This window comes from Pituophis catenifer, unplaced genomic scaffold, assembly GCF_029215685.1.
Source record: "Pituophis catenifer annectens isolate HBS135680 unplaced genomic scaffold, rPitCat1.0.hap2 SCAF_8, whole genome shotgun sequence".
NCBI lineage: Eukaryota > Metazoa > Chordata > Lepidosauria > Squamata > Colubridae > Pituophis > Pituophis catenifer.
The window spans coordinates 4,338,459-4,410,547 of record NW_027256888.1 but is presented as its reverse complement, the minus strand read 5'-3'; the positions used below and the strand labels follow the sequence as shown (position 1 = coordinate 4,410,547).

Sequence of the window (72,089 nt, the reverse complement as noted above, 5' to 3'; positions counted from 1 at the left end):
ATTAGGAGAGTATCCAACCCTACCTGAAATCTTGTTCTGTACCACACAGTTCCCCTTTATTATAGTTTTAAAAATTTTCTCATTCATTTCATTCTTCAGTTTATTTTCCTTGCTGCAACTGTTTCTGACAAACAAAAGCAATAGCTTGCATTATGACAAATTTAAGCACAACTTCTGTTTCTTTCCTCCGGCCTTTCTAAAACCTTCAGAGCTTGAGCCAAATATCCTTACAATCTCAGAAACATTAATCATTTCTTTAGTACTATTAAATTTTGTTGGCTTGCCGGCTAGAGTGGACATTGTAACAACCACAATGAGGACTATCTATATTTCAGGCTGACAGATTTCTCATTAATTTGATATCTGATGGTTACTTTGAACATTTCCAATAACATCACTAGTTTTATTATTCTAGGGGAAAAATTGTGTTTTTTTTTTAATTTATTGCGCATAAAGTACTGTTTCTAACAGCTAAGTAATTAATCATAAATCACGTATTCTAACACATACTGAAAAGGTATACTTTATAGGAGGCTGGGAGGAAAATGTGGATTACATATATAAGATTTGCCATTGAGTCCTCCCCAGAACAGGCAATTCCAGTGCATTAAAAACACCAATTCTACTTCTTCGATTTCAATGCTGTTTGACTCCAGAAGATGCAGGGCGGCTTACAAATTTAAAATAATACATGAAATTAAAAAGAAACATGAAAATTGCCAAAGAAATGTAGGAAATAGCTTCAGTTGCAATTCATCTGCTCAATGCCCTGAGCTTCTGGTCAAGCCTTGGCCTTACTAACTAGGACATATAGTGCCAGCAAAACAGATGCAATCTTCCTTGTTCATTTAGCAAACCTTCAGTAAAGTCTTTCTCACAAAGGCCATCTTAAGACAAAAAACAATTTTGTAGTGAAAAGTACAGGTAGTCCTTGATATACGACAATTATTTCTGTTGTAAGTCTTTGCTGTTCTTAAGTCGAGCCAGACCTGATTTAACCACCAATTTTAACCATGGTCAAGTAAATCACAGTGGTGATTAAGCAAATCTGCAGTCATTAAGCAAACGCTGCAAACTTATTCACCCGAATAGGCGTTATTTTCCCAGAAACTGGCAAGAAAAGAACGTAAAGCACCATCACCGTGCGACACCGCGACTGGTCATAAAAGCAAGCACCTACATTGCCCAGCGCCCAAACTGGGGGATGGTGCAATGGTCATAAGGAGAAGGAACGGACTTTTTTCAGCAATGTCATAACTTTGAACGGTTGCTAAAGGAATGGTTGTTGAGTTGAGGACTGGCTGTAAAGAAAAGACAGGAAGGATCTATGACTTCATAGGTTTTCTTGGCGCCAGAGAGGACACAGCAAAGTCCAATTGAGTTCAATCCTTTATTTGTTTACCTCAATGGACAGAATCTTGTCAAACTCAACCTACTAGACTAGCGGCCCCCAACCTTTTGGGTGCCAGGGACCAGTTCCGTGGAGAAAAGGGTTTTCTGCGGACCGGAGGGGGTAGTTTTATATGCTGCCAGCATCCCGCGCATGGGACTTCGCTTGTTTGTGTGGACCGGTTTCTGGCATGCCACAGACTGGTGCCGGTCGACCGACTGGGGGTTGGGGATCCTTGTATTAGATATATCTTAAGACAGCAGTCAGCAACCTGCGGCTCTGGAGCCGCCTGTGACCCCTCTGCTGCGGCTCCGTCATTCAAAATATGCGTCACAACCGCCAATGTGTGACACCCGCCGGCACGCAATTTATTGAGCTTTTCAACCCCCGGTAGGCCAACCATGGATAAATCCAAGAGAAGAAAAAAGTTTCAGAAGAAAACAGAATGTTTAATTCAACTACATAGGCTAGTTTTGTGGCCGCTCAAGAAATAGTCAGGCACGAGAAGGGATTTGTGGCTCCCGGTGTTTTCTTTTCTGTGGGAAATGGGTCCAAATGGTTCTTAGAGTGTTTAAGGTTGCAGACCTCTGTCCTAAGAGATTCTGGGGTATGGCTACTCTAAACCTCTTCCTGCCTTCCCCATCCAGCTCGGGACTATCCAGCCTCTTCATCTTGGGCTTCTCCCTGGGAAAGCCAAAAGACTTCTCCTCTGTTTCTCCAGATGCACTTTCCATCACACTTGAGGATGGGAGAAAGCAGGAGGAGGAGATAAGAAACATCACAGTTCCACTTATTCCCTGCCTTCTACAAAGGACCAGTTATCCTCAAATGTCTGCTGAAATATTGCTATTATTATTATTATTATTATTATTATTATTATTATTATTATTGATGTTTGTGATTATATTGATTAGGTTGAGACATGGCACAATCTGCAAGATACATAAAAAATAGTAGGCAAAATCAAGCAAGCCACATAATGGCTTAGCACAAGAAATGAACCCCCTCACTTTCTCTACGGCAAAAGGCGAGAGCACAAAGCAGCAAGAATAGATGGTTGGAAGAGAAACAGCTCCCTCCCCCTCCCCCCTGCCAAAAAAAAACCCAAGCAAGAGATCACATTATATAGAACAAGTTGTATGCAAAACAGAGACAACTAAATTCCTCCTTATCAAACCATCTCCCGTCTTTCACTAAATCGGGATACCGAGAACCTCATTCCTAATTAAACATTAAAGTAGAACTTTCCGCAAATGAAATTCAGGATTGCCATGACACATATTAAGGAAGTGATATAGTTTTTCAGGCTAATATGTTGGCTTGTTGTTATACTAGTCAAAGCTTCAGAAAGAATTCCGACATTATAACAGTGAGTTGGCTGGGTTCAATCATAGCCTGCTTGGCCATCATTCAAAACAGAGATACCTGTATTCAAACAACATGCTAAGCAAAACATACATATACATATGTATATGTATGTTAGAAACCATTCTGAGGCCTATAGCACTACTACTCTAATATCTAAGAGTTACAAATTACATTCTGCTAATGGAAACAAAGTTTATACTTTGGAGTAATCCAATTTGCTCTAGTAAATTACAAATGGTTATCATTTAATAATCAATAAAATGCATTTTATAATATGACTGGTTTTACACAACATACAAAACCAAAAAATCCCTGATATAATGTGTGAATTTCAACAAGATCTACCTATCTTGGCAGCCAAAGATCTTGAAATAGTATATTTTGGTGTCTCTCACACTGAATAAAGCCTAATAATCCAGGATCATTATTCCTATCAATGCACACTGCACGCTGAAGTTTGCTAAACTTTCATTCGGGTAACTAATAAATGTCCACAAAACTGCTAATTCTTCCAATTGTTCCTTCTGAAATAGAAGACATGATTTGAGGGGGAAAAAAAATGAAAATGCAAGCTTCCATTCCCACTGTCAATTTTTTTTTCTTTAGCATTAAAAAAAAAAGATGCCCTGTATGGCAACAGCTTCTTTTCTGAAAATAAAACACATTTTTCAATTATTTCTAATCAAAATCGTCACCTCCATATGGGTAAAGCAGATAGCCGTTTCATCTGAGCCCTAACCTACATATTTTTTTCCCAATCTGTCCATAAAAAGGATCAAATGGCAAAGCTATGTCACACTGAACCCAAAACAAATCACGTTTTGCCTTACAGACTGGGCTAAAAGTCTAAGTTGTGGTCCCCGTATGCAGTGTGAACACAATCACTCATTGCTTCCAGAGCAACTTGATTTTCAATGTACCAAGAAGCTGCTGCATTATATACTATTCTAGGTATCCAAGTTCTTCCTTGCCACCTTGGAGTAAATGACCATCTCCATTTTTTCTCTTCTATCTCTGTCTCTCACATTCACTTCCTATCCCCCACTTTGCTCAGATCAAGCTAATTTTGATAGAAGAGAAAAACACAGTTTTCTTTTTGGAAAAAAAAAACCCAAAACCAACAAAACCCTACAAGCAACGAATAAGCATATACTTACAGTAACTGTTTCACCGTTCCTGAAAATGCATGAAAATTTGAGGACAGGTAATTTGTCAGCCTTAAATGTGGCTGCAGAATTTTTCTATCATCGGCTATTATTTTCTAATAAGTATTATTAGACCTAAGCATGTTATTTATATTTAGTGTTGCCTTCTGCAGCTGTTGCGCAATTTCATAAAAAGGCACGTTTAAGGTCTGCAGAGCACACATGATGCCTGTTGGGATCATTTTTGTCATTGAAATCCAGGCTGCTAAGGAACCCCATAAAATACACACAAAAATTGGGGAGGGGGATAGAGATGTCCTACCTGAAAACAGGAGGCACAAGGCTTTTGAGAATCAAAGTGACATTAGAGAATGAAATGGCTTATACAAATAAGAGAACAACTCTGAGGTCAAACACAATGACCAGTCCCTCACATAATGCAATATTTTATTTATTTGTATCCCACATTAATTACTTTTATAAATAACTCAAGGTGGCAAACATACTCAACACACCTTCCTCCCCCTATTTTCTCCACAACAATTCTATGAGATGAGTTGGGCTGAGAGAGAGAGTGACTGGTCCAAAGAGACCCAGCTGACTTTCACGCCTAAGGCAGGACTAGAACTCACCATCCCCTAGTGACTTGCCCAAAGACATCCAGGAAGATTTCTTCCCTAAGGTGGAACTAGAACTGTCAGTCTCCTGGCGATTGGCCCACCCTGCCAAATTTCATGCTTAGGGCAGGATTAAAATTCAGTCTCCTGATTTCTAGTACAGCACCTTAACTGCTACACTGAATTAAAAAATAGTTTACGTATTAATAAATGGCTTACGAGCAACAGCGGTAGCAATCGCCCTAAGGGCATGATGGCGAACTTATCGCACGCATGCCAGAAGTGGCCGGCCAGTTGGTCTTTGCGCGCACAGGAGCACCATATGTGTGCGCTGGGAAGCTGAGTTTCTGGTTTCTGGTGGGCCAGCTGATCTTCACACGCGCATGCGTGCCAGAAACTGGAAAACCAGGTAGCCGCCGTGTATGCGCACGCCAGAAACCAGAAACTCAGCATCCCATGTGCATATGTTCTGGTTTCCGGTGCTCCCCCACACGCGCGCCGGGCAGCTGGTCTTCCGGTTTCTGGTGCTCCCCCATGAGCACGTGCACTCCTGTTTCGGCACTCGGTGCCGAAAAGGTTCACCAACACTGCCCTAAGGCAGGTTCAAACAGAGGATACAATTGACCCTCAAAGTCACCCAGCCTGCGTTCATGCCTAAGGTGACACTAGAACTCCACTCACCCAGCCAGCTTTCATGCTTAACACTAGAATTCCAGTCACCCAGCTGGCTTTCATGCCTAAATTGGCACTAGAACGCAGTCACCTGGTGATTGACCCAGTCACCCAGCCGGCTTTCATGCCTAAATCGGCACTAGAACTCCAGTCACCCAGCTGGCTTTCATGCCTAGGTCGGCACTAGAACGCAGTCACCTGGTGATTGACCCAGTCACCCAGCCGGCTTTCATGCCTAAATCGGCACTAGAACTCCAGTCACCCAGCCGGCTTTCATGCCTAAATCGGCACTAGAACTCCAGTCACCCAGCCGACTTTCATGTCTAAGACTAGAACGCCAGTCACCCAGCTGGCTTTCATGCCTAAATCGGCACTAGAACGCAGTCACCTAGTGATTGACCCCAGTCACCTAGCCAGCTTTCATGCCTAACACTAGAACTCCAGTCACCCAGCTGGTTTTCATTCCTAACACTAGAACTCCAGTCACCCAGCTGGCTTTTATGCCTAAGTTGGCACTAGAACACAGTCACCTGGTGATTGACCCAGTCACTTAGCCAGCTTTCATGCCTAACACTAGAACTCCAGTCACCCAGCTGGTTTTCATTCCTAACACTAGAACTCCAGTCACCCAGCCGGCTTTCATGCCTAAATCGGCACTAGAACACAGTCACCTGGTGATTGACCCCAGTCATCCAGCCTGATTTCTTAAGGTGGCACTAGAACTCCCCGGTCTCCTGGTGATTGGCCCAGAGCCACCCAATCCCCCCTTTGACGCCTCAGGCCGAACTAGAACTCCCAGCCGGGTGCCAAAGAGTATCCCAGGGCCGCGGAAGCAAGAAGGCCAGCCTATTCAGGGGAAGGGGAAAAAAAAGAAATCCAGGCCAAGGCCTGAGGGGGGGCTGGGGGTGGGGGATGGGTTGCTTACTTTACCTTCAAGCGTTTGACCACTTCGTCGTTGGTGATCTTATCCGTGATCTCCTTCACTCCAGGCGGGTAGAAGATGATCTTGCCGTCGGGGGGAGGCTTGGGTTGGGCGGACGGGAAGTCCATCCTGGCGCTGCCGCCGCCGCCGCCGTCGAGAAAGTTTCCTTCTCCGCAGGCTTCTACCGGCCTCTGCCGGTCGCAAAACAAAACTTCAGACTTTTTTTTTTAATTTTTTTTCTCCCCCTCACCAGCCGTTGATTTCCTTCTCCCCCCCTCCCCACATTTCGAAGCCTCGAGTGGGAAATAAAAGGGCCCCTTTTCCTCGACGACGACCCGGGGCCCACCGCCAGGCCCGCTTCTTCCACCCCTCTCCCCGCGGCCGAGTCCCCACCGCTTCCTTCCTTCCCTCGGGGCCGCTTTCCGCGCTCAGACCCCCCCCCTCGGGGCGCCGCTTCCACGATGAGAACCGGAGAAGGAGCCCCCCCCCCCCCCCGTAGAAAGGTCCGAGCCGGGAAGGAAAGAGTCCCGGGGAGGCGCCTCCCGCCAAGCGGCCAGGCGAAGGCCTAGAAGTTAGGCCGCAAAAACGACCCGGTGGTGGTGAGGGAGGGGGGGAGGGGTGTCCCTCACACGGCCCGAAGCGCCCACCGGCCACTCGGGCCTGCTTCCCTCGGCAACTTTTACCTCAGGATTTTTACCTCAGGCGACGCCCGGCTCGGGCCAAGATGTCTCCCCTGCCCTCACCGGCGAGTGGAAGAAGAAGAAGAAGCCGCCGCCAGACAGACAGAAAGAGAGAGAGAGAGGAAAAAAAAAAAAAATCCCCGCGGCCGGCCCGCCTTTTTACCTCATGCAGCTCCGGGAGGTGCAGCATCGAGGTGGCGGTTGGCGGTGATCGGGATCTCCGGCGCTTCTGCAGCTCGCTGGGGCTGCCACGATGCCCGGCCTGCTCCTTCTTCTTCTTGTTTTTAAATTTTATTTTATTTATTTTTTTCCTTTCCTTCCCACCCCCCCCAACCGCCCCGCGCTTCTTGCCGCCTCAGTCAGGCCCGGCGGCTTTCGGGGACGGCTGGGCCGAGCGTGCGCCTGGCGCGGGGAGACAGTGCCGCTCTTCGGACGGCCGGGGAAGAACAGCCCAGGAGGAGAGGCCGCGGCTCGGCTCTCCTCTCCGGGCGTCCTTCCTTCCTTCTTTCTTCCACGCAGGCGGGGAGCGAGCAGGCCCGCCTTCCTGGCCGGCGGCCCAGCCGGATGAGGCCTTTCCGCGCTCGGGACCGCGGGGAGGAGGAGGAGGAGGCGGCGGTGGGGGCAGCAGGCCGCATCCTACGAGCGGGATCTCGTGAGGGCTCCCCCGGGCCTGGTTGGCTTGCTTCCCTGAAGGGACGGAGAGGTGGGCCCCGTGGGACCTTCCTCCGGGGTTTTGTGTGTGGGGTTTTTTTTTCCCCTTCCAAAAGGTCCCCCTTGGAGGCCTTTACTTCGGAGTAAACCTCTTTAAGGGGGCCCTGGGTGGGTTTCTCCCTGGTAATAAAGAAGGAATAAAAAAATTCCTTTATTAATTAAAGGAATTGGTTTAATTAATTAAATCATGGCTAATTAAAAGGTTGGTTCCTGCAATAAAAAGATTAGAATGGAATGGAACAGAACAAAACAGGACAATGGAATGAAGAACAGAATAGGGACAGGACAGGACAGAATACAACAGAACAGAATAGAATTAGAACAGAATTCTAATTCTATTAGAATACAACAGAACAGAATAGAATTAGAGAATTCTAATTCTATTCTGAATACAAGACAGAACAGAATACAACAGAACAGAATAGAATTAGAAAAGGAATAGAATAGAATAGAATAGAATAGAATAGAATAGAATAGAATAGAATAGAATAGAATAGAATAGAATAATAGAGTTTGATACTTCGTTGTTGGTGATCTTATCTGAACAGAACAGAACAATGGAATGAAGAACAGGACAGAATAGGGACAGGACAGGACAGAATACAACAGAACAGAATAGAATTAGAAAAGGAATAGAATAGAATAATAGAGTTTGATACTTCGTTGTTGGTGATCTTATCTGAACAGAACAGAACAGAACAATGGAATGAAGAACAGAATAGGGACGGGACAGGACAGGACAATGGAATGAAGAACAGAACAGAATAGAATAGAATAGAATTTTTTTCTTGGCCAAGTGTGATTGGACACACAAGGAATTTGTCTTTGGTGCATACGCCCTCAGTGTACATAAAATAAAAAGATTATTTTCAGGAAAGCTGGGATGGGGAGTGGGGTGGGGGAGGGCAATTTGGGGACTTGATATGAGCTGTTTCCAATATTTCGGATAGATTTATTTATTTAAATTTATATGCCATCCATCTTAATTCATGATTCATCTTAATTCAACTAATTCTCACATCGCTGCCTAATGTCTGTGTATATTTATCCATGTAGCATGGCTGCAGTATTATTATTATTGTGTATTTTATATATATATATATATATATATATATATATATATATATATATATATATATATATATATATATATATATTTTCTCTTCCTTACCAGTGTCTATCTCTTTCCACTTATTACTGTAACCATGTTGCTTGTATCTTTCAATTTATATTGTTTTTATTTGTTTCCTAGTACGATTTGATAGCTTATTAGTAACCTTGACTATCACTAAGTGTTGTATCTTTTTATTCTTGATTAATGTATTTTATTCTCCTTGTATCTTTTTATTCTTGATTAATGTATTTTATTCTCCTTGAATACACTGAGCATATACACCTAAGACGAATTCATTGTGTGTCCAATCACACTTGGCCAATAAAGAATTCTAACTAAACTATATTTGCATGTAGTAGGGCTGTATTATCTTTATTATTTTCTTTATTACCCACTCTTACTGATATTATGCAGTGATGATTATCATTCCGTTGCTTTGCAGGTATACTCCTGCACAGGAGACAAATTCCTTGTGTGTCTAATCACACTTGGCCAAATATTTTATCTACCTACTTTATTATTTATCTAAATTAATTTATCTTTATTAATGAAATAAAATTATGAATTTATTTAATTGATCAAATTTATTATTTTAATTATTCTATTATTCCGTTATCTAGTAGAGGTATCTATCTTGCACTCAAGAGGAATAATGGGAAATTCCCACTATGAGAAATTAGATGCACCAAAAGGAGAGACTGAGAATGCTGGCTTAGTGTCTGGGTGATATATTCAATCTCTCTGGTTAATTTTAGCTTAGTGTGCGTGGCGAAATGCAACTGATCCTGGTGAGCTAGCTTTATTTAGGGCTGGGATGGCCAATCTTGGCAACTTTTAAGATTTGTGGACTTCAATTCCCAGAATTCCCTAGCCGGTTATGCTGGCTGGGGAATTCTGGAAGTTGAAGTCTACAGGTCTTAAAAACTTGTCGAAGTTGGACACCCGATTTAGGTACAGAATATTCTCTGGATGCTGTGTTTTCAATTGTAGCTGAGTATTTTAGCATTGCAGCAAAAAATATTTCTTTTTGAGGAGTTATTAGGTATGGCCTTGAGTTACTTATTAAAATAATGAAGACGGGATAAAAATTATTTTTAAAAAATATGTGAAAGTGACCAATTTCAATAAACACGATTAAGCCTACCAGCGTTGTGTATGACATGCCTGGTTGATTATTTCTTATCTAATGGAACTTCTTGTGGTTTTAAGAAGTTAAACACTCAGTAAAATTATTTGGGTGGTAGGATAATGATGCTTGGACACAATGGGTTGCACAGCTGGGCAAATACAGCTTACTATTTATAAGTAAGATTGTTCATAACTGGTCAATGACGATTTCATACTCATTGTCAATGGGAATGGTTTTTTTAACCTACTCTATTCTATACTGAACCTGCTATTGTCATGCCATTTGTTCTGTTTTCCTATGTCACTCTCATGCTATTTCAGCCATGTTTCTAACCTTTGCCAGCATTATATATGTCACTCTGGTATCAAGTAACTTTCTTTTTTAATTAATTAAATTTATATGCCACCCACCTCACTATTAAATTACTCTGGATGGCTTACAGCTTAATTACTTATTTTTACTTAGTGTACTGACCACACAAGAAGAAAAAATGCAAATACTATACAGATATTTGCAAATTTGAATGCGAATAGAACTGCCATAATAATTTTATGTGTTTTAATTTTTGATTGGGAGCCTCTCAGAGTTACCTGGAAAAGGGTGGCTATATAAATATATTAAATGTTTTTTTAAAGCAAAACTGTAATCACTACCTAAGGTTTTGAGATCTAGTTGACTTCTAGCCATTTCATATTACTATATTTCACTTACTGTGTCTAATATTAATGTCCACTACTAGTTATATTAGTAGCTTGTAAGTGGCTTGTAAAAAGGATATGTAGGAAACATTGGTTTAGATTTCAGTGGCTTCAGTTTAATTGTGTGGGATACAAATAAATGTAGCTTTGAACACAGTTCAAAGAGGGAAAGCTGGTTTGGCATTTTAGATCTGAAAAAACAGGTTTAGCTGGAGTTATAAGCAAGTCCTTCTCATACCAATCTTCTTCCGTTCCTAAGAGTCTGCGGTGCTTTGGATTTCATTCTAGTGAAATGCAATAAAAATGTGAATGTGTACAACTTGTGTACAATTTATGAAAGCAGCTGTGTTTTCCAGGATCAAACAGCAACTGATACAGTTGCTTTCATGAGTTGCAAACAGATATTACAGTCATGGCTCAGTGTGTCCCTAAACTGTTAACAACAGAATCCAAAACATTGCCAAGCCCTAATTGCAGATATTTTACTAATTTCCAAATTAATGTCAAGAGGGTTGCAATCGTATGTATATGTCATTTTACACCAATTTTGAAAAAGAGTCATTTTGCACCAGAGTCATTTTATGTCAATTTTGCATTGTTTCCATTCTTTTCTGCTTTAGTTTAAACTGCAGATCTCAAAGAATTTGGGCCTAAATTTGAACCGCTGCCTGCACTAATATTAATCTGGCCAGGTTCTGCAATCTGCTTCAGAAACTGAGTCAATTCAATGAATGAACTCAAAAGGAAGGAAAAGTTGAAGAAAGTCATGCTTGAATAAAGTTTATTAAAGTTTCACTTATCAGCAGAAATTTTGGGCTCATGGCTGGTTGTAAATCGAGGACTACCTGTATAATAGACAAAGTAGAAGTCTATTTTTAAGCAATTAAAATAGTATTTTAACTGACAATAGATTAAGCAGTATTTCCTTTCTTTTGCTCCCTGTGTTTAATCTCTTTGCTTGTTGTCATTAACTCTTAAGGTTGCTCTTCCCAAAATGAAATAATGTGATGAAAGGGTATCACACTAGAAATCTGGTACACTGTATGCACTCCTAATTTACTCCCTCAGTATCAGGACTATTATGTGTATAACCAATTAGTACATTTAAAAAAAAAAACATTCTGGGTTCTTTTAACAGTAAATCTTTTCTTGACCTGAAGGGAATGTTTTAATTATTTTTACATCTCTGGGAGCAGCCTTGGGCATCCTTGAATCATCACTTGAGGCAAGTCTGAAAATATCCAGCTTTTAATTCCGTCACTTTGTGATCAAACTCTTGGCAAGACAATCTGGATTATCCCTTTGTTGTGGAATAGGAACTGGAAAATGCATGCAACTTGTGGGTATGGCGCAGTGACTATGGTATTTGCACTGGCATCAAGGACAGATCCAAAGTGAAGTCCACCTTTGGTCTTGTAAATTCATTGAGGGACTTTTGACTTTGGGGTAATCTTCTCTCTCACCCTAAACACACCACAAAATTGCTATTTTGAAGGGGGGGGGAAAAAGTAGAAGAAAGATCCCATCCACCGCCTCCAAACTTGGAAGGAAAAGTGGAATATCAATCTAGCCAAATCATTTTGGATGTGCAACAGGACTATTACAAATCCAGAGCTCCCCAATCTGGGTCCTGAGCTCAATTGCTTTCTTGCAGATGTTTCATGACAAAATTAGGTTAACATCATACCTAGCAGGCAGGGGGGTTTACTCTCAGTTTAAACTGAGAGCAAACCCACTCCTTACTAGAACTGATGGTGTTTCCTACTTGGGTAATGAAACACCTTCAAGAAAGCCACCAAGCTCAGAGAGCACCAAGGACCCAAATCGGGGATCTCTGGATTTGTAACAGTCCTCAGTTGCACGTCCAAAATGATTTGGTTAGATTGATATTCCACTTTTCCTTCCAAGTTTGGAGGTCTTCTTTTCCCCAGTTCTTCTCCTCCACCTCCTCTCTCCAAACCCTACTTCCTCCTAGCACTTCATGATATTGCCTAGTTTGGGTAATGTCCACAAGCAAATCATCAAGCTCAGAGACCACTAAGGACTCCACAGTCTTTTTTCTTCTTCTTCTCCTCCTCTTCTTCTCCTTCTCTTCCTCTTCTTCATCTCTTCTTCTCCTCCATTCTCCTTCTCTTCCTCTTCTCCTCTCCTCCTCCTCCTTCTCTTCCTCTTCTTTTCTCCTCCTCTTCTCCTTCTCTTCCTCCTCACCTCCTCCTCCTCCCTTCTCTTACTCCTCTTCTCTTCCTTCACCTCCTTCTCCTTCTCCCTTCTCCTTCTCTTCTTCTCCTCTTCTTCCTCCTCCTCCTCCTATCGCCCCCTCCTTCTCCTCCCACCCTTTCCTTCTCCTCCTTCTCTTCCTCTTCACCTCTTCTTCTCTTCCTCTTCTCTTCTTCTCCTTCTCTTCCTCCTCTTCCTCTTCTCCTCCTCCCACCCTTTCCTCTTCTCCTTCTCTTCCTTCACCTTTTCTTCTCCTTCTCCCTTCTCTTCCTCTTCTTCTTCTCTCCTTCTCCTCCTCCTCTTCTCCTCCTCCTCCCACCCTTTCCTCTTCTCCTTCTCTTCCTTCACCTTTTCTTCTCCTTCTCCCTTCTCTTCCTCTTCTTCTTCTCTCCTTCTCCTCCTCCTTCACCTTCCACCTTCCTTTTTCCTTCTTTTTCCTTCTCCTCCTTTCTCCCCCTCCGTCTCCTCCCACCCTTTCCTCCTCTTCTCCTCCTCCTCCTCCTCCTGTTGTTGTTGTTGTTGTTGTTTCTTCTTCCTTCTCCTCCTCTTCCTCTTCTCCTCTTTCCAAATCCCACCTATTTCCTATTCTCTCTGACGGGCTCCCGGATCCCCGGCCTGCAAAACTCCCGAGAAGGCAACCGCGCCGGAGCCCGAAAAGACAACTCTCTCTGCCGCCCTCGCAACGGGCCTCCTCCTGCCCTTCGCGGGAAGCCCGAACGGCGAATCCCCGGAGGCGGCTTCCCTCCTCGCCAGGGCCTGCCTCCTCGTGGACTCCGCCAGGCCTGCCTGCTGAGGAGCGAGCGGAGGGCCCGGGAGGGAGAGGCGGCGGCGGCGGCAGCTCCTCCTTCGCCGGCGCGCTTGGGGCCTCCCTGGCTGCTCCTCCTCCTCCTCAGCCGGGAAGCGCCGCTGAGACTGCCGCCGCCGCCGTCGAAGCCGGGCCCGCCCTTGCGGAAGGAGGCGGATCTGGCGGCGAGGTAAGGGGAGGCCGCGGCCCTCAGAGAAGGCCGGAGGGGCTGAGGGAGGGAAGGGGAGAAAGAAAGAAGGCGCCCCGCAATGGCGGCGCCTTTTTCCCGCCAAAAAAAAAAATGGAGGGCGCTTTGCCTGGCTTTTCCTAATCTCCGCGGCGACCTCGAAACGGCGACCCTCCTCATAAAAGGAAGGGCCGAGACACCCCCCACCACCCCTCCTCAACCTCCGAAAGCCCCTCGAGGTGGGGAAGGTCCCGTCTCCCCTCAGGATTAACCAACTTCACCCCCTCACACACACACGGCCAGGCCGCCCTGCCCGTTTTTTATTTTTTATTTTCTTTCTTTTTTTTTAATGGATCCATCCCCGGTTTTGACCCGTCTCCTTTCTCTCCACAAAATGGGTCCTCTCTTTTCCCCCGCTTTTGTGGGAAAGGTGGATCTGCGCCCCTTCCCCTCCCCCCCCGCGGTGATTAGTCCTCGGTTTACAGCCGTTCGTTTAGTGACCATCCGGATTGGTGTGGGCACAGGAAGAAAAACCAAGGTACAGGAGGCCCTCGACTTACAACAGTTTCATTTAGTGCAGGGGTCTCTAAGCTTGGCCACGTTAAGGCTGGCGGACTTCAAATTTATTTATTTATTTATTTATTTACTTACTTACTTACTTACTTACTTACTTACTTACTTACTTACTTATTTATTGGTTCAATTTATATGCCGCCCTTCTCCGGAGACTCAGGGCGGCTTACAATGCGTTAAGCAATAGCCTTCATACTATTGTATATACCTGCTTAATAGGGCTTTCGGCCCCCCCTAAGTGGTGTTCTTCTTTTATACAAAGTCAGTTTATTGCCCCCCACAATCCGGGTCCTCATTTTACCTACCTCGAAAGGATGGAAGGCTGAGTCAGCCTTGAGCCTGGTGAGATTTGAACTCGCAGTAATTGCAGGCAGCTGGCAGCTAAGTGCTACTTTAACAGCGCTTTAGTCCACTGCGCCACCAAGGCTCATGTTGAAGTCCGCCAGCCTTAACGTGGCCAAGGTTAGAGACCCCTGATTTAAGTGAACTGACCGGGCCGATGACTGTTTTTTCCCACGGGGGTGACATTTGCAGCATCATGTGGTCAAAATTAAGATCAGCTTAGCAACTGACTCATACTTACGACTCATACATACTGACGGCAATCCCCTTTTGCGACCTTTTGACAGTAAAAGTCGACGGGGGAAAGCCAGATTCGCTTAACAACCGGGTTTACTAACTTATCAACCGCAGCGATTCGCTTAACAACCGTGGCAAGAAAGTGGAGCAAAATTCGCCTAGCAAACATCTCGCTTAACGACAAGAGCTGTTGGACTTAATTGCGGTCGTAAGTCGAGGACTACCTGTAGTTGAAAGCAAGAGTGCTCCTGGAATTCTAAAAATGACAATAAATCCATTATGGTTTGACGGGAGGCACAGGCCAACTTTGGATAACATTAAAAAATAATACAGGCAGTCCTCAATTTACAATCTTTTTGTTTAGTGACCGTTCCAAGTTAACAACGGCACTGAAAAAAAGTGACTTAGGACCTTTTTTTTCACTTAACGACCCTCGCACCATCTCCGTGGTCACCTGGTCACCTGATCAAAATTCACACCGCTTGGCCTCTGACTCTGTGGCAAGAAAGGTCGTAAAATGGGACAAAACTCACTTAACAAATGTCTCACTTAACAACAGAAGGGTTGAGCTCTGTTGTGGTCGTAAGTCAAGGACTATCTCTATTCTATACCGGTACTATTTGTAATTATAGTACAGCATATTTATTTTTTTGTAGTTACCATAGTACTCTTTGCTTTTAGAGTGAAATGGCTTGGAAAAGTTATTTCCCCTTGTACCAAAATTGGACCAGCTATTTACTGTAATTCAGAAATGTCTTCAATATCTTTATTATTCTTGAGATTTCTGAACACAGCATTCCATCATCTCCAATATAAATTTTATGCTAGTCTTGTTTTTCTTTCAGCTATGGAAATGTTGCATTTTTTTTTTCTTTTTCTGGAGCTCAGATAGAGAATATGGTTGTTTATTTTCTGTACATCTCCAGTAGGCATTTGTTCAATAATCATAATGACACCATGGTAGTCATGCAGATTAAAATAATAATCTAATAAAAGCTCTCAAATCCAGCTGGACTCACAAACTGCACAAATATCCATTCGGTTTTCTAAACAGTGTTACAGAAACGATTTGCCATTGTCTTGTTCTTTAAATCAATCTCCTGTTCTCTCTGACAGCCCCTTAAAAAACTCCCAAAGTAATAATTTCAGTTTCTCCTTTCCGCTTTTGAATGTAAATGTTTAAGAGCCTTGCTTAATTTCTCCAATAAAATTAATGAATGTGAAATTTCAGAGGCTGCAAAAAGTTGAATAAACTATCACAAAGTATTTTAGTTTAAGCTCAGCTGTATGTTCTGCGCCTTTTTAAACAAGCTTATTTTCCCTTCATAAAACCGTATAAAAAAATAGTTGCGGAATCCTAGGGTTTGAAAAAAATCTTTAAAATAGGAGATGAAAATCTCTATTTGTATTAATGAAGCTTTTAGGGGCCACTTATTTATATTGCATATACCAAATGCACTATTTTTAAATTAACATTTGCTGATAAATGTGATTTATTATTTATTATATTTATTTATTTTATAAATTGGTGATGTTGCTATGATGTACACTAGATTAGAGCTGTGAAGATTAAAGCAAGTACATCAATATTATTAAATAAATGAAAGTTTAACAATGTGTTATCTTTAGCTCTGTTCTTTTTTAAAAGCATATTTTAAAAGCATGCACCAAGACAAATTCCTTGTGTGTCCAATCACATTTGGCCAATAAAGAATTCTGTTCTGTTCTGTTCTATTCTATTCTATTCTATTCTATTCTATTCTATTCTATTCTATTCTATTCTATTCTATATGCAATTAACCCTTTTGTGATAATAGATTGTGATGTAGCCTTTAACCCTGTTAAAAAGACATAACTGTGTTTGGTCCCTACTGCTTAATACTTTTCTATCATCCAAGAGAGAGAGAAAAAAAACCCCACTCAAAATATGTGTTTTAAGTCAATATCAAATAAAACAACTTCAGGGAGATGTCCACAATTGTTCCAATGTATGCTGCAGGTTTAAACTTTCAATATCAGAAACTTTGTCCTGTTTCTTACTGTCAACCTGGAAAATGATGAGAAAGAACTGGGCATTGTGTAAAAAACACAAGAGCTTTTCTCATTGTTTTTAAAATTAGACTATGACTAATTTCTTCTTAGTAATTCTGTTCTTCCTGGTCCCCAAATGCCTCAAAGGCTATTGAGCAAATTAACAGTGTGTAAGAGTTAATTAAAGGTTACATTGATGTAACAAGCAATATGGGCGTTTCTCATTAATTCACACTGCCCCTGCCTGTTTAATATATTACGGCAGTTGGAATATGAGACTTGTTCAAAGGGTTATGTACAACATATTTAGAGATAAAATACTTTCTTTAAAGAAACTTTTTACGCCCAGCAAATTTTCCTGAATATACATTGGAGGTTTCTTTAGCAAATACCCAAAATAAAATGATATATAAATCTTTAATTATCCATTCATGTTTATCTAGGAATTTTAAGTGCCTATAGAGTTAACATTATTTGAAGAAAAAGTTTGCCTTCCTATTAGGCAAGTGGCATATATTTTGGAGCTATAATACCAACTCTTTTTTGAAATCCTTTAAACAATCACACCGAATTCAAGGGAGACAGAAAGACAGTCCTTTTTTATCTATATTTGACGAAGAAAAGAAACTAGAGGAGCAATTTTTCTGAAACATATTGAACATTATTTTTTAAAAAGACCTTTGTAATAGCACTTAAAATCCCTTTACAGGTAGTCCTCGACTTAGGACCACAACTGAACCCATGTTGCTAAGTGAGAAATTTGTCAAGTGAGCATTGCCCCATTTTCCAACCTTTCTTGCCGCGGTTGTTAAGTCAGTCACTGCAGTTGTTAAATTAGTAACACGGTTGCTAAGTGAATCTGACTTCCCCGTTGACTTTGCTTCTAGGAGGTCGCAAAAGGGAATCACATGAGCGCGAGACACTGCAACCGTCATAAATATGAACCAGTTGCCAAGCGTCCAAATGTAAATCATATGACCATGGGGATGTTGCAACGGTCATAAGTGTGAAAAATGGTCATAAATCACTTTTTTCAATGTTGTCGTAACTTCGAACGGTCACTGAATGGACTCTTGTAAGTCAAGGACTACCTGTATTATTTTTTTAATGTTATCAAAAATTGGCATGTGCCTCCCATCAAACGTAATGGATTTGTTATTTTTATAATTCCAGGAACGCTCCGATTTTTGACTACATTGATTTTTCTTCCTGTACACCAATCCATCATAAAAATGACCAAATACAGCTAAAAACAAAGATACACCAAATCATTTGTTAGGGAGAAGCAATTCTGATCTATGCATTTCAACTGTGAATATATGAAATAAATCATTGGAGCATAAGAGTGAATAGAAACACAGAACCAAAGCTAGTGAACAAGGAGCATAAAATGAGCAAAGTACAACATTGCAGGTGTGAATATACCTTTTGTTGTTGTTGTTGAGGAAGGAAATTCACAAGTGCTGATTATGAATGAATGCTGATGTGATTTCAATAAAAATAGGGAAGGAAATAAATGAAGTTATTTTGTGAATGCTTATACTGTGTTCGGATATTTTTCAATGAGAACAGCAAAATTAAGCCCGTTGCATCATTTTCCAGATCTAGTTCTACCCCGATGAGGATTTTAAAAATCCACCTTTTCCCATCCCATCCCTGTGACAATTCACGGAGAAGTCTGACATTCTTAACCCAAAAAACCTTCTGCAGATTTTCCTGTTGCGAAATCATTAAGCGAAATGAGATGCGTGTGTTTGCCAAGAACTAAACGAGTCTTAACATAATTATCCGATGCCGCTTGATCTCACTTCATCTTTTAATTAAGCTGATGCTGCAGTCCTTTTTCCCCCCATTATAATACAGAAGGAACAGAACCTGTCAGGTAAGTGGTAAGTGGAGGAGCCCTTGACGTAAAACCATTTGCTTAGCGACTGTTCAAAGTTACAACGGCAATTGAAAAACTGATTTATGACCATGACAGCATGCCCTTGGTCACATTTATTTATTTATTTAATCAAATTTATATGCCGCCCTTCTCCCGAAGGACTCGGGGGTGGCTCACAAAAATAAAAAGCATCGCACAATAAAATAATAAATTAATTTTAGTTAATTAAAATACTCCAATTAAAACCCTTAGAAAAACTAAAAAACTCCCAGCAGATCAGCCACCTGCAGTGGCCTAGGTCATGTGATTGTTCGTGACCAGCCGGCTTCCGACAAGCAAAGTCAGTGGGGGAAGCCGGATTTGCTTAACGACCTCATAATTCACTTAACAACTGTAGTGATTTGCTTTACAACCGTGGCAAAAACGGTTGTAAAATCAGACACGGCCCAACAGCCACTTTGCTTAGTGGGAATTGTAGTTCCAATTATGGTCGTAATTCGAGGACTACCTATATAGGGGCACAACATAAGAGCTGTTATTTTGTTCTGCTATATTGTTGTCTTAACTTTTGTAATGGGGTCTATCTAATTTTTCACAAGGATGAATTACTGTTTTTCATCACGTGTGCTTTAAAGACTTGTATGTTATTACATGTGATATCTATGATAACTTTAAACTTGTCTTATCAGCTATGTTGATTTGAGTCCTTTTACAATTTGGGTGGATGGTGGCTGCTGTCCCTGTGACATTACTTCATTTTCTAATTTTTTAAATCCTTTTGTGCCAAGGTGGCTAAGATGCTGAGCTTGTTGTTCGAAAGGTCGGCAGTTCAGCAGTTTGAATCCCTAGTGCCGCGTAATGGGGTGAGCTCCCTTTACTTGTCCCAGCTTCTGCCAACCTAGCAGTTCTAAAGCACGTAAAAAAATGCAAATTGAAAAAATAGGGACCACCTTTGGTGGGAAGGTAACAGTGTTCCGTGCACCTTTGGCATTGAGTCATGCCGGCCACATGACCATGGAGATGTCTTCAGACAGCGCTGGCTCTTCGAAACGGCCCTTTGAAACGGAGATGAACACCGCCCCCTAGAGTCTGGAACAACTGGCACATATGTACGAGGGGAACCTTTACCTTTACATCAAATTGCCCTTCCCCCTCACTTCCTAGAAATCAATCTGAAATATTTCACCTGACATAAATCTGCCCTTCTTAAGAGACCATCTGGGCAATTAACTGTCTACAGTATTTGCTTTGCAACATGTAATAGATTTTTGTTCTGCTGATAAGAACATATTCCTGAATTAATGTTATTTTCCTATATTGGCTATATTTAGATTTTTAGACCTAGGCATTCTTGTTTATGGAATTATATAATATCAAAAGTATTACATTGTAAGCTGCCAGAGTTGTACTGAACTGGGAGATGGGCAGCATATAATAATAAAGAAATAAAAATGTAGTATTGGTAATATCAAGACTTCATTGTACCATTGAAGAACAAATAGTCAAATCATGTTTATCTGTTTGATTGCTTATACACAGCACTTTACCCTGCTTTCAACCTTAAACATTTCATATGTAAACATTACATATTGTTATCTGATTTTTAAAGATGTTTGAGTACTTTAGGTTCAAACAAAATTGCTGCTTGAATATTCAACCTTTTTTTTTTTTTGCTTTAATACTGTTTATTTTCTCTCCATTTGTAATTAAACTTTTTTAGTTTAAAGCATAAAGAATTACACTTTTTTGAGCCTGCTAGAAAGCATGGGGTGGGGGTGGGGGTGGGAGAATGCTTGATCCCTTTTCAGGATTTAGCAGCAGCTTCTAAAATACTTTATTCCATCTCTCCATTCTAGATTGCTACTCTCAACCCAAACATGTTGCCTGAAAGGATAACGTGTCTCGTTCTTGACGTAAGCACCGTCATGCGGGTAGAATAACTCCAAGGCAATTGCATTTTGCAAAAAAGAAAATGCCAAAGAAAAAGAAAAATCTCGGCGTGAGCCCATCGAGAAAAAATACAAACCCAGAGACGGTGTCTGCTACCGACGCCTCGTCCTCACCAGCTTCGTTACATGGGATCAATAAAGAAAAACTCATCAGCGGACTTTCCGAAATGTTCTCGGACCTGGATCCGACTGTCATCTACATGGTGCTGTCTGAATGTGATTTCAAAGGTAACGTCTGTCTGTTTTTGTCCTTTTCCTACAGCAAAAGCCGGCTTAAAAGCAAGCTTATTTCCCTCCCTCCCGCTCACTTTATAAATGGGCTAAAAAAAAAGGATGCTGACATTTGTGCTTGTTGTAGGGATCAATTCCAGCCCCAGGAAATACAGGTAGTCCTCGGCTTCACGATCACAATTGACCCTGAAATTGATGTTGCTAAGTGAGAATTTCTTCCGTGAGTTTTGCCCCATTTCCTGCCGCCGTTGTTAAGCGAATCACTGCGGTTGATAAGTTAGTAACCCGGTTGTAAAGCGAATCTGGCTTCTCCATTGACTTTGCTTGTCCGATGGTCGCAAAAGGGGATCACATAACCCCGGGCACACTGCAATCGTCGTAAGTATGAACCAGTAGCCAAGCTCCTAAATTATGATCGTGGGGATACTGCAAAGGTTGTAACTGTGAAAGAGTCGTAAGTCACTTTTTTCAGTGCTGTTCTAACTTTGAACAGTCATTAAATGAACTGTTGTAAGTCAAGGACTACCTGTATTCCACCGAGTCACTGGGACCTCCTTTGACCCACAGATCTCTGAGGATATTTTTGCATTTTTCAGTTGATTTGCCTTTTGCCTTCTGCTTTTGAACTTTCAGCCAAGCCAATGCATTATCCAAGGAGATCTCAGGAACTTGTTGATGGAGAAAGGGAGTTTAGCCTCCAACAGATAGTCCTCGGCTTACAACCACAATAGACCCCAAAATTTCTCTTGTTAAGTGAGACATTTGTTAAACGAGTCTCTCTCCTCCCCCCTTTTACGACCTTCCTTGCCGCATTTGCCAAACGAATCAGTGAAGTTGTTATATGAATAATATGGTGGTTAAGTGAATCTGGCTTTCCCATTGTTTTTGCTCGTCAGAAGGTCACAAAAACACATGACCCCGGGGTCGCTGCAACCGTCATAAATATGAGTCAGTTGCCAAACGCCTGAATTTGGATCACATGACCAGGGGGGATGCTGCAACGGTCCTAAGTGTGAAAAATGGTGACGAGTCACTTTTTTTCAGTGCCGTCGGTAACTTTGAACGGTCACTAAACAAACCGTTGTAAGTCGAGGATTACCCGTATTTATTTATTTAGCATATGGCATACATATATGCCTTTAGCTCTGAGAGAGTGGGTGGTGGAGTTGAACGGATCCTATTTCTTTGCAGTTATCTTGTTGTTAGCCCTTTCCCTGAGAACTCTTTGTTTCTTTGTGCCCAATTGCTTGTGGAATATTTTTGGATCTGTTGCGAGGGTTCCTTGTAGATTAGAGATTGGGGGTGTCTTATCCCTCCCCCTCTGTTGAGAGGGGGCTGCTCAGTGTTAACATAAATGGCCTCTTTTACCCCTCTTTCAAACCAGTGCTCCTCCCTATCTATTGCTGTCTTCGAAAGAGTGACCTTTGTCTTTCAAATGCAGCTGGACCATTGAATCTTGTCCTGATGGCTTTGATCTCCCACGTTGTGCCATGCGCTTGGGAAGTGGTGGTTTTGTTTCCCCAGCGTACAGGATCTGCACGTGTCTCATTGCATTGTACTGCATATACCACATTGCTGAGTTTGTATCTGGATGTTGTATCCTTGGGGTGGACAAGCTTCAGCCTTAGTGTGTATTCTTGAGTTTAAAGTGTGTATGTATGTTGTGTTGGTTGAAAATCCTCTGGAGATTTTTAGATATTCCTGCAACGTATGGAATGACAACATTGCTTCGTTTGTTGTTCTCCTCTTTCTTTGTCTGTTGTAGAGAAGGGTCTTTCTCTCTCCTTTGTTGTCCAATATTTTCCTATTGGTATCCGAGCAGCCCTGCTTTTCTATTAATATATGCTTTCTTTTCAATTTCTTTTCTATTTTACCAATTACACATATATCATCATGATTGTACATTTATGTAGTAACATTTTTTCCTTTCCCCCCCACCCTTGTCCATTTACACAAGTGTCATCTGAGTTTCTATTTCTTTTTGTCTTCTCTCTCATTTACCTTTACATTGTCTAATTTATTCATCTGTCATCTTTTATTCATCTTTCTTTTCTAACCATACATAAAATCGTCCCCCTGTCTTGAAATACACCGATTCCTCTTTATCTTTTATTCTTAATGTTAATCTGTTCATTTCTGTGCAATCTAAAAATCTTCTTTATTACTTCACCTTCTGATGGGATTTTTTCTACCTTCCAATTTTGTGTAAATACAATTCTTGCTGCTGTTATTATGTGTATAATTAAATACGTAACTTCTTTACTATATCTCTCTGGTAAAATACCCAATAGAAAAATCTCGGGTTTTAATTCTATACTCTGGTGTAACATTTCCCCTAACCATGTCTGTATTATAATCCAATAATTTTTTGCTTCTATAAATGACCACCACGTATGATAATATGCTCCCGAGTTGCAATTTTCTTTTCAAGTTGCACCTAACAAATGGTTTTGCGCCCATAACTCAAAATTCATGTTTAAATGTAGATACAATATTTAGATCAAGCATTATTTTTTTTAAAAAAATTGCTTGCTTGCAGTTCTCCCTGTTAGTTCAAGGCACTGCTCTTTGGCCCCTAGGGAGCTGCATCTCTGAAGAGCGTCCTTTAATCAGTCTTTTTTTGAAGAGAAGGCAAAGGTGGCTGCAAGACGGATGGAGACTCAGGTAATCTTTAAAATGAAAACTCACTGCCTCATTTATTTCTGCGGTGCTACTGAAGTTGGTGTGCGGAATACGGGGAATAAGTCTAGTAAAGTAATTGTGTCCTTTCTTTGTTTTTACTAGTGGAAGAGACTATGGATTATCTACTGGAATTGTCCACAGCGGCCAAGGATACAATATGTTCATCGAAAGTCTCAGGTTTTGATTCCCTGTCCGCATTGCTAGTTGGTGAAAATAACTCAAGCTGTGGTACTCGCGAACTTGAGGGCAACGATGCTACTGCAGTTGTGAAGTGTGGCGAAGAATCACGGCCTGCCTTGTCATCCGAAGAACTGGCACTCTTGATAGAGAATTCTCTTGAGGAATGCAGTCGAAAAAGTGAAGCAAAGGAATCAGAAAACGATCAGCTCTTAGGGAGCCTGACACTGGCTCGGGACCACAATGATTCCAATTGCACTGAATTAGGTCTAAAATCCAATGGAACAGCAATAGAAAACTGGTTCACCACCCTGAAACCAAGTTATAATGAAGCAGCCGAGTCAACATCCATATCGGAGGTTGAGACAAAGGATATTTTGACACCAAACCCAGAGAATTACAGTTTGCCAGAAGTGGTCCTCGACAGTGGTGCCGTTTCGGAAATTGTGACATTCGCCGACAAGACAGAGGCTTACACTGAGCCAAATCAAATGCACAATGTTTTATTTGACTTTACAGCGGTCAGCACCCTGACCACTCAACGCCATCAGGTTTTTGCAAAAATAGAGACAAATGCCTTTCCTAGTCCTCACGCTTCTTCGCAGGCGGCTGAAGAGCAAGAAAACGTAGTGACTCTCTATAATAACCTGAAACAATTTTGCGTTCCTGACCTGTGCGCAGGATCCGGTTTGAAATCGGCACCTTTGACGAAGGAGACCGATCCTTCTCGGCGAACGTGGAGTTCACCGTTTTCTCTGTTTCAGAAATATCCCCAGGAGCTCAATTTTTATCCAGCTTTCGAATCCCAATGTAGAAATCATAGCTTTGTGACTCCCATCGCAATCAGTCCTGGGAAATGGAGACCGGCTTCAGATTGTAAGAGTCAAGGAAAGACATTTTGCTCTCCGGAAGTTGCAAAATCCTGGGAGAGCCTCTCTCCTGTGCCAAAGAGATGTGGGAATAAAAACGGGCGACAAAGACATCATTTTCCTCAAGTCCAACAACTGCCTGGTGGTCACATAATGAACAGGAAGACCTTCGCCGGTCACGTTCTGGTTCTCCTCCGAGGGCTTCCAGGATCGGGCAAATCCTATTTGGCAAGGTAGGTTCGACGTACAAAAGATTCAGAAATAGGACGTTGCTCTCTTTTTCTTGCTCACACACAGGCGCATCATTACATTCTGTCAGTGAGCCAGATTCCCTTCCAACCATATGTAGGTAGTCCTGAAAAAGTAGTGACTTCATGACCATTTTTCGCACGACCGTTGCAGTCTCTCCGTGGTCATGTGATCAAGAGCCGTGATGGGTGCAGTGGTTAGAATACAATATTGCAGGCTGATTCTGCCCACTGCCAGCAGTTCGATCCTGGTTGATTCAGCCTTCCATCCTTCTGAGGTCGGTAAAATGAGGACTCAGATTGTTGGGGGCAAGAGGCTGTAAACCTCATAGAGAGGACTGTAAACACTGAAGCAGTATATAAGTCTAAGTGCTATTGCCCTTCCTTCCTTCCTTCCCTCCCTCCCTCCCTCCTCATTTCTCCTCCATTCCCCTTCCTTCCTTCCTTCTCTTTTCTCCTCCACTCCTCTTCCTTCCTTCCTTCCTTCCTTCCTCCCTCCCTCCCTCCCTCCCTCCCTCCCTCCCTCCCAGTGGTTAGAATGTAATATTGCAGGCTAATTCTACTGACTGCCAGCAGTTCGATCCTGACCGGCTCAAGGTTGACTCAGCCTTCCATCCTTCTGAGGTCGGTAAAATGAGGACCCAGATTGTTGGGGGCAAGAGACTGTAAACCTCATAGAAAGGACTGTAAACACTGAAGCAGTATATAAGTCTAAGTGCTATTGCCCTTCCTTCCTTCCTTCCTTCCTTCCTTCCTTCCTTCCTTCCTTCCCTCTCTCCCTCCTCATTTCTCCTCCATTCCCCTTCCTTCTCTTTTCTCCTCCACTCCCCTTCCTTCCTTCCTTCCTCCCTCCCTCCCTCCCTCCCTCCCTCCCTCCCTCCCTGTGGTTAGAATGTAATATTGCGGGCTAATTCTACCGACTGCCAGCAGTTCGATCCTGACTGGCTCAAAATTGACTCAGCTTTCCATCCTTCTGAGGTCAGTAAAATGAGGGCCCAGATTGCTGGGAGCAAGAGGCTGACTCTATAAGCCACTTAGAGAGAGCTGTAAAACGCTGTGAAGCGGTATATAAGTCTAAGCTCTATGGCTATCAAAATCTGGATACTTGGCAACTGACTTGTACTTACGACGGTTGCAGGGTCATAGGGTCATGTGATCCCCTTTTGCGACCTTCTGACAAGCAAAGTCAAGGGGGAAGCCAGATCCGCTTAACAACCCCATTAATAAGTTAACAACTACAGAGATTCACTTAACAACTGTAACAAGAAAGTTTTTATGAGTTTTGCCTCACAAAACTCACTTAAGAAATGTCTCGCTTCGCAACAGAAATGTTGGGCCCAAGTGTGGTCTCAAGTCAAGAACTACCTGCATTGCAGACCAACTCATAGCTCTTATCTATTCCTTTACTCGATGTAGAAGCCAGGGCTCCCCTTCAGCTCATGATTAACTCTCAAAACAAGAAGCGTGGGCTGTTAACACAAAGCGTTCAATTTTAAAATTATTGCTGGATTTCCTGGCCATCTTTTGCAAGGACGGAGGTCTTTTAGTTTGTGACGTGATGACAGCCAGGCGTGACCCCCTGAGTTGTTCGTAGGGTATCTGCAGCACCAGAGTGGATGGAGGAACCCCTAGTCTTAACTGGGCTCCTTTCAGGCAGGTTTCAGGCCTGGATAGTGAGGGGGAGAGGCACAATATTTTGCTGATTTACCGTATTTTTTGGAGTATAAGACACACCTTTTTCCCCCCTAAAAGAGGCTGAAAATTTGGGTGCGTCTTATATTCTGAATGTAGCTTTTTTGAAGCTTTTTTTCAGCCCTAACGACATGCTAACGAGGCGCTAGGGAGTGAAGCAATTTCCCAGCTTTGCCTGCTCCCGCTAGCCATCTCCAAGCTTTGCTCCGACTCTCAGCTGTTCTTTAGAAGCTTTTTTTTCAGCCCTAACTAAAGCTTTGCCTGCTTTTCTCATTGCTGCTTCCTCTCAGCTGTGCCTTAGAAGCTGTTTTTTTTTTTATCCCCAAGCAGGGGAATAAAAAACCAGCAAACTAATGTGCTGAAGCTGACCAGACTAAGGACGCTAGCCAGATGAATACCTGGTAGGCAGATTTTTTTTTTTCCTATTTTCCTTCCCAAAAACTAAGCGGCGTCTTATACTCCGAAAAATACGGTATGTCTTTAGTCCAGGACCGATCCCAGTCGATGCAGGTAAGGAGCAGTCGATTCAGCCCATGGCCCCTCTTTGTGGGGGTGCTGTGTGGCTGTCCTCGCTCCTTATTAGCATTTACACAAAGCTGCTGGCTGCAATCATCCGTCATGAGGTATCCTCAATATGCTCCTGATATCCAGATGCATATCTCTGGATATTGCATTAACAGAGGGAATAGAATCAAGATCACGAGAAGTCTTAATACCACTTCATAATGTCTTGATAAGGCCACACTTAGAATACTGCATCCCGTTTTCGTCACCACGATGTAAAAAAAAGATGTTGAGACTCTACAAAGTGTGCAGAGAAGAGCAACAAAGATGATTAGGGGGCTGGAGGCTAAAACGTATGAAGAACGATTATAGGAACTGGGTACGTCTAGTTTGATGAAAACTAGAAAAACATCTACTTCTGCTTCATTGACTATGCTAAAGCCTTTGATTGTGTGGATCACAACAAATTGTGGCAAGTTCTTAAAGAGATGGGAGTACCAGACCATCTTATTTGTCTCTTGAGAGACCTATATGCGGATCAAGAAGCAACAGTGAAAACTGGACACGGAACCACTGATTGGTTCAAAATTGGGAAAGGAATCCAGCAAGGCTGTCGCCCTGCCTATTTAACTTATATGCAGAGCACATCATGAGAAAGTCGAGGCTAGATGAATCACAAGTTGGAATTAAGATTGCCGGGAGAAATATCAACAACCTCAGACTGAGCCTGAGTGGCGTAGGAGGCTAATGCCTCCTACTAAGGCAGCATTTAACATCTGCTGCCTGCAATTACTGCGAGTTCAATTCTCACCAGGCTCAAGGTCGACTCAGCCTTCCATCCTTTCTAAGGTGGGTAAAATGAGGACCCGGTTTGTGGGGGCAATAAGCTGACTTTGTATAAAAATATACTGTATGAAGTATGAAGGCTATTGCTTAACACATTGTAAGCGGCCCTGAGTCTCCGGAGAAGGGCGGCATATAAAAATAAATTAAAATAAAATAAAATAAAATAAATATGCGGATGATACCACTCTAATGGCAGAAAGTGAAGAGGAACTAAAGAGCCTCTTGATGCAGGTGAAGGAGGAGAAAGCAAAAGTTGACTTGAAACTCAACATTAAGAAAACTAAGATCATGGCTCCCAGCCCTCTCAATTCCTGGCAAATAGATGGGGAAGAAATGGAAGTAGTGTCAGATTTTATTTTCCTGGGCTCGAGGAAAGATCGCTGCAGATGGGAACTACAGGCAAGAAATTAAAAGACGCTTGTGTTTTGTGTTTGTTCTATTGTGTTGTGAAATAAATAAATAATAAATAAATAAAATAAATAAATAAATAAATAAATAAAAAATAAATAAAAAATAAATAAAAAATAAATAATAAATAAATAATAAATAAATAAATAATAAATAAATAAATAATAAATAAATAAATAAATAAATAAATAAATAAATAAATAAATAAATAAATAAATAAATAAATAAATAAATAAATAAATAAATAAATAAATAAATAAATAAATAAATAATAGACACTTGCTCCTGGGGAGGAAAGCTATGGCAAATCTAGACAGCATGCTAAAAAGCAGAGACATCACCCTGCCAACTAAAGTGCGTATAGTCATGGATATGGTTACAATGTCTGGCTGTGAAAGTTGGACCATAAGGAAGGCTGAGAAGGCCAAAGAATTGAGGCCTTTGAACTCTGGTGCTGGAGAAGACTCCTGCGAGTCCCTTGGGCTGCAAGGCCATCCAACCGGTCAGTCCTAGAGGAGATCAACCCTGACTGCTCTTTAGAAGGTCAAATCCTGAAGATGAAACTCAAATACTTTGGCTACCTAATGAGAAGGAAGGACTCGCTGGAGAAGAGCCTAATGCTCGGAAAGACTGAGGGAAAAAGAAGTAGGTGACAACAGAAAATGTGGTGGCTGGATGGAGTCACTGAAGCAGTTGGTGTGAGATTAAATGGATTCTGGGGGATGATAGAGGGCAGGAAGGCCTGGAGGAACGTGGTCCATGGGGTCACAATGGGTCGGACCTGACTTCACTACTAACAAAAACAACAATAAGTTTGATGAAAAGAAGGACTAGGGGTGACATGATAGCAGTCTTCCAATATCTCAAGAGTTGACACAATGAAGAGAAGGTGAACTTATTCTCCAAAGCACCTGAAGGTAGAACAAGGAGCAACAGATGGAAACTAATCAAGGAGAGAAGCAACTTAGAAATAAGGAGAAATTTCCTGACAGTAAGAACAATTAATCAGTGGAGCAACTTGCCTCCAGAAGTTGTGAATGCTACAACACTGGAAGTTTTTAAAGAAGATGTTGGATAACCATTTGTCTGAAGTGGTGTAGGGTTTCCTGCCCAAGCAGGGAGTTGGACTAGAAGACCTCCAAGGTCCCTTCCAACTCTATTCTATTCCTTGATATTACTTTTTAGGTTTTTATTGTAAACCGCTCACAATCACTTAGATGAGACGGGCAGTGTAGAAATGTAATAAATAAAATAAATGATAAATTACAGCCAATATAATCCCAGTATATGACAGCCTGTGAACGTATGGCTTCTCTTACTACATCAAAAGACTCTCACAGATTATTGTAGTTATTTTCTGAAAGATCTGTATAGTGAGTGTCACAAGGATGAACGATACCCAGGTTTATTTTCACAGTGATTTGTAGAAGATCAGAAGAACGTGTTGGGGAAAAAAAAGATGAGAGCTGTGTTTATCATTTTTCACAGGGTTTTGCTTGAGGATAACCCTTGTGGGATCATTCTTAGCACAGATGACTATTTTTATCAAAAGAACGGGCAGTACCAGTTTGATGCTGACTGCTTAGCAGACGCGCACGAGTGGAATTGGAAACGTGGTAAGAATTCAATGCAGCAGAGACTGTTCAATTGCTTTAGAATTTGCTTTAGAAGTGCAAATATGAATTTGATAAATAAATAAGGTAAAATGAATACGTTTTGCTAGTCCTAGAGGGACATTTCTGTCGGGATTGATGCTGATTGTCTTTGAAGTAGCGCATAATTAACATCTGCAAAAATTAGACCATTTTAGATAAAATACACATTTTCTGCCCTGTGCCCCCCTAATCAGCTGAAAAAAACCCTCCCCGATGAATCATATATGGAACTGAACTAATAAATATATTAAAGTAAGGAAAAACTGCCCCTTGAGGAGCATTTGGAAGTTTCAGTTGGTGCACAATATGGAGGTACAGACAATTATGAGTGCCAGTCATTCAGCACATGTGACACATGAGTTACATTGGTTAGCAGGATGTTTCCGGGTGGAATTCAAGCTACTGGTATTATGGTGGAGGGTGGGGAGAATGTTGGTTACTTACGGGACGTCTATGGAGATTCTCAGCCATCCAGGTCACGGTTGTCCCAAAGGTGCTTTTTTCAGGAGGCAACTGGACTTTCCTGTTTTTTCTTTTTGAAGACATTTTGCTTCTCATCCAAGAAGCTTCTTCAGCTCTGACTCAATGGTGAATCCTTCCATTCTCCACCATCCAGTCAGAGCCGAAGAAGCTTCTTAGATGAGAAGCGAAACGTCTTCAAAGAAAAACAAAGAAAGTCACACACACACACAAAATAAGCCCTATTTAGGTGCCTGTGCAGCCGGCTCCCCATTCTGTCTGGTTGCTCACGGTGCTTCTAACACGAGGTGAGTCAAAAGGGGGGGTGGAGCTGCCCCATGAGCACAACGGCTTACCTCAGGGCCACCGCAGCCAGGTCGTGCACGCCGCGACAACTGCCTCGCCGCGGCGGCACCAGCAACCATGTGCAGCAGGAGCCCATGTGGCCGCCGGTCCATTGCTGCTTGCTCGTGGCTACAACGGAGTAGGAGGCCGAGCAATATGCTGTTGCCGGCCACAAGGCAGGCAGGTGTCAGGGCGTGTATGGTGTGATTGCAGGGGACCTTACGTAAGCCTGTGTGGGGCGCAAGGGGCAGCTTAAAAAAAAATTAACCCCCCCTCCGAAAATAAGCCCTAGTGCTTATTTCAGAGCCTAATTTGGGAGAAACACGGGAGTTTAGTAAAGAAACATCTGTAAGAAAATCACCAAGCTCAGTGCAAGGAACTCTGCAGAGTGTGATCTGTTGGAATTCAGGAGTCTTTCCTTTTTTTTTCACATGGTACCAGCCTTCTGGAACGTTATTCCACAGCCTACCCCAAATTTATTTATTTATTTATTAAATTTATTTATTAAATTAGACTTGCCTTAACCCTGCTGGCCTTTCACAAGGCACAAAAAAACCTGGCTTTGCCGTTGGTGTCATATGTATAAGAGAGAGGCAGCCCATAAATTTACGAAATAAATAAAAGAAGCGTTGCTTGTGGGATCTAGAGTTTCTTTTTAAGTATCCTGGAGTTTTAGTTCAACATGTACAGTGTGTTATAGCCATGTGCATTATTGCACACATCATGAATTACGTTATATATTTGGGTTCTTTTTGCCCCTTTTGCCTACATTTGAAATTACTGCGATTACTTTCAAAAACAGAGAAGTTGGAGAATTCCAAACAGATGATCTGAGAAGAACATTATACATCTTTTCTTTTCTATTAAGTGATGGTAATAGAAACTGTTGGTTTTAGTTAACCATTAGGTTTTTTTCCTCTCTCAATTTATTTGTCAGCCAAAGAAGCCTTTGAGAAAAGGATCACTCCTATAATCATAGACAATACAAACACACAGGCTTGGGAAATGAAGCCTTACATTGCTTTGGTCAGTATTCCATATTTCTTTTAGTGTTATTATGCTGAATATTGTTTTATTTGTAGATAAATGGGTGGGTGGCATATAGCAACGTGCTTCAGAGGGTGCAGTTTAAAAAAATCAAGATGGTGGCCATAACAGGGCCATCGGTGGTCTGCACAAATAATCTCTACATTTAAAAAAAAAATCAAATAGAGCATTGTAATTTTATGGCTGCCATTTTGAATTTTTTTTTAACTATATCTTGTAGGTGTACACCAATAATGTAATATTATGGAGTCCATGGTGCTTTCTGAGCTTGGTGGTTTTCTGGCAGACATTTCATTACCAAACTAGGTAACATCATCAGTATTAGATGCTACACTAAAATACCTGTTACCAAATCCCACTCCCTTCTAGCACTGATGACGTTACTTAGCTGGGTCATGAAACGTCTGCAAGAAAATAACCAAGGTCAGAGAGCTCCAAGGACCCTACGGTCATCATCCTAGTTCTACTACTACATTTCACACACCTCACTCCCTTCTAGCACTGACAATGTTACCTAGTTTGGCAATATTTAGCTGTTCATTTGTTAGAAGATGAGATGAGATAAGCTTTATTGTCACTTTTTTTCTGTGAACACACTGGCACACATTAAAAAATAAAATTCTGATGCCTGCTTTCAAAAGTGTGTGTGTGTACACATACCTTACACATGTACATACATATACATATGAGATACACACACACACACACACACACACACACACACACACACACACACACATATATACATATACATTATGTATGTATAATATATTAATCTTATACAGAGGTCCCCAAACTTGGTAACTTTAAGACTTGTGGACTTTAACTCCCAGAATTCTTCAGCCAGCCATGCTGGCTGGGGAATCCTGGGAGTTGAAGTCCCACAAGTCTCAAAGTTGCTAAGTTTGGCGATCCCTGATCTTATACATTAATATAAGCATATATATTAATCACGGTCCATATTGAATACATAGTGGGAAAAAGTCTTGAGAGTTAACAAAGTTGATACGACATAGTACAAAGCTATTACAACATCAACTAGAATGGTGATTTTTATTTTATTTATTTATTTTACGTTTTTCTTCAGTCACAGCAACACAAATACAAAGTTGTATTTCGTGAACCGGACACATGGTGGAAGTTTAAACCAAAGGAATTGGAAAGGTAATAATAGCAACAGTAGTACTTCTGTAACAGCATTACATGTGTAACGTCAATGAGAAATAAATAATAAACATATCTCAATTAGGAATCAGTTCACTTGCTTGTAGAAAGCTTCTACCCAGCCTGCCTTCAAATTATCTATATTTCTGCAGCGCTATTTTTTTTTATTTTATTTTTTTAGATTTTATTGGTGTTTATAAGATTTCATGGAATACTTAGGAATGGCAGCTTTATTTTCTGAATACTTGTTTTTACCTCAGAAATACCACCTTCCTTTGAGTGAAGGCATTCATTTAAACAGCGTCAAGAGGATATAAATATTTTTAAGCTGACATTAACAAAATTTGAGGACAGTAGTCTTCCTGTGGACTAATTGTTTCCTCACTGATATAAAACGTGATGATTTAGAGCTGTCCTTTTCTTTTCACCTTTAAAATAAATCAATAAATAGGCTCCTTATGGTATATATATATATATATAAAAAGAATTATAATTCCCTGCAATCTTGGAAGGGCTTTCAAAGTAATCTACCTAAGTCTTTAAGGAAAAGTCCCTTGTTTAGACCAGAGTATGAGAAGAATTAGGTAATGTTCGCGAGCTGCAGATCAGCGTGAAACAGTACATTGTTAAATTTTTAATTCGTAGTTAATTTTTAAAGACTTTCTCTCAACTATGTTAAAGTTGCATGCAGCAATGCCTTGTTTTGTGGTGGTAGCCCTATCAAGTGTTTTGTTCTTTCCGATATTTAGGCGAAATGTTCACGGTGTATCTAAAGAAAAGATCAAAAGAATGTTGGAACGATATGAACATTGCCTGACTGCTAATTCAATTTTGAATTCTTCAATCTCAGATGGCAGGAGGACGCGTGAAATCTGTGGTGAAGTTCTTCATCGCGAGAAAAGGCAGGGGTAAACTGTCTACAGATGTTTTAAGCTTGCTGTTTAAAGTACGAAGCTTATTGTGGGGTCCTCTCGGACCTTGATAGTCTTCTTGAAGACATTTCATGATCCAACTGGGTCACATCAAGAGTGATAGAAGAGAATAGTATTTGGTACAGTTATCTAATGCAGCATCTAGCGTTCATGCTAGAACAGGGGTGTCAAACTTAAGGCCTCAGGCCGGATGTGACGCGCGGGGTGCTCAGATCTGATCCACGGGGCTGCCCTGGAAACAGCAAAGGACCAGCCCGCGGTGCCTCTGCTAGCGAAAATGGAGCTCGGGAGGGCCGCATGTGGCCCTCCCAAGCTCCGTTTTCAACTGTGATGGCCTCCTGCAGCCCTCTGCCAGCAAAAGCGGAGCTCGGGAGGGCCGCGCACTTGGGCCTCCACAGGCATCCCCGTAATGAGTGACGTCTGAGCTGGCCACGCCCATCCTGGCCACACCCCTGCCCCCCAAGGTCAAACACAACCCTGATGCGGCCCTCAACGAAATTTGAGTTTGTCATCCCTGTGCTAGAATATCAGGCTGCGTGAGGACATCTGTGAGAGTTCCTTAGGCGGGGCATTCTCTGAACAGTTTCAATAAAACCAAGAAAAATAGAAAGGACATAATTTGCCTTGATATTTCGTGTTTCCTGGAGATTTGCCACTTTTCCAACAGCAAAACGGAGCTCAAGCTGGTTTGCCACACTAGCATGGTAGGAAACGTATAGTATTCTGTGAAGAGAAATGCAAAAGTTGTAGACCATCTCCGTACCCGGTGACAGATTTTAATAAGAATATATATAGAATAGCATGCATAATGCTAATGTGAATTTCTTCATCTGTGTAGACCTTCTTATTTATTTCAGTAGATAATATAAAGATATGACTATTTCTGCTGAAATAGTCATATCATTATATTGATACTTTGGGAGGTTTTTTTTGTCCACCAGCTCAAAGCAAATGCAGTTATCTTCCATTTGGTTTTAGAGTCTTAATGAAATGTTAAGAGAAAAAACCAGCTATATATATCTCTCTCTTAGTATTAAGCAATTCCTTAAGCATCCAGTCTTCATTTCAACAAAAGTCCTCTTTTGTTCAAGGAAAATAATTTTGCATTTTGAGCAGCCTCTCCTTTAACACACTTTATCTTCTTTCTGTATACTTATGCCGTTTTAGGTAACGTCCTAAAATTGTTTTAGCAGAAGTAAACTTTAGCGATGTATGCATTAATATATGTATATATGTATATATTTGTCTTGTAGGAAAGAAGAACAGAAAGAACATTTTGCCTCCTCTTTGAAAAGCGTAGAATTAAATCCAGATGAAAAAGCTACTTTAGAAGAAGTTATGGCAGATGATCAGAGCCTTCAAAATGAAAACAGAAGAGCGGGACATGATTTACAAGAATCCACTTCTGAATGTAGAATAGATTGCTTGGACCCTGCTGCATTACCAGCAGGAATCAAAATGGAATCCATTCTTGAAACAGAGTTGAGACCAATCTCGGATTCCAGTGAAAATACTCTGTTGTGCAATAACAGTGAGTTGAAACTTCAGATTGAAGCAACTGCGTGTCATGAAATAACGGAGCCAGAATTCACAGAAACACAAAATAAAGATGGAGATCTAAATTCTGGCAGCTCAGTAAAATCTGAAATGTTAAACTTTGTGGGAGACTGGCCAGTAGAACAAACTTTGGGTCAAAGGGTGAAAAGAATTAAAAGATTAGAAAAACGTGCCAGGAGGGACAAAGGAGATTTAAGTATGCCGACATCTACTCTTGATCCATCAAAAAATACAAGTGAAGATAAAACATCGGATTTGATAGACAGTCATCAGGACCTGCCACTTTCTGAAGTTAGGTGTGAAGACAAATGTGAAGAAAGCAACTGTAACTTTCCTTCTACGTCGATGCCTGAGATTAATGTGGAAGTCCATACGACAGAATTGCTCATGGTAGGAGACTGGCCGGTTCAGACTTTACAGCAAAGACAACACAAAATGAAAAGGATAACCAAGCGAGACATTCGTGAGTCAGATGGATTAGGAAACGGTCAAGATGATGTCAGCATTGGTGATGGGACTACAATGTCTCAGCTGAATGAAACATCTGCAGATGTTGAAGAGCAAGGTGCCTCTTCAAAGGAGAAACACTTTCAAGGGTTTGAAATCACAGCTCCTGAACCTCTTAGTGAGAAAAAGCCAGTGCTGAATAAAAGAACACGGAAGCATCATAAATTAGCATTGACATTTACCAACAATTCGGCCCTCAACAAACCAGGGGAACCCCTGTCTCTTTGCACTTGGACAGAAGAAAAACCCAACCAATGTGTGGTGTCCCAGGCTACCAAATCTTCACAGACCGAACCACGAGATTTTGCCCTTCTGTGGAGACTGGAGAGAGAGATTGTCTTTTCAGAAGATACAAAAGTACTGCACGGCAGACTTGACGGATTCGTACCCAAAAGGGTTGAAGCCATTCCAGATTGCCCGGAAAAAATACCCTACAAAGTAACCTACGAGAGAAGCACCTATGTAGAAGAAAGGGAGCTGGTGAGGGTCGATGAATCGGAGAACCTCAATATTTTGTGTAAACTCTTTGGGTCTCTTTCGTTCGATGCCATCAAAGATCTGTATGAACGATGTAACCGAGATATGGACTGGGCCACGGGACTCCTGTTAGACTCCGCCGAGAAGCTCTGCAAAGAAGACGACGACGTAGACCTGCAGGAAGCAGAGGTTCGGCTCCCTGATGTGTCTCTTCCTTCGAAGAGACACACTGCGCCTGAAGACAGATTTGCTGGTCCTGTGGCAGTCACTCAAGCGACTGCGATTTCTAGGATTATTCACAAATCCGAAATAATGAAAGTCCCCCTTGGTGATGACAGTGAAAATATTTCTGGCCATCCTGCAGGACATGGCGTACATTCTTCTCCCGGAGAAAATGAAATTCATCAGTTACCTGCTGCAGGAGAACCCGTCGTAGACCCATCAGATCTGGAGGTAGGTCCTTTGGACGTGCAAACAACACAGAGAATTTCTAGAGCGCTATCAGAGAATGAGCCGCGAAAGACATCCTCGGTTCATGAAATGGATGCCGCTGTTCCCGACGAAGGTGATGGCCCTTTGAAAGCCACCTGCGATGTGGGTGAGGATCAGCTTGGAGCAGACTTTCAGGAGGGTCCGTTTCCAGAGGAGACCTCAGATTTGAAGCTAATGGAAGCAACCGATTCGAGCAGTGCAGGAAGCCGCAAATTTGAGCCGTGCAGAAAAATGGATTGTAAGCCCGGCGTTGTGGTTCCGACACAAAGAGAAAAGAACATCCCCGATCAAGAAAACGGGACAATCAAGTTGCAGAACTTCGTATCTCACTCAAGGTCCGTGACCATCGATTGTCTCGAGCTGGTCTTAGCTCCAGAATTAGCCATGCAGTTAAGTGAAATATTTGGACCAGTTGGAGTTGATGCAGGTAAGAACATCAGTGACTATTTCACTTAAATAAAATAGTAAATTGATTCTGAACTGGGAACTGATGATTGTATATATCTAGCAGATCTTAACATTTAAAAGAACTGAAGAGGTTAAATAATAAAAGTCGGTATAGATTAGGCAATAATATATATGTATTCCAAGCCTTTAATTTGAATTAAGCCACTTTGGGTCATTGTCCATAGTTTATTTTTGGCCTGCTACATGGGTACATACGAAGATCCAGGTGTATAGAGCCTGCGTCCTGAGGACACTCTTGTACTGCTGTGAGTCTTGGACCCTCTACGCACGGCAGGAGAGAAAGTTGAACACCTTTCATATCCGCTGTCTCCGACAAATTCTTGGCATCACCTGGCAGGACAAAGTTCCAAATAGCGCAGTCTTGGAATGTGCTGGAATTTCTAGCATGCGTACACTATTGAAACAGCAACGTCTACGCTGGCTGGCGCATGTCGTGAGAATGGCTGATGGTCGGATTCCGAAAGATCTCCTGTATGGAGAACTAGTGCAGGGAAAGCGCCTCAGAGGGAGACCACAGCTGCGATATAAGGATACCTGCAAGAGGGACCTAGAGGCCCTGGGAATGGACATTAACAACTGGGAAACCTTGACCTCCGATCGTTCAGCTTGGAGGCTAAAGACGCAGCATGGCCTTCTCCAATTCAAAGAGATACTTGTTTGGCAGGCCGAGGCAGTCCCAGAACCAGCGAAATCTGGGGGCTGGGCAGGGGACCGAATGGATCTGCCCTCAGTGTGGAAGGGATGGCCACTCTCGAATCGGCCTTTTTAGTCACAATAGATGCTGTTTTAGGACCTCTTTCCAGAGCACGATACCATAGTCTCTTGAAACTGAAGGATGCCACATGGGTTTGACATTTTTTTGTTCTGTGGCTAGCTAGCTGCTAATTTATGGGGAGACTGTAGTAAATCATTTTACTACAACTAATTACTCAGTTGTAATAAAAGCTTTAATGTTATTTTATCTTATAACGGCAAACTCTGTTCCAATTACGGGCCCAGAATCTAGAGTGTTTAGGTGATCTACTGCTACCCGAATATTTGTGACTTCATCTTTTATCACCTTAATCAACATTGCTACACAAGCTGCCAAGAGATTTCAGCAGAGAGAAATTTGAAAAAGAAGTAAATATGATTTTGGTCTTGGCTGACTGGCTAGGGAATTCTGGGAGTTGAAGTCCACAGATCAGGTTGGACACTACCAGGTTATAACATTTCTATGCTTGCACATTACTTAGATGGCACAATTTCTTTTAAAAAAAAGCAATGAAAGCTCAATTGTGTCTTTAAAAAAAAAGCATCAACTAAATACCAGTACAATAGAATGAGATTCTCTTTAAATTTGTATGTGACTTTTTTCTCTCGTTTTTTTCCCCCTCCTTCCATAAGGATCACTAACTCCTGATGACTATGTGGTTCATATTGATCTGAATTTGGCCAGAGAAATTCATGACAAATGGAAAGCATCTATTATGGTTAGTCAGCTTAAATTAAATCTAAAGGTAAAGGTTCCCTCGCACATATGTGCTACTTCTTCCTGACTCTAGGGGGCGCTGCTCATCTCCGTTTCAAAGCCGAAGAGCCAACGCTGTCCGAAGACGTCTCCGTGGTTATGTGGCCAGCATGACTCAATGCCAAAGGCGCACGGAACATTGTTACCTTCCCACCAAAGGTGGCCCCTATTTTTCTATTTGCATTTTTACGTGCTTTCGAACTGCTAGGTTGGCAGAAGTTGGGACAAGTAACAAGAGCTCACCCTGTTACGTGGCACTAGGGATTCGAACCGTTGAACTGCCGACCTTTTGATTGACAAGCTCAGCGTCTTAGCCATTGAGCCACCGCGTCCCTAAAATTAAAATTAAATCTACAGATAGGTTTATTGTTGTTCATGACTGAAAATTACATGGCACACATTATATTACAGAATATTTTTTTTTACTTGTTCTATAATTATTGACATTTTAATAATTTGTAGAACAATTATGTTTGCAAACACATTTCTTTAAAAATATATACAGCTAGTTCTTGACTTACAGGCATAATGGAGCGCGGAATTTCCATTGTACTTGGTTTCTCCAGGCAAGGACTATAGGTGGGAAACATACAAGGAGAGCTATAGATCTCCCAGCTTCGATCTGTTGGTCATCCTTCTAAGTTACCGTATTTTTCAGAGTATAAGACGCACCTTTTTCTCCTTGTTATATTATATTATATTCTGTAATACAATGTGTGCCATGTAATATTCAGTCATGAACAACAATAAACCTATCTGTAGATTTAATTTTAATTTTAGGGACGCGGTGGCTCAGTGGCTAAGACGCTGAGCTTGTCGATTGAAAGATTGGCAGTTCAGCGGTTCGAATCCCTAGTGCTGCGTAACTGGATGAGCTCCCGTTCCTTGTCCCAGCTTCTGCCAACCTAGCAGTTCGAAAGCACGTAAAAAATGCAAGTAGAAAAATAGGGACCGCCTTTGGTGGGAAGGGAACAGTGTTCCGTGTGCCTTTGGCATTGAGTCATGCTGGCCACATGACCACGGAGATGTCTTCGGACAGCGCTGGCTCTTCGGCTTTGAAACAGATGAGCACCGCTCCCTAGAGTCGGGAACGACTAGCACATATTTGCAAGGGAAACCTTTACCTAAGTGTCCTGTTAGTACTTACGATGTACTAATATTATCAATGTTTTGATTTAGAAGAGGCGAGAAGAAGAATTGCACAAACTCCTTGAAGAAAGTAAGTACCATCTTCAATTATCACGGTTCTTCTGCTTGTAAAATCTACGATTGCAAAGCTCTTCCTTCCTTCTATGCCCATTCCCACTCCTGGCGTTTCTTAATGTGCGGACTTCAACTCCCATGGCTGATTGGGGAATTCTGGGAGTTAAAGTCCACACATCTAAAAAGTTGCTGTGGTTGTTGAGATGTAAGTAGGCTCATCTTACAAACAGCAACTGGTTTCAAGATTGCTTTTTTTAGCAGAAATGTATCCCTTTTGTGACTTTGTTCTCTTTGTGTATAAGTCAGTGTGGTTTATAGCCGCCTATTTTTTTATGTTTGGCAATTTTTAAAAAGTGCAGCATCTCACCGGCCCGAGGTTGACTCAGCCTTCCATCTTTCCAAGGTCAGGTAAAATGAGGACCCAGATTGTTGGGGGACAATCTCATCAATGGTGATACACTAAATAGAACTAAGCAAGCAATTTATAAATAATAGCAACTATTTTAGTAAAGAACGCTAAAATAGAATTGATAGACATGATGTATTTTGGGGTGTAATATAATAAATGTATTTCCCTGTCCACGTTCAAAAGAGCAACAGTCTGATTCTAATTCTGCATTTCAGTTGACCTTTAAGTACAGAAGAAAACCTTTGCATTCGGGTCCATCCCCTTATTTTCTTTAAGACCGTCTTTTTTTAAAAAAAAGAAATTATTGTATTTTTCAGAGTATGAGATGCTCCGGACTATAAGACGCACCTATCTTTTTTGGGGAGGAAAACAAGAAAAAGAAATCTGCCTCTGCCTCCCAGCAATTTTGCCTCGTTGCAGCAAACAGCAAATAACCTGCTTTACTTTCATTTTCGTTTTCAGCATAGCTTGATTAGCACAAAGGGGGGGGGAAATGCTCCAGCAATTTACCTCCTTGGCAGCAAGCAGCAGAGGCCCCCTGCAAAACAGCTGAGAGCAAACCAGCTGAGAATCGAGAGGCCGATCCAATCAACTTATGCTAATTAGGCTGTGCTGAAGCTGAAAGGAGCTGTTTCTTCTTGCTGCTTGCTGCAAGGAGGTAAACTGCTGGGAGGCAGAGGCCAAAGGGTGGGGGCCAGTGGGTGGGTGGGGCTACATTCGGTATATAAGACACACCCAAATTTTCACCCCCTTTTAGGGGGGGGGAAGGTGCATCTTATACTCCGAAAAATACGGTAAATAAAATGCCACTTCATCTTCCATTGTTATTTATTCTAAAGATCCCTTGCTATTTGAGCGGCTGCACCCAGGCAAAGTGGATGACTTACTTTCCCAGTACGCTGCTGATTTTCAAGGGGAGGAAAGTTTACCTACAGCTGGGTCGGCTGAAGCCTCAGCAGCTTCCGATGTTTTCCCCTACATGGATCACTGGAATGTTCACACTCAGCGAGTATCGCTTCGGGAGATCATGTCGGAAGAAATTGCGCTGCAAGAAAGATTAACGGTGGTAGGGTATTGCTGCTGCTTCTGCTGGGTGTACTTCCTGGAAGTCTCATCCTGAGCTGTGTTGTGATAAGGGTTCCCAAGAACCCAGCTGCCAGTCTTCCAGTGCTTTGCAGCATTGTGCTCTCTGTTCTGGTCTTCCCAGTAGGATCCTGAGTCCCACCTTCCCACTCCATAAGCCTTAGAAGCATAAACAGCTACAAGAGGACGCAGACGATCAAGAAATCTGTCCTTTCTGGATGTGCGTCGTGGAATCAGATGCATGTATGTTGCATCTGACAGCACAATGCACATGTCATCATTCGAACAAAATTCTGGATTATTAAATGTGTATTGCCAAATAGAAGGGACGCGGCGGCTCAGAGGTTAAGACGCTGAGCTTGTCGGTCGAAAGGTCGGCAGTTCGGCGGTTCGAATCCCTCGTGCCGCGTAACGGGGTGAGCTCCCGTGACTTATCCCAGCTTCGGCCAACCTAGCAGTTCGAAAGCACGTAAAAAAATGCAAGTAGAAAAAATAGGGACCGCCTTTGGTGGGAAGGGAACAGCGTTCCAGGCGCCTTTGGCGTTGAGTCATGCCGGCCACATGACCACGGAGACGTCTTTGGACAGGGCTGGCTCTTCGGCTTTGAAACGGAGATGAGCACCGCCCCCTAGAGTCAGGAACGACTAGCACAAATGTGCGAGAGGAACCTTTACCTTTTTATTGCCAAATAGATCCTACTTTTCCCCCCAAGAATTCACAGTGGAAGTCATAACACTCCCCCTGTTTTTCCCTCAAAACAACCCTGTAGGGTTGGGACTGCATGGCATAAAGCACCTGAGAGTCCCTGTAGGCTCAGAGTGTTTTGAACCCAGGTCCCTAAAGCACTTAAGGCAGCTCCTTAAATATTATATCATTCTACAGAGCGGTAGAACTACTGTATATACTCATGGATAAGCCAAGAATTTTAGATGCCTCAAAAGATTGGGTTCACCTATGTGTGGGTGGGCACTATATATGGCAATACTTTTTAAAAGTACAGTAATAGATAGAGATTAATTTACAACAAGTTCGTTTAGTGACCATTCAAAGAAGAGCCTTGGTAGTACAAGGGTTTAAGGCACCCTGTTATTAAGCTGCTTAAGACCAGCTGCCTGCAATTACTGCAGGTTCGAATCTCGCCAAGGCTCAAGGTTGACTCAGCCTTCCATCCTTTCTAAGGTAGGTAAATTGAGGACCCAGTTTGTGGGGGCAATAAGCTGACTTTGTATAAATATACAAAAGGATGAAGGCTATTGCTTAGCGCATTGTAAGCCGCCCTGAGTCTCCGGAGAAGGGCGGCATATAAATTAAATTTTTTTTAAAAAAAAAAAAGTTATAATGGCACTGAAAAAAGTGACATGACTATTTTGCACACAACCATCGTAGCATCCACAGACACCGGGCAACTGCCTCATATTTATGACGGTTGCAGTATCACCTTTTGCGACCTTCTAACAAGCAGAGTCAATGGGGGGAAGCCAGATTCACTTAACAACCATGTCACTATCTTAACGACGGCTGTGATTCACTGAACAACTGTGGCAAGAAAGGTTGCAAAATGGCATAAAATTCGCTTAGCCACGGAAATTTTGGGCTCAATTGTAGTCGCAAGCTGAGGACTACTTCTATATTTAAGGATAAGCCAAGAATTTTAGGTGCCAAAAAGGCAATCAAAAGATCGAGTTCATCTTATCTGTGGCTGGGCTTATGCCCCAGTATATATGATGATACTTTTTAAAAATACAGTACCCATATTTCCCATATGTATCTGGATAAGCCAACTCTCAAATTTTTAATCCAAAATACCATGAAAAATGCCATTTTCATCATCCTTTGTTTTAAAATTTATGGATTGGCTCATCTGCAGATAGGCTTACCTGCAAGTACAGTAGTGGCCAAAATTGTGGAAACCTTTTGGGAAAAGTGTATTTTTGAGGTTTGATGGCTAAAGACACCACTTTTTTTTTTCTTCAAGATAATCCTATTCCACTGCTGGAATGGCCTGGGAATAGCCCAGACCTTCACCCAATGGAAAATCTATGGAGCCGACTAAAGAAACTTGTGACCCAGCAATAAAATCCAGTTAATAGAAGCCATCATTCCGTCTTGGTTTCACATGATAACAGCTGCAGAACTCAAAGACTTGGTTCCCTCCATGGGAAGACGTTGTAAGGCCATCATTCATGCTAAAGGTTACCCAACAAAGTATTAACTGACATGGGGATCATTTTTGTATATCTCGTTTTTTTTCTACGTGTTTCCCTTTTCTTCTTTATACTGCAACTGCTATTCTAATAGCAAATCCTTCATAAAAGTTATTGCATTACATTCTTGATTAAATTATCTTTCCATTGATATATAATGTTATGGTACTACTCCAAAAAAAAAAGTGGTGCTATTAGCTAGCTATTAGAAAATATACTTTCCCCAAAAAGTTTCTACAATTTTGGCCACTACATATGGTAATAACTAATGCAAAAACACGAAAAATGGTGCCATGATTTAATATTTGCACTGTATCATTGTAGAAATATTTTAGCGGTATAACTGTTTTCTCTCTCTCTCTCTCTCTCTTTTTTTTTTTTTTTTTTTTTTGTGGGCTAGAAACCTTTCCCTTGCATTGCTAAAAAAGACTGTGCTGCGAAACTGAAGGAAAAACAACTTTTGGAGTTATTCCCGACCATTAACGCAAACTTTTTGATGGACATCTTCAAGGATTACAAGTGAGGCTTTCTTTCGTAATACAATGTGCATCAGTTACGTGAAAGTTATACTGCCTGAAGTGACTCCTTGTGGTGTTGTTGTTGTTGTTGTTTTTGATTTGTCAGTTATTCCTTGGAACCAACCGTCCAGTTTCTCAATAGCGTCCTAGAGGCAGATCCCATAAAAACCGTGATCGCTAAAGAGCCTGCTCAGAATGCCAGGCATTCTCCTAGCAACACTTCAAAGACCCGTGAGAAAAAGGTAAAGGCATGAGCGTTGCAAATCTGTTTTCTGAAAGGGGCTTTTACAAACACTTAAGTGAAGTGGGGGCCTTGATGCTCTCTTGAGGTTGGTTGGTTTTCTTGCAGACGTTTCGTTAGGCAAGTAGGGGAACAAGACATACGTACCGTTCAAAAGAGAGAGTCAAAAAGATCACAACACCTCCTGACCAATCAACAGCCGGATAAGCAGAGATTAACATCGAGTGGTAAACAATACCCCAATCAAGGAACTACAAATTCAGTAAACAGTACCCTAATCAAAACACCAGGAACACTCCCACAACATTGACAAGGCAAGCCGCTTGTATAGAAACAGAGAGCAAAACCTGCTCCCTTCCAGCACTGATGATGTTACTTAATAGGGTCGTGAAATGTCCATGAGAAAACCTTCGATCTCAGAGTGCACCAAGGACCCCACAGCAGTGGTGGGTTGCCCCCGGTTCGGACCGGTTCGCAAGAACCGGTAGTAAAACTGGCATGAGGCCCGTCTACCGCCTCAGATGTCATCATCGGCGATCTGCGCATGTGCAGAAGCGATCCCGTTGCGAACCGGTAGTAAAGGTAAGAAGAACCCACCCCTGCCCCACAGCCTTTCTCTTCCACCACTTCCTCCTCCATAAATTCCATTCTCTTCAAACACTACTGATGTTCCCTAGTTGGGTCATGAAACTTCCCCAAGAAAACTCAGAGAGCTTGACGGATTCCATAGTCGTCTTCTCCTTCTTCCTCTTTCCCCTCTTCTTCCTTCTCTTCCTCCTCCTTCTTTCCTTCTCTCCCTGTGCAAACCCTTTCTAGCATTGATGATGTTACCTAATTGGGTCATGAAACGTCTGCAAGAAAACCACCAAGCTCAGAGCATCAAAGGCCCCACAGTTCCACCCTGAGCTACAAATAGATTGGGATCCTGCAACATTATCCTGGGATGCATATACTTGTCTTCGTTCGTACAAATAGATTTGTACAAATACATTCTTCTATTGCAGGGGGTTAGCAACCTGCAGCTCTGGAGCTGCATGTGGCTCTTTCACCCCTCTGCTGCGGCTCCCTGTCACTCAAAATATGCGTCACAACCGCCAATGTGCGACAGCAGTCGGCACGCAATTTATTGAGCTTTTCAACCCCCGGCAGGCCAACCATGGATAAATCCAAGAAAAGAAAAGTTTCAGAAGAAAACAACATTTAATTCAACTACATAGGCTAATTTTGTGGCCGCTCGAGAAATAAGCACAGGAAGGGATTTGTGGCTCGCGGTGTTTTCTGTGGGAAACGGGTCCAAATGGCTCTTTGAGTGTTTTAAGGTTGCCGACCCCTGTCCTATTGGCACTAAGTGAAGCTCACTTTTTCACAGTACGGCTTTTTCTCGGTTCTCCTTGAACTAAGCCAATGAGCTTTGCCTTGAATTGTGTCCATAAACACCTCACTTTTCAATCCCAGGCGAAGAAAACGAAAGAACTGGAAGACATTCTGAGCGAGAAGGGATTCCAAGACACTCAATATCCAGGCTACGAGGACTTCAGGGCCGAGGCGTTTCTTCACCAGCAGCAAAGGCAAGAATGCCTAAGGAAAGCCGGAGAAGCCTATCGCATGGGGATGAAGCCAGTAGCGGCGTTTTATGTACAACAGGTAAACTTTATTTTAACCAGTGATGAAGCAGCATTTCAGCACAAAGACACCCGTTCCGGAAAGCCACAAACTGCATGGGAACAAGAGGAAGCAGGACGTGGTTTCTCAGATGATATAATTCTGTTTTTTGTTTTAAAATGGAGAATGTCTTCCTCCCTTCGCCGCCGTGATTTCCTGGAGGCAGGAATCGAGGATCAAATGAATACAGGCAGTCCTCTGCTTACAACCACAATTGAACCCAACATTTCTGTTGCTAGATGAGACATTGTGGTTAAGCGAGCTTTGCCCCATTTTATGACTTTTCTTGCCACAGCTGTTAAGTGAATCCCTGCAGTTGTTAAGTTAGTAACACGGTTGTTAAATGAATCTGGCTTCCCCTGTTGACTTTGCTTGTCAGAAGGTCGCAAAAGGAGATTGCATGGTCCCAGGGACGCTGCAACCGTCATAAATGTGAGTCACTTGCCGAGCATCCGAATTTGGATCACGTGACCATGGGGGATGCAGCAACGGTTGTAAGTGTGAAAAATGGTCAAAGGTCACTTTTTTTCAGTCACTAAAGGAATGGTGGTAAGTCGACAACTAGTTGTAATCCTGACTCGCTTAAGAAATCTTGCAAGAAAAATCACGGGGGCAAAGTTCACTTAACAAATTTCTCACTTTGCAACTGAAATTTAGGGCCTCAATTGTGGCCTCTAAGTTGAGAACTACCCATATTTGTGATCAGTTGCTTTTTGTAGTCAGTCACGGATAAATACCCTGTAATAGTGGTGAAATCCTACTGGTTCGCACCGGTTCGGGAGAACCGGTAGTGATAAAATCTACCGGTTTGCTGAACCGGTAGTAAAAAAAAAAAAAAAGCTACCGGTTAGTCCGAAACGGTATTTCCGATGATCAGCTGTGCTGGGCGATTTATATTCGCTAGAAAGTAGGAAATCCTGCTTTCTAGTGAATCTAAATTGCGCGGCACAGCTGTCCCCCCACTCGCTGTTCTACTTACCTTTAAACGGCTCCTTTTTCCACACAAAGCGCACATTTGGTGCGCATTACGCATGCATGTGTGCAGCATGTGTTTTGAGGGCAGTATGCATTCACGCACGCAGTGTGCGTCTGGCACACACCACGCATGCATCGAGCCAGTGGCGACCCGCGGAGGATTTCACCACTGCCCTATAATGTTTTTAATTCCCTCTATTTTTCATTCATTCCTTCTTCCGGTTCCTGCTTCGTACCTATGTTCAGTTGAACTGCAGCTACCCGAAACAGATGTAAGTGACCAGTGCGGTCAAAAGACTCAACTCCTTGTTGTGAGACGCTGAGAAGGGTTCAGCTCTTTGCTCGTGGTGGCACGGTGCTCCCCGTGGCCACTATCGCACCTTAAGTTGCTGTTGTGTGTGTTTGCCTGAAGGGTCAGCTTCATGAACAGAAGATGAAAGAAGCCAATCAAGATGCGGCTCAGCAAATCTTTGAGAAAGTCAACGCTTCAAAGCTGCCTATCAACCTTTTGGACCTGCATGGACTTCACGTGGATGAAGCTTTGGGCCACCTCTCTAGAGTCCTGCAAGAGAAAACCAAAGGTAAGAGTCATCTTTGGATGTAAATGTCAGTGTCAACTTGTTTTCAAGTTGCCATGAGCAGGAGGGAGGGAGAACTGATAGAGCTGATTGATTTCCCTAACTGAAGCTACATTCCATACATTCTTCCTGACCGCAATCAGAAGGAGGGTGTTGGGTTTCACAGCCAGCCAAAGTGGTTAATTGGAGAATGTGATTTATGACATGGCCAGAGAGGAGGGGAGAGACAGGGTCATAGGGGAACGTGGGATTAGTTCTAACTGCATCCGAATATTGCCGAAATGGTGCTCCTAATAAATGACGGTATTTCTTTTGAAGTTCGGCTTGTGGCTCATGAATTAATTAGGGCATCTTTCGGAAACTTCACAGTCAGCTTTGGAAGCCATATTAGGCCGGAAGCTTCAATGCTGCCACCTTCTCATGTGTGGGAAAGTAGGGGGGGGTGATTAAGGAGAGGGGTTGTTTGTAGACATAATAGCATTCTTCCTGCCGGTCAAGGTCAGGGAGATCCAGTCAGGGGGCTGGATCGAGATGGAGCGGACGTTGATTGGAGCATGTGACCGACTGGGGGGAAAAGGGGATGGTTTTGGCAGCTTTGACTTAACTGAAGGAAAACCCAGGCTTTTCAGATTCGGGTTTTCCCAGATGTGCCAGTTTGCCTATTCTAGTAAAGAGAACTTTGGAGAAATGTTTGGTTCCACGTCTTTACTTGGAGTTGGGGTTTTTCTGGAACGCTGACAGTAAACAGATCAATCCTTCCGGAGAACAAGCACGGAAATGAGGTCATTAAGTACCGTTGGAATTAATTGCGGTGCCACAGTTGTGGTCTGGGGTGGGAAGCATCTGGCTTTTCATTCTTGGCCTCTTGTTCAAAGGTTATTAAGGAGCTGAACTGAAGCAAGATTCTGATCAGAATAGCTAGAAGCGGGCTGGAAGCCGGTTTGTTGCCTACAGGTAGTCCTCGACTTACGACCACAATGGAGCCCAAAATTTCTGTTGTTAAGTGAGACAGTTAAGCGAGTTTTTCTCCATTTTACAACCTTTCTTGCCACAGCTGTTAAGTGAATCATTGCCGTTGATAAATTACTAGCCCGGTTGTTAAGCGAATCCGCCTTCCCCCATTGGCTTTGCTTGCCCGAAGGTCGCAAAAGGGGATCACGTGACCTTGGGACAAACCAACGGTCATAACGTTGAACCAATTGCCAAGCATCCGGATTTTGATTGCATGACCGTGGGGCTGCTACAAAGATCGTAAATGTGAAAAAAAAACGGTTGTGAGTCCCTTTTTTCAGTGCCGTCGTAACTTTGAACGGTCACTAAATGAACTGTTGTAAATTGGGGACTACCCATGTAGCCTTTTCATTTCACGCATCTGTCAGGGCTCTTTTCAACATTAGCGTGGTCGAAACTTGTGTTCGTTGGTTTAGGGCAGGAGTCAGCAACCTGTGGCTCTGGAGCCGCATGTGGCTCTTTCATCCCTCTGCTGCAGCTCCTTGTCACTCAAAATATGAGTCACAACCACCAATATGCGACACACGCCGCCACGTGATTTATTGAGCTTTTCGACTCCCGGTAGGCCAACCATGGATAAATCCAAGAAAAGAAAAATTTCAGAAGAAAACAGAACATTTCATTCAACTACATATATTAGTTTTGTGGCCGTTTTAGGAAACAGTCAGGCACAAGAAAGTTTTTGTGGCTCCTGGTGTTTTCTTTTCTTTGGGAAACTGGTCCAAATGGCTCTTTGACTGTTTAAGGTTGCTGACTCCTGGTTTAGGGTCTCCTGCTTGGGTGGAGCGGGGGGATTAGACTCAGGGGTGGGTTCTAATTTTTTTTACTACCGGTTCTGTGGGCGTGGATTGTTTTGTGGGTGTGGCTTGGAGGTCGTGATTAGGTGGGTGTGGCTAGCTGGTCAGAGTCATTTCTGGAAGGTCCTCGCACTTACGACCAGTCCTCGCACTTACGACCCGACTCATTTGTTTGATTTTAACATTGATCAGCTGTAAGGCGGCCCTTTGAAGCCCCACGGCAAGAGTTTAAACAGTTTTTTTCCCTCAAGTCATCAGCTGGGACTCAGGAGGCAGCAATAGATTGGGGGTGGGACCAAATTACGAGACCGCCTCCTGCCACCAGTAGCCTCTCACCGACCAGTTCGCTCCCATAGAGAGGGACTCCTCAGGGTGCCGTCGGCCAAACAATGTCGACTGACGGCCCCCAGGGGGAGAGCCTTTTCTGTGGGGGCACCTACCATCTGGAACGGGCTTCCCCCGGAGTTACGAAACATCCAAGACTTACGCATATTCCGCCGTGCCCTGAAAACATTTCTATTCCAACAAGCTGGTCTGGCCTAACTCTCCCTTTTTAATTGGCTTTTAAACTGGCTTTTAAATTGGGTTTTAAACCTCTTTAGATAAATTTGGATGTTTTTAATCTTTGAGCCTAAATTACTTAATCTGTTTCTTAATAGTTTTTAACTTCTATATGTATTTGTATTTATTATGGCTGTTCACCGCCCTGAGTCCTTCGGGAGTAGGGCGGTATACAAATATGAAAAATAAATAAATAAATAAATAAATAAATAAATAAATAAATAAATAAATAAATAAATAAATAAATAAATAAATGGTAAGAATAACGTGAGCGGGTGGGAGGGCGGGGGGGGAGAACCGGTTCGGTGACGTCATATCGTCACCGCTACCAGCTCGGCTGAACCAGACCGAACCGGGAGTAACCCACCACTGGTTAGACTAAATGACCTACAAGGTCCCTTCCAATTCTGTTAATCTGCAAGTTTAAAATGCTGAATCTCTGAAGAGAGAACGTTTATCATTCTTGCGAAACAGAGTACAGCCTGGCAGGCGGTATACCGTATCTCTACGTGATCACCGGAAGGGGAAACCATAGCCAGGGAGGAGTTGCTCGGATCAAGCCAGCAGTTACAAAATACCTCACCAGCCACAAATTCAGGTGAGTTCTCAACATCTGGTAACCTAATGTTTGCAGTCTACATTTTAACTGCTTCAGGACTGGCACTCTTGTTTTCTAGAAAGGCTGAACTGATAGTCTGGTCGTGATTCTCTGCAGGTAGTCCTCGACTTACGACCCGAATTAAGCCCCAGATTTCTTGTTGCTAAGTGAGACAGTTGTTTAGTGCCCCGTTTTACAACATTTCTTGCCACGGTTGTTAAGTGAATCATTGTAGTTGATTTAAGTTAGTAACAGGATTATTCAGCGAATCTGGCTTCCCCGTTGACTATGCTTGCAGGAAGGTCGCAAAAGGGGGGGGTCACGTGACCCGTGGGACATGTTCGTTTAGTGACCATTTCAAGTTACAACATCACTGAAAAAGTGACTGATGACCCTTTTTTTGCACTTAGCAACTGTGACAGCATCCCCATGGTCATGTGATCACAAAATTCAGACGCTTGGCAACTAACTCTTACTTATAATGGTTGCAGCGTCCCGGGGTCACATGATCTCCTTTTGTTGACCTTCTGACAAGCCCAAGTCAATGAGGAAGCCAAATTCACTTAATAACTGTGTTACTAATTTAACAACTGCAGTGATTCTTTTAACAGCCGTGGCAAGAAAAGTCATAAAATGGGGCAAAACTCACTTAACAAATGTCTCACTTAGCAACAGAAATGTTGGGCTCAACTGTGGTTGTAAGTCGAGGACTGCCTGTATCAACATTTGGATAATACTATCAGGTGTTTACGTCAGCCTTTTCACAATCTGGTCTCTCTCTGCGCAAGAGCCATTTGTTAAGAGTTTGCAGCGATCCAACCAGCACATAAGTAAATAATTCAGCAGGATTCATGTATAAAAGAAACTTCTCTATATACAGTAATATAAATCATGATGCATGTATACAATACCCATGCAGCAGAAGCCAGAACCAGAAATCACAGAAGCACAGAATCAATATAATCACAGAGGCTGTATAATACAGAGGCTATATTGCAAGGACAAAGCAACTCATATATACAAATCACTATATATACCTGGGCATGGCTTATATACTAAGCCACGCCCAGGCTTCAAGCCATCTGGGTCACCAAACAGTCCCCATTGGCTGACCTGTTACCATGTCTATTCCAATTCATGAACTCTCATACACTGACACCATTGCACCTATGATACTTTTTAAAACGCCAACTCAGGGGTGAAATCCAGCAGGTTCTGACAGATTCTGGAGAACCGGTAGTGGAAATTTTGAGCAGTTCAGAGAACCGGTAGCGGAAATTTTGAGTAATTTGGAGAACCCGCAAATACCACCTCTGGCTGGCCCCAGAGGAGTAGGAATGGGGATTTTGCAATATCCTTCCTCTAGGAGTGGGGAGGGAATGGGGATTTTGCAATATCCTTCCTCCAGGAGTGGGGAGGGAATGGGGATTTTGCAGTATCCTTCCCCTGGAGTGGAATGGGAATGGGGATTTTGCAGTATCCTTCCTCCAGGAGTGGGGAGGGAATGGAGATTTTGCAGTATCCTTCCCCTGCCATGCCCACCCACCAAGCCACGCCCACCGAACTGGTAGTAAAAAAAAATGGATTTCACCACTGCGCCAACTATATCCATGGTCACACACACAAAAAAATACCGCAACCCAAATAATGAAACTTAATCCAAAGATTATGTTTCTGCTTGCACAGCTTCTCCCTCACGCAAGCCAGAGAAGTTTTGTTATAACGTAATAATTGAAACAGAAGGAAGAATAGCTTTGTTCCTTCTATTCACTGTTGTTTGAATTCATGATTCAGAACAGTATTTTAAGTTAAATCTTCTTCCTGTTCGGCAGGTTCACAGAAATAAAGTCTGGCTGTTTTAAGATCTTGTTGGAATAAAAAGGAAGTCACCAAGAGGATCGGAAAAGCTGAGGTTACACCAAAGCAGAAACGTTTTAATGGGAGAAATGTGCGACTTGTCCAAAACAAAGTTTCGGTGGAAAGGGCTTAACTGTCAGCAGGTGTCTGTGTCAAATGTGTTTTTCTCTACCAAATCTTCGTGTGTGTGTGTGTGTGTGTGTGTGTGTGTGTGTGTGTGTGTGTGTGTGTGTTTTAATGAGAAGTATTTTTATAAGCCTTCTGCTTATCAAGAAGTATACTCAGTTAACTACCTTCGGAAGAAGAAATACATTTTTCAAAGAGAAGCAGGGGTTCCAATCGGAAACGCCTCTGCCTTTTTCAGACTATTAACAAATATCCATAAACTGGAATATAGTGCTTTTTTTAAAAAAAAAAAATGGTCTCTATTCCATTTTAAAGCAATTCTTGAAATTATGGCTGAGCTTACATCGGGAAGCTTCGAAGGATTCTACGAGGTTTCGGGTTATAAGAGCTAATGGTTATTTGCCTCCTGTGTGTTTTTTCACAAGAATCCTTGGCTCACTTCCTAAAGGTTGGGGAACGCGGAATGGGTTGCATTTATTTTCAGGGCAAAAAACGAAATGTGGTAGCTTGTATCTCAGCTTTTCAGATCTCTTCTCCTCCTGTTTATCTCTCTTAATGCATTGACAGGCTGCCTGATGGGGACAGTAAAAATGTTACGAGAAAGAACAGGCAGGGGCTTTTCACTTAGAGGTTTGGCCTTGACTGCTTATTTGGGTGAGTGTCATTTGCTAAGAATTGGGCCCTGTTATTGCAAGGATAATTCACGACTTGGGTGCTTTTGATGCTCCCACAGAACTCAGTATGAGCAAGCCGAGCCTGTCAATATTAAGACCTGCCATTAAGTGCAACAAGCATCGAACAACGAATACAGATGTGTACATTCAGTGTATATCTTTGCACTGTGGCTTCTAGAGATGTGAGCAAAATTCCAGCCTGCAATGGTTATTGCCAATACCTCTGGAAAAGAAATATAAGGAGACCCCACCTTAACGCCATAAAAATGACACAGGTTCTCTTAAAGAAAACACCAGCATCCTTTTACGACTGCGTATAAAAGATGACCAGTGCTGAGCACATACTCATGTCATTAAGTAGAATAGAAGAATCCTATGGCAGCTATTCCAATTATTCTGCATCGACTGATTTTTTTTTTTTCCCCTCGTCATTTTGCCATGAATTTACAATAGTTTTGTCAAACTAGCATCTGGGAAGCCAAAGCATTATAGTGCATCCATGCAGGTCTTGATGGAATCTTTGTGACCCGGTTTTTAAAATCTTTCTTTAAGACATAATGTAATTGTACATTTGATATGTTGTTGTTGTTTTTTAAAAAAAGATGAGATTGCTGAAGGGAATATGTGACTGTTTATGGTGTTTTTAAAAACACATTTCTGAGTCGGAATATATATAGGGTGATTCCCGAGCTGAATTTCTGCCATGGTATTCAGTTCCTCTCTACCGAACCAATTAAGACAAACGGAAATGTTTTAAGATCATTTATTACTTTCTTGAGAAAAACTGAATGTACAATTTTACGTTTCTTCTTTCAAAATAGAGCAGCAATTTTTTTTTCCAAATACTTTTCTCTTTTCAGTAAGCTTTTTCCTTTTAAAAAAAAAAAAAAATACAGATTTTATGCAAGCCCGCACTGTGAGTTTCAGACATTTTTCAGATCCTTTTAAAACGGCATTTCAGTAAAAACTGGAACTAAAGAACAAGAAGGGAATAAATTGCAAGCATGCCCAGTAAAAGCTACTGCAATCAGTGTTATCTCATCCAACTCACAGTTGAAATAGATTATTTGAAAACTGCCCTAATCTTTCGGACGACATGACTGTGCATCTGGGCCTGTCTTACCACTGTTTGGCTCCCCAGGAAGAAAGAAAAGGGAAAAAAGTGTGTGACTAATCATTTCTCTTGGGACTTATTTTTTCCTGGTGGATACGTTCTGAACATAATATTCCCATACGGTTCTCCAAAGAGTCCATTGTTATCATTGAAGGCCCAGATACATCTTCTTTCGTAGTGACTTCAAATTATTTTACTCAAGCTGCTTATAGGGAAGGTGGACTCTTCATGAACTGGATCGGATTAAGAACCGTCTTACTCTTCCAGAGAGTATTATGTTTTTATTGTACATTTTTTTCCCTTTAGTTGCAGTTTGCTTGCTTCTATTACTGTAGTTTGGGACGGGGGCTTTTTTGTAACTTTTCTTCTCCCAGGGAGTAGCAGAGGGCAATGTCAGAACATTCTCCACCCACTCTCAATCAGAAGAAAACTCCCAATTGCCTTTTGTTTTAGGAATATATGGAATTACTATTCCATATATATGGAATAGGGATGGGTAGGGAAAACGAGAGATAAATAATTTTACAGATCAACTATTTTCCAGGTTTGAAAAGCAGGATAACTGGCTGTAAGAGGAGGAAAATGTCTGATTAAGATAATTTATTGCTTCAGCTCTACCCGCATTCATTGAGAAATGGGACACTTCTTTGTAAATCTTTGTTATGCCTGTGTTGAACAAAACAAATATTTAGGTATCTGCTTACTTCATTAATGTAACTGTTGAAACAATGCCTCTACAATAATCAGGACTTACATGTTTCTAATGAAAAACTACATTTTGTAGTCTGATTAACAGTGATTGCAACATTACAACATGCCCAGAAGTAACATTTGTAATAGAAAACTAAAATTGGGAAAATTCTTATCTTTTAATATGCCAAAATGTATGGCAGAATAGTTTTGTTTTTTTTTTCTGGAGATTGAGGGATTTAAATCATTTATAATATCCCTTCATGCAAATCCTTCGATAGAAGCTAGACAGGATGTTTTATATTGTTCAAGTAGTTTGCAAAAAATTTAGAAGACGATTACACAAATAAAACCGGGATTTAAAAACTTAAGAAAAATGAATGCTACAGTCATTGAAATCTGCAAAGATATTAAGGGAAGTCTCCTCTTAAACAGGTTGCCAACATTTTCATAATTACATTATTACTTTACTGGTTTTCAGTAAAAGCAGCATTCAAATTTATTAAAATTAAGATTTTCCTTAGTCTTAAATTGAGGGGGGGAAATGACATTTCCTGTACCCTTTTTTTCATTATCAAACTTATTTAGATTGACCTCCAAAACTAATGAGGTAGGAATTTTGGTTAGGATGCAAGATTTGCAATAGGGGCTCTGTTATTGGGGGAAAACGTTTCTCAGGGTAGAAGTTTCTATGAGAAGTGCCTAAGGAAAATAAAGCCTTCCCAGCCCTTTTTTTTCCTTCAACAGATATAATTGTGAATAAATATTATTAGCATGAAATGTGTGCTGTTAAATTTCACAAAAATGTTTGTTAACTGCCTTCATTCAGATGAACTTAAATTATAATACTAAATAAAAACTACAATGTGAAATATAAATATTAATTTACGTCATGCAGCTTTTCCCATGGATTGGTATGAATAAGTGACCACATACGTAACTTCAATAATACTTGCAATCACAACAACTTTTGATATGACTGCCAGTTTTGGAAACAACAGACGTATGTGATTACTTACTAATATTTATTCATTTGGCCCTAAATTGCAAGTGAATGTTCAAAGTGATGAAAATATTACCAATCCTCTCAAAAGAAGAACGTTGGAGTCCCAAGTACTGAACAGGAAATAATTTTGCATTAATAGTGCAAAAGATACATTAATGAAACATCCAGTATTGCAGTACTCACTGTCATATTATGGGATATATATGTGTGTGTGTGAATTCCTCTTGTTTTTGTTAAGCGTACAAATCTTATGTAATTCCTTATTTTTTATATATATATTGCTTGGTTGTTAGCACATGAATTTTTTTAAATAAAGAATTTCAAATAAATACCTTAATCAAGAAGTCACAGGTCATTTATTTAAACATTTTTTTCATTTTTCAATCCTCAATGAAACAAAAGTCCTATTTGCTTTAGAGGAGTAAGCTTTCTATACATAAAGAAAAATAAGATTGCGCAGAAATTAGTGCACGTTTCCCATAAACATAGAAGTCTATAGAGGTAGTCCTTGACTCACTACTACAATTGGGATTGAAGTATTTCTTGGCAAGCAAGGTAGTTATTAAGCGAGTTGTGCCCGATGTTATGACCTTTTTTTTGCCACGGTTCTTAAGTGAATCACTGCAGTTGTTTAATAAATCACATGGTCATTAAGTGAGTCTGGCTTCGCCATCGACGGCTTGTCGGAAGTGGGCTGGGGAAGGTTGCAAATGGGGACCACGTGACCCCTGCTGTGAAATGCATTCTGGTTGCCCACATTTTGAACACATCATATGGGGATCTGGCAGTGGTCATAAGTGTGAGGACTGGCTGTAAGTCACTTTTTTTCTCCCCCGGTGCAGTTGTGACTTTGGATGGCCTCTAAATCAATGGTTGTAAATCAAGAGGATTGCCTGTATAACGGTCCTTTTAATAGTTCTTTTGCGCCTTAGGGAATTCTTGCACGGCTTGGGGAATTAGCGCCAGGCGCCCTATTTCGAGCCGTTAGGGCTGAAGTTGATGAGGCCAGCTGTAGTTTCTGGAATGGCGCCAAGGCAGTGGTGAAATGTAAAATTTGTTACTACCGGTTTTGTGGGCATGGCTTGGTGGGAGGGGTAATATGACGAGTGGGCGTGGCCATTTTTTTTTTTAACTTTTAAAACCATTTTTTCTACAACCTCTTCAGCGAAAAAAAATGCTTTTTAAAGCCTCTGACGATCCCAGCTGAGTTGCCTGATCGGCAGAGGCTATTTTTAATAATAATAATAAAAAAAAAGCCTCTGACGATCCCAGCTGACTTGTCTGATCGGCAGAGGCTTTTTTTTTTTACTTTTAAAAACATTTTTTCTATAACCTCTTCGGCCGAAGAGGTTGTAGAAAAAATGCTTTTAAAAGCCTCTGATGATCCCAGCTGAGCCGCGCAATCATCAGAAGCTTTTTTTTTTTTTTACTTTTAAAAGCATTTTTTCAGCCAAACAGGTTGTAGAAAAAAATGCTTTTAAAAATAAAAGAGCCCCTGATGATTGCGCGGCTCAGCTGGGCATGGGGGGGCAGGGATTTTGCCCCAAGGGCACTGATCAGTGGCCTACATGTTGTGGGGGGTGGGGGGGAGATAGAGTCTCTTTTGTTTGGATGTGTGTGTGTGTGTGTGTGTGTGTGTGTGTGAGAGAGAGAGAGAGAGAGAGAGAGAGAAGCAAAGTTAAGGCATTTTCCAATGTTTTGACACACAGAGCCCAAAAGGTTCGCATGGCAAATCACTGCCAGAATGGCATTACAGCTAATCCTCGATTTACAGCAGTTCATTTAGTGACCATTTGAAGTTAACGCCATTGAAAAACAGTGACTCGTGATCGGTTTTCACACTTACGACCACTATCCTCGTGGTCACTTATTCAAAATTCAGGCGCTAGGCAAGTGGCTTGTGGCGGCGGCAGCATCCCGTGTGTGTGTGTGTGTGTGTGTGTGTGTGTGTGTGAACCGATCCCCTTTTGCGACCTTCTGACGAGCAAAGTGCAACAGGGAAAGCCAGGTTCGCTTAACAACCGGGCGACTAAGTAACAACCGTGGCAAGAAAGGTTGTTAACACGGGGCAAAACTCCCTTCACAAATGTCTCACTTAGCAACGGGCATTTGGGGCTCAATTGTGGTCGCAAGTCGAGGACTTCCTGTGTTTCGATTATAGGCCTGTAGCGCATGACGGGCAAAGGAACCTCCATGTCGAGTCCTCCATCTCGGCTGCCTGTTCTCTTTGTATCATCACCAGTCGGGGAAACTCCTTGCAGGGTTTCCCAAGCAACTTCCATAATTTCACTTGCAGCCTTGCACAAAACGACAAAGTCAACAGAAAAACCACAAGACAAGCTCGGCGGACGATGCAAGAAGCAGAAACTGTGGCCTCTGGGTCTGTTCCAAAACTGGGTTTGAAAGCGACACAAATTCACCCCCACCCGAAAACAGCCGTCTGTTACCCCAAACTCAGAAATCCAGATAATCCTCCACTTACGACAGTTCTTTTACTGACCAACGGCACTGAAAAAAGAGACTTACGACAGCTCCTTTAAAGTTGCAGCATCCCCACGATCTTGTGATCAAAATTCCGATGCTTGGCAACTGATTTCATACTTAACGACTGCTGTTGTGTGTCCCTAGGTCACGCGATCCCTTTTTTACGACCGTCAGACGAGCAAAATCAATGGGGTTCAGCCAGGTTCGCTTAACAACTGGGTTAGTAACTTCTCAGCCGCAGTGAGTCACTGAACAGCTGCAGCAAGGTAGGTCGTAAAATGGGACAACTCCCCTTAACAGATGTCTCACCTAACAGAAACGTTGGACTCAACTGCGGTCGTAAGTCAAGGACTGCCTGTTATGTTCTCTCGCTGAGGAGCTTCCATATTTACCTTTCGAAACTCTCCAAGCTCACCCCAAAATCGTGCAATTGAAATTCACCAGCAAAAAATCGTCACATTTGGAAGTGTATCTTAGCTTTTTTGGGGGGGGTAGGATTCTCCTTCCCGAAACTCCCCGCTTTCATGTTTCCCCAAATTCTTTTTTTTTCTCTCTCTCTCTCTCTCTCTCATTCCAGGAGAATCTCGGGTTCCTGGGGGTTATATGGGGCAGAAAAGAGGTGCGATCATGAGATGCGAAATGTATCAAGAAGAGTTTACAAGAAGTAGCTGTGGATTGACTTGAGTTCCTTGGTGGGCAGATTCTGCAGTTGGAAGCTCTCTGGAGCAGAAGAAACGTTTCGCGGAAAGATGGCAGGGAAATATGATGCTCCCAACTCTGCAACTTCCTTATAAGGTTGACGCTGAGGCCACTAAGAAAATCTTTTCGATACAGCTTTCATGGGCATCCAACACTGAACCAATTGTGACCCCCTATGTATTACATCACATCTAGTTCATGCGAAAATATGCATTCAGTATTTCAAAATCAGTTTTGTTTTGAAAAAACAACTCTATAGGCTAAATGTCATCGACTTTAAGGTTCTGCTTAGCTGGCATTATTAACCAAGCCACGTTCACCTTATGTCCTTGTATGGCAGTTCACACGTCCATTATTCCTGAATAATAATTTTTTAAAAATGACACCGTGTTAACTACACAAATTCTCCTTAGGATGACATCTATGGTAAATCACAGATATAAAAAAGCCAGCTGGTATATCTGGGAGCCAATGAAATGAAACTGAATGCCCAAAGATACCTCATCAATGGCACTCTTACAACAAACTCACATTCCAATATGTGGTGCGAGTCCTAAATTGTGGCGTTTGGGTGATACAATTGTCATGGGTATCCTCCCTGCATCCGTGCTTCTCTACTTCTGTCTTCTAGTTATCAATCGAAGAAAATATTTGTAGCCCAAGGTCCTTGATGCCCTAGGATAGGATAGGATAGGATAGGATAGGATAGGATAGCATAGCATAGCATAGCATAGGATAGGATAGGATAGGATAGGATAGGATAGGATAGGATAGGATAGGATAAAATAGAATAGAATAGAATAGAATAGAATAGAATAGAATAGAATAGAATAGAATAGAATAGAATAGAATAGAATAGAATAGAATAGAATAGAATAGAATAGAATAGAATAGAATAGATTAGAATAGAATAGAATAGAATTTTTGTATTGGCCAATTGTGATTGGATACACAAGGAATTTGTCTTTGGTGCATACACTCTCAGTGTACATAAAAGAAAAGATACATTCATCAAGAATCATAAGGTACAACACTTAATGATAGTCATAGGGTACAAATTAGCAATCAGGAAACAATATTAATATAAATCATAAGGATACCAGCAACAAAGTTACAGTCATACAGTCATCAGTGGGAGGAGATGGGTGATAGGAACGGTGAGAAGATTAATAGTAGTGCAGACTTAGTAACTAGTTTGACAGTGTTGTAAGAATGAGTTGTTTAGCGGAGTGATGGCATTCGGGAAAAAACTGTCCTTGTGTCTAGTTGTTCTGGTGTGCAGGGCTCTATAGCGTCGTTTTGAGGGTAGGAGTTGAAAGAGTTTATGTCCAGGATGCGAGGGGTCTGTAGATATTTTACAGCCCTCTTTTTGACTCATGCAGGATACAGGTCCTCCATGGAAGGCAGGTTGGTAGCCATTGTTTTTTCTGCAGTTCTAATTATCCTCTGAAGTCGGAGTCTGTCTTGTTGGGTTGCAGAGCCAAACCAGACAGTTATAGAGGTGCAGATGACAGATTCAATAATTCCTCTGTAGAACTGGATCAGCAGCTCTTTGGGCAGTTTGAGGTGGTTTTCTTGCAGATGTTTCATGACCCAACTAGGGAACATCATCAATGCTAGGAGGAGGAGAAGGAGGAGGGTGACGACTGTGGGTCCTTGATGCTCTCTGAGCTTTGCTGTTTTCTTGCAGACGTTTCATGACCCAACTAGATAGCATCATCAGTACTAGAAGGGAGTGAGGTTGCTTCTAGCACTGATGATGTTATCTAGTTGGGTCATGAAATGTCTTCAAGAAAACAACCCAGCTCAGAGAGCACTAAAGACGCCACGAGGGGCAGAAACTGCCAAACTCAATGCGTTCTTAGATCAAGCTGATTTTCTAAATCTATTCAATCTTCCTAGAGTAGATACAGCATTAGGCGCTATGCAGATGGATTTTTGCAGGGATACAGAGATAGAGAAAGAACATACCTTACTGTTCTGTCCCCCCTCCTCACACAGGCAAACGTAATACCAAGCACGCCTGCCAATATTTTATTAGGTAAACAGATTAGAATTCTTGGCAGACCAAGGTTTTGGCAGCAAACTGCCGAATGCCTGCCAAGACCGTTTTCACTCCCATAAAACAGAAGAGGACTTATCTTCAGTCCGTTCCAGGAGCAACAAATTATCCACAAGACAAGAGTTTAGTCAATGTTCAGTCCAAAATATATCCAAGCCGAATTTCAGAGATCACGATGTGACTTGCAGGGTTTAACTTTGTCCGTCACAAAGCCTGAAGAGCAATCCCACCCACTTTTATTCCTGGTGGGGCGTGGCTCCGTGACTCAGCTCAATCTCTGGCCCTCCCACGCCTCTTCCATTGCTGTGCACGCTTCTCCCTCCGACGCTGCCTGGGATCAAGCCAGGATTCATCATCCTCGCTCCCTATCAATTGGTGCTTCGATATGCCTTCCTCCTGGCACATCCCAGGCTGTTCCTCCTGGCCTTCAGATGGAACCTGAGGCATTGCCAGAAAGGAGGGTCCTGGAGAGGGAAGCCTTGTCAGTTCCTCCCCATCACCGTCTGAGTCCTCTTCCTCTGTTAGGACAGGCTCGGGAGTTGGGGTCACAATACCTTACAGTGCTCTTCGGTGTCTCACCAGCCTTTGATGTACTGAATGTGAAATCCTAGGGGAGGCAATGTTTCATAATGATTTCTGTACATGTTTAGATTGCCATTACCAGAAGGTGGTGCTAGGAGAGTATTGCATTGTCCTGCGATAATTACATTATCGTATGTTGTTTCTTAGGGTTTCAATGAAATCCTCATTTTGTTTAATATCTATATAAAATACTGGCGGGGATTATCTGAGTTTGCGGATTGGCACCGTAAATAGTTCACAGGTGTAGGGTTTTTTTTTTCTAGAAGAAGAGCACTTTGCATATTCTGCTTTCTTTGAAACTTCAATTACATCATTTGGAGACGTCGTGTCGTTAGAAAACACAACCACAGTGTTTTTGAGTGTCCTGTAAATAGCTTAGAGACTGGCAGAGTGGAGGTTGCGTCAGCTTTGTGATTCATGCTCCCGTATATTCCAGTCGGTAATGAGCATTCGGTCTACTCATGTTTCATTCATCGCCGTCTTTCGATTTCTTGGTAAGCTAGTTTTGAAAACGTTTCAGGAACTTCAGCCAAGCCGAAGAACTTAAGGTTTTGCCGATGGTGTAATATGATTAATGATGCCACTGCTTCCTGGGGTTGTGTCTTCCGATCCCGTTTTAAAATCAGTTCAAGTGAACTTCCAAGCATTAAATAAACTTGAGGCAAAGCTCAGAATAATTTACAACAGGAAGGTCCAACCTTGGCAACTTAAAGACTTGTGGACATCAACTCTTAGAATTCCCCAGCCAGCATGTCCACAAGTCGTAAAGTTGTCAAAGATGGACGCCTTAAAATCATCCCTTCCCATATATATATATATATTTGTCTGAACCCTTGAATCATCTTTAGAGGCCTTTCTTTACATGTGTTCACTAAATAAAGTTAAGTTGGTGGCCACGAATGAGAATCCCTTGGTGGTTCTGTGGACTTGTCGAGCAAATGCCATCTAAAAGGGACGTTTTGGGGCTCATCTCTTTTTTCACCTGGGCAGGTGATTTTTAAATGTTAAATGCCTGAACAATGTAGGAACTGTGTTTGTGTGTGTGTGTACAATTTTTATACAGTATGCTATTGCTAAGCTATTACACGATTTTTTAAAAAAATTCCTTTACATGCTTACAATCTGGAGATAGCTATAGTATTGATTATTTGTACTAGAAATATAAAATAACGAGGCATTGCTTCTTATTGCCTGCAACCCAAAAGTTCAAGAGCATATACTGTAGTATTGTCTTGTCTTGTCTTTCGTAACACTGACAAATTCAGTTCAAGCACATCGCCTGCCCGAAGTTATTGCTGGTACACCTCAACAAAGAAAAAAATAAACAAGTTATGCAAAACTCATCTCCCCTTGTATTTACACGGGAAGTCTTATAGCTGCTTTAGACAGGTAAATTATTGTGGCCTTAGAAGTCAATATTTTTTGATCTTGATCATTGCTTCACCAATGCCGTATTTTATTATGTCCGTGCTTAGTTATTTTGCCTACAATTTACACAGTTCTTGCCAATATAGCCAGAAGTGAAAGAAGACTGACATTCACCCACAACTTCGTTACATCTTACGTGCTGCATACAGAGAAGTTTGTATCTTTCCACTAAGCGCAGAATATTGTATATCGCTTACAGTTTCGTACTCGTGCACACAGCTGTGTTTCACCCATATAACGGGTGAGAATCAAGTACATTCATCTAGCCATGTAAATACCTAACGTTCTGCTTCTTATAGCAATAAGATTAGAAGCTACAGGCTTCTATCTGGCTCCTGCAGTTCATAGACGACACACTTTGTTTTTAATGAAGAGATTCTCTGAGCTTGGCTATTTTCTTGCAGACGTTTCATGACCCAGCTAAGGAACATCATCAGTGCTGGATGTAGGTAGGTACGAACCAGGGGTGAAATTCAAAAATTTTCCCTACCGGTTCTGTGGGCGCCATGGACCCCAAGCTCAGAGGGCACCATGGACCCCACAGTTTGTTTTCCTTCACCGATTGCTACCGTGTTTCCCCGAAAATAAGACCCTGTCTTATATATTTTTATATATTTTTTCTTTTCATCAAACTAGACCAGGGGTCAGCAACCTTAAACACTCAAAGAGCCACAAAGGTCCTAACCAGAAGCCCCCCGTTCATTTCTGGAGCCAACCGGAAGTCCAGTTCCCTCACCATAGAGTTTTCTCCTAGCACGGCATCCTTCTTCCTCTACCTGTCCTAATCGAAAACCCTATCAATTGTGGAGCCGACTGGCAACAAGGAGCCGCAGCAGAGGGATGAAAGAGCCACATGCGGCTCCAGAGCCACAGGTTGCTGACCCCTGGTGTAATCCAACATACTACCATGTTTCCCCAAAAATAAGACCCTGTCTTATATATTTTTGAACCCTGAAATAAGCGCTTGGCCTTATTACCATGCGCTCAAAAGCCTGATTGGGCTTATTATCAGGGGAGGTCTTATTTGGGGGAGGAAGCAGGGTAACTGATGTTCAGTGGAAGACTGACAGCTGTCTTGCCACTCCAGATGCTTCAGAGTTGGCAAATCATTAGTTTCGATAACCGTCGCTACGTTCCAGTTTTTGATGTAAAAAAACACCCAAATATTTTTATCTTAACTGTTCATGTTAAATACACTCATTTAAATCAGACGTTTTCCTTTGCTGCCTGTAACGCAACATTAATTAAATAAAATCACAGGAAGTGCACTGTTACTCAGGGGCCGTGACCTTGCATTTGTTCCAAAGGCTTCTCACAACCTTCTGTGAATGTCAGGAGCTTTTTTTTTTAATGGTTATGATGGGCCGCAAATAAATAAATTAATAAACAGAAGTATGGCCCAAAGTCCTTCACCGTTTTCTTCCTTGATCTTCAATCTTTATATATGTTCTTCTTCTAAGCCAATATATATCAAAACCTCTGCTGAATCATAACAGCTCCAGAGACAGGAGACAGACCAACAACAACGCAAATACAATATTGTGGTACAATTTTCCGGATTCATGTTTGCAGGAAAATGACCCAATGGGGCTGCAGGATACTTGGCTTAATCACATGGAAACATCAACCTAGGACTCTGGAAAATTGTTGTCAGCCAGTGCGCGTAAGGCATGACCCAAATTAGCCACAAGAAGCACGGACAGCTTTAATAATCACGAATGGCTCATTTTCAGAAATCTGATAAAAAGATTTTTGGACCACATGTGCTCGGCTGAAAGAATACACCTCCTTGCCGGTTCCGTGGAAAAACGGGGTGTCTTTAAGCAGTCGGAGGGATGTGATTATAACAGTGACTAAGCTGTAACCATCCAGATGTTTTTGACAATTCCTAACAGATCGAGTTAATGTGGCCAGTGGTGAGAGATCCTGGGATCTGTAGTTCAGCAACAGTGAGAAAACCACAGGTTTGTTCCCAACACTATACAGGCAGAAGTCAGGCAGTCATCTTGGTTTAGTGGTTAAGGCAACAAGCTAGAATGGTGGAGAATGTGAGTTCTAGTCCCATTTTTGTGACATCTTGGTGCCATCACTGACTATGGGGGCAAATCATTGGCCCCCACGGAGAGAGCTTGCAACTTGGGCGTCCTTCTGGACTCACGGCTGTCTTTGGAAGAGCACTTGACGGCCGTGACTGGGAGGATTTTTCATCAGGTTCGCCTGATTCGCTAGTTGCGTCCCTTTCTGGATCGGGACTCCTTACACACCGTCACTCATGCCCTCGTCACTTCCCACCTGGACTACTGCAATGCTCTCTACATGAGGCGCCCCTTGAGGTGCACCCGGAGGCTCCAACTGGCGCAGAGTGCGGCCGCGCGGGTGGTTATGGGAGCGACATGGCGTTCCCATGTAACACCTCTCCTGCACGAGCTGCACCAGCTCCCGATGGTCTTCTGTGTGCGCTTCAAGGTCTTGGTTACCACCTTTAGAGCGCTCCATGGCTTAGGACCTGGTTACTTACGGGACCGCCTGCTGCCACCAGTAGCCTCCCACCGGCCGGTATGCTCTCATAGAGAGGGGCTCCTCCGGGTGCCGTCGGCCAAACAATGTCGACTGGCGGCCCTCAGGGGGAGAGCCTCCTCTGTGGGGGCACCTACTATCTGGAATGAGCTCCCCCCGGACATATGGAGGATCCCAGATCTACGCACCTTCCGCCGCGCTCTCAAGACCTTTTTATTCCATCAGGCTGGCCTGGCCTAACTGTTTCCCTTTTTTCCCTTTTTAAAACGTAAATTTTAATTCGTTTTTAATTTATTGGGGTGTTTTAAATCTGTCTTCAGCCAAATTGTTTAATTCAATTTTATTCAGTTTTAAATTTTGTACTTATGTTTTTTATCCTGTGGCTGTTCACCGCCCTGAGTCCTTCAGGAGTAGGGCGGTATACAAATCAAATAAAACTAAACTAAATTAAATTAAACTAGATTTTGGGACGGACTTTGGGCCAATCACCAGGAGATGGTGAATTCTAGCCACGTCTTAGCCATGAAAGCTGGCTGGGTAATTTTGGACCAGTCCCTCTCTCTCTCAGCCTAACCGACCTCACAGGATTGTTGTTGTGGAGAACACAGAAGGAGGAAGGTCTGTTGCATATATTCATCCCCTTGGGTTATTTGTAAACATAGTGAAGGCAAGATATAAATCATTTTTTAAAAAAAATATAAATTCCCATTTTTAAATAAGATGAGGACTACAGAGAGGGCCAAACATCTCATTCACTGTCCTTTTTTCCCAACTCCCCAATGTGTGATTTGTCACTCGTTGCTTGTATGTACACAGAGAGCATCGGAGACAAATCCCTTGTGTGTCCAATTGTGCTTGGCCAGTAAAAAATTCTATTTTCATCAACGGAGTGGCAGTTAGAATCAAAATGAATACATTAGGCCCAAAAGGAAAAGTTCTGGAAAAAGACCTGGAGAAAAAAAAATGGAACTTTTGCCACTATATATGTTGACAGAAGCAAGACTATTGTATGCACAAAAATGGAAGGACACTTCGACTCCTACCATGGACGAATGGCTGCAGAAGTTGAGGGAGTTGGCTGAAATGGCAAAACTGACTACCTTGATTAAAGAAAAGATGATGATGATGATGATGATGATGATGATGATGATGATTCATATTTCTATGCCGCCCACTCTCCGAGGACTCTGGGCGGCTTACAACAATCGACAGTGTACTAAATAGCATATTGCCCCCAACAATCTGGGTCCTCATTTTACCCACCTCGGAAGGATGGAAGGCTGAGTCAGCCTTGAGCCGGTGAGATTTGATCCGCTGATCTGCTGAACTAGCAGTCAGCTAAAGTAGCTGCAGTACTGCACTCTAACCACTGCGCCACCTCGGCTCTTATATACTTTTGTACTTTTGTTTCCACGCGGAGACCCCTTCTGAACTTTGTATTTGTATTTATTTGTATTTATTAGTTTGTCAAACATGTACAAGATAACATGGATAGGAACAAAAGAAATGAATACAAATAAATGGGGACAGTAGGACAGGGATGGTAGGCACGCTGGTGCGCTTATGCATGCCCCTTATAGACCTCTTAGGAATGGGGTGAGGTCCACAGTAGACAGTTTGAGGTTGAAGCTGTGAGGGTTTGAGGATGTAACTCTTGTGGTCCACCAGCAGCCTGCGGAGCTGGCAGCAGAGTCGGACAGCAATGAGGCTGAGCAAGAACATGGGCCAGTCCTGGAGGCTGGGGAAGGGCCGGATGAGGGCTCTGTGTCGGAGGCAGAGATGGGGCCAGGGCCATCGGGGAGCGATGCGCGGACTTTGGAGCCTCCAGAGGCTGACAGCAGAGAGGCAGAGGAACAGGAAGAGCCTGTTCCTAGTGCATGTATCAGAAGAGCTGCCAGAAGGCAGGAGCAAATAAAGCAGAGAGGATGACTCGGGAGTAGGGCCAAGAGATGACTGTCCCTCCCATAAGGCTTAAAAGACCAGCAACGGCTCTTGGCCTCTTTGCCGGAAAACAACGTTGAGAGAATTGCTTCTTGTTTCACTGTATTCAATTCTTGTCAGCGTCTTCTGCTTCTGAATTTTTGCCGAGAAAAGCCTTTGGCAGTTTGCCTAATTATCCCAAGGTCGGTGATAAACCGAGGAATGGTGTTTTGAAGAATTTGCTTTAATTTAGTTTGGACTAGGCTGAGAATGAGTTAATTCTCAGCTGTTCTAATAAAGTCTGTTTGTTTTTGAACTGTTTGCATTTAATACTAACTACTTGGGCCTGGGTCGCAACAGTAACAACAGATGTCAGGTAGAGCATTCCAGGCGTTGACCACCCTGTTGCTGAAGTCGTATTTTCTGCAATCGAGTTTGGAGCGGTTTACCTGGAGTTTATATTGATCATTTGCCCATGTATTATTGTGGCTGAAGCTGAAGAAGTCGTTGACAGGTAAGATGTTGTAGCAGATAATTTTGTGTACTGTGCTTAGATCATACCCCAGGCAGCGCAGTTCCAGGTTGTGCAAACCCAAAATTTCAAATCAGGTTGCATAAGGGATTCTATTGTGAGTAGAGGAGTGGAGTACTCTTCTTGTGAAGTACCTCTGGACCCGCTCAATCATGTAAATGTCCGATATACAGTGTATATTGTGTGTATATACCTTGTATATACCTTGAATATACAATCCATATATAAGTATATACAATATATACTCTGTTTCCCCCAAAATAAGACATCCCCTGATAATAAGCCCAATCGCACTTTTGAGCGCATGGCAATAAGGCTTATTTCAGGGTTCAAAAAAATATAAGAAAGGGTCTTATTTTGGGGGAAACATAGTATATAAGGTATATATAGTGTATATACCTTGTGCTTGAAGTGGAAAAGAATGAAACTTTGATTTTGGGTTTTACCGATTAGACTGAGAGATCTTTACAGAAATGGCTTGTTCGTATTATTATTATTAAATTGTGGGCCGAAGTTATTTAATGTCTTTTAAACTGTTTTTTAAACTTTATATGTTATGTTTTATCTCGGCTGTTCACCGCCCTGAGTCCTGTTGGAGAAGGGCGGTATAAAAATCAAATCAAATCAAATAAATAAAAATAAAATTATGAAAAAGCAAACAGTTGTGATTTGATGCTAATGCCTTATTTTACTGCCACAGAGAGAGTCGGAAGTCAAGGCTTCTTTTTCTTTCTTTCTTTTTTCTTACCTTTCCTTACTTCTCTTCCCAGCCACCCCCACTCCTCCTCCCCACCGCTCTCCTATTTACTTTTGTATTTTGTCTCTCATTTTATTCTATAACTCAATAAAAAAAATGTTAAACCACGGAAAACCGAAATGAATAAATGAAAGGGATCGTTGGTGGTTTGTTCCACCACTTGTTTGAAACCCGGCTCTTTCGTTCCGCCTCGCGATGGGCTTAAGGAGGGTGGGCAGAGTGTGGGCAGCCGCGCTCTTGTTTTCTTCATCCTCCTGAGCCTGTGCATAAACGCACCACAGGGAAACCCACACGGACGGAGCTGGAACGCCCCAGGAAACTGACTCAAGCTGACGCCTTTTTTCTTTGCTTTTCTTTTTTCTTTTTTTTTTTTGGTCTTTTTGCATCAGCTATTGCTGCTGCTGCTGTTGCTGCTGCTGCTGCTTCTTTGACCATGGGCATAGTGGAAGCTCCTGGGCTCCAGGGTTGCTTTTTGAAAACTGGCTCCCTTGGTTGGAGTTTCTTTGCTCTGGGAGGTTAAAGACTGTCACCCACTAGATTTAGGAAGAAAGGACACCACGTTTTTCCTCGATTGCCTTCTCATCAAAATAGACGGCTAGCAACACTTGCAAGGGACCGTGTTCAGCAGCCTCGATCTGGTAAGTTTTTCTTTCTTTCTTTCTTTCTTTCCTTCCCTTTCTTTCCTTTTTCTTTTTTCTTTCTTTCTTTACTTCTCTTCCCTTCTCTTTCTTTCCTTCTTTTTCTTCTTTCCTTCCTTCCTTTCTCATTCTTTGTTTTCTCTTTCTTTCTTTCTTTCCTTTCTTTTTCTTTTTCTTTCTCTTTTTCTTTCTTTCTTTCTTTTCTTCCCTTTCCTTTTTCTTTCTTTCTTTCTTTTCTTCCCTTTCTTTCCTTTTCTTTTTTCTTTCTTTCTTTACTTCCCTTCCCTTTCTTTCCTTCTTTTTCTTCTTTCCTTCCTTCCTTTCTCATTCTTTGTTTTCTCTTTCTTTCTTTCTTTCTTTTTCTTTTTCTTTCTTTTTCTTTCTTTCTCTTTTCTTCCCTTTCTTTCCTTTTTCTTTCTTTCTTTTTCTTTACTTCCCTTCCCTTCTCTTTCTTTCCTTTTTCTTCCTTCCTTCCTTTTTCTTTTCTCTTTCTTTATTTCTTTCCTTTCTTTCTTCTTTCTCTTCTTTCTTTCTTTCTTGTTTGGATATTGGGTTAGTTAATGACAGGCTTCAGTGCTCCTGCTGAAATCAATGAGGCATGAAAGAGATGAGGTGTGTTCCAGCGTTGTTTTTCTTACAATTCATTGTAATTACTTCTCAGCAGAGAAGCCGCCCAACCGTTAGTTGAGGGCCCTGAAGCTCATAGGACAGAAATACAGTTTGGCAAGGGATGTTCTTATTAGTTCAATAGACCATATTTCCATGTGGAGAAGACCTTGAGGACAAAAATCATAGAATCACAAAATGTGTGGGGTAGAGAAAGTTCTAGCTTAACCCAATCTTAACCCCAAGACTGGGTCAATCCTTTGTTTGACACAGGAAGTTTGTCCCCCTTATCCACAGGAAAATCATGTTAGTTTGTGTTAACACACCTACACAATCAGTAGATTGGTTTATTCATGGGAAAATAAGATTTTGACACAAAAAAAAACTATGAAGGCAGGAAGAGAGGTGATCATACAGATTGCCAGTAGCAATACCATATCTGGGTTAAGAAATCTGGACAAACACTAGATAACAGCTAAGAGAAACGGAAATCTCTACTTCTTTGCTGTCGCCACATAATACATGTGGTCGGATTTAACCATAGTTTCAATTGGTAACCTGTGAGCATCCTAGACCAAGTTAAATCCCAAAATGGTAGAGAATACCTGGAAGCCTGGCACTCCCAACAAATCAGCCACCAACAGGCACATAAGGATAAACAACCTTTAGACTTGATTCAGAACAGCGGTGGAAAAACTAAAAGGAAACAAAAAGACCAGAGCTTCTCCTGGCCAGCAATCAACAACCAGATAAACGGGGATTAATACCTGATAAATAATCAATACCAACAGGACTCTAATTAATGAACTACCAACTCAGATGAACAATCAAACAGTAAACGATAGGAACAATCAAGAAACTACCAAGGAGATATCCCCACCAACACTGACAGGGAGAGCTATTGGACATCATCAGAGAGCAAAGCCTCTCCCTTCTAAGGACTGAAGATGTTACCTTGTTGGGTCATGAAATGTCTGCAAGAAGACCGCCAAGCTCAGAGACCACCAAGGGCTCCGCCGTTTCACCCTGAGCTACAAATATTCTCTTCTACAGGTCTTTGCTATCATCTGATGGTCGTTCAGAGTTGCAGACCAGATCTGATAGCTCTAACCAGCGAGCGGAAAGAATGCAATCTTTTGAAGGAACAGACCTTCAAAGGTTTATAAAAGCTAGAATTAAAGGGGAAAAAGTCACAGACAGCAATAACAAATCTTATACATATTTTTAATGTAAAGTGCACGTATTTTATGACTGTTTATGAACGTGTTTAAAAAATTGAGAAGCATTGGTTCTTAAGCAAACATTAGCCAACAATGATTTGAACCCATTTATGAAACCACACACAGCAACATATATGATGTAATTCTGCCAAAATGTTACGGTCTCTATTATCATCTTACCTTTCCATTTGAAATGCAAATCTGGGCCAGGTTTTGCATCTAATCTTGCAGCAAATTCATTGACATTGATTACAGTTAATGGATCTAAATTTATTCATATAGAAAATATGTCTATTGAACCAGGGACCACAGAATCCAAATTAATCAGACTAGATTCTGAGTTAATTCTAGCTAAAATTAAGCCTAGATTCCCCCAAAGGAAGACAAAACAATAATTAGATTTTAGTCTGAATTAT

The 72,089-nt window shown here is 42.0% G+C and overlaps 2 protein-coding genes across 5 annotated transcripts in view; one reads left to right on the top strand and one right to left on the bottom strand.

Annotated features, from left to right (window-relative positions):
* PDS5A (PDS5 cohesin associated factor A) overlaps positions 1-7,329 on the bottom strand; it is a 62,362-nt gene extending 55,033 nt beyond the window's left edge. For all 4 annotated transcript variants that reach the window (XM_070949071.1, XM_070949072.1, XM_070949073.1 and 1 more), the window contains exons 1-2: positions 6,958-7,329; positions 6,123-6,305 (exon numbers count right to left, since the gene is read on the bottom strand). In XM_070949071.1, coding sequence (XP_070805172.1) covers positions 6,123-6,305; positions 6,958-6,984 — 210 coding nt within the window. In that variant the 5' untranslated portion in view covers positions 6,985-7,329. The remainder of the gene's footprint in view (positions 1-6,122; positions 6,306-6,957) is intronic.
* Positions 7,330-13,589: 6,260 nt separating this feature from the next.
* N4BP2 (NEDD4 binding protein 2) lies at positions 13,590-54,288 on the top strand. The gene is made up of 17 exons (XM_070948383.1): positions 13,590-13,637; positions 20,559-20,879; positions 23,667-24,843; positions 29,797-29,924; positions 31,705-31,793; positions 32,902-32,978; positions 33,728-33,886; positions 35,164-37,370; positions 38,798-38,883; positions 40,101-40,140; positions 41,373-41,599; positions 44,221-44,339; positions 44,445-44,580; positions 46,035-46,223; positions 47,629-47,797; positions 50,638-50,761; positions 52,594-54,288. The coding sequence occupies exons 2-17, from the start codon at positions 20,675-20,677 to the stop codon at positions 52,637-52,639; spliced, it is 5,178 nt and encodes a 1,725-aa protein (XP_070804484.1). The 5' UTR covers positions 13,590-13,637; positions 20,559-20,674; the 3' UTR covers positions 52,640-54,288.
* The last annotated feature ends 17,801 nt before the right edge of the window (positions 54,289-72,089 follow it).

What these genes read in the sequence shown, in the direction of transcription:
- N4BP2 (XM_070948383.1), top strand. Translation starts at nt 20,675, where the DNA reads ATGCCAAAGAAAAAGAAAAATCTCGGCGTGAGCCCATCGAGAAAAAAT. An exon ending in GTCTGAATGTGATTTCAAAG is followed by an intron (nt 20,880 to 23,666) that starts GTAACGTCTGTC and finishes TGTTTTTACTAG; the next exon opens with TGGAAGAGACTATGGATTAT. An exon ending in GGCAAATCCTATTTGGCAAG is followed by an intron (nt 24,844 to 29,796) that starts GTAGGTTCGACG and finishes CATTTTTCACAG; the next exon opens with GGTTTTGCTTGAGGATAACC.